Below are 72,089 nucleotides of genomic sequence, written 5' to 3' on the forward strand. Positions count from 1 at the left end.
TCATGATCCCCAGTCCTGGGATCAAGCCCCACGTTGGACTCTCTGCTCAGTGGGGAGTCTGCTTCTCCCTCTCCCTCTGCCCCTCCCCCTGCTCAAGCACTTTCTCTCTCTCTCGCTCTCTCAAATAAAATCTTTGAGGAAAAAAAAAAAAAAAGAAACCACCTTTTTTAAGTCATCCCGGTTACTGCCGGTCATAAATGCCTGAGTTGGGGTGGGTCCTATGTGTGGACAGAGGAAGCAAGCAGACTTTGGACACTCGGGGAACTGGTTGAGGGAGGAGCCAGAGAAGCAGGGCCATCTCTCACTCATCAGCCATGTGGGTTTGGACCCATTCCTCCCAGCTTGTCTATCTCTGGGTCTTCCAGACTTCCTACTGTCGACATGTATGGCTGGATCATTCTTAGTTGTGGGGGTGGGGAGTAAGTTCCTGCCCATTAGAAGATGTTTAGCAACACCCGTGGCTCTAGCCACTAGATGCCTGTAGCAATCCCCCCTCCCAGTTGTGACAGGCAGAATTTTCTTCAGACATTCCTAAATATCTCCTGAGGGAAAAACTACCCCTGTCCTTGCCCCATTGAGAAACACCGAATTATCCTAAAGGAGAGAGAACTAATCAGAAATCTTGAGCAGTAGTTAAGAGAGATGGCTTCAGGGACAGCCTCTTTCTGGGGGTGGGGCGGGGGGTGTCGAACACACTCCACATCAAGGCCCAGCAAAAACTTGGCTCACATTTCCTTAAATGTATTACCTTAGGTTTGACCTTTGACTCCAATTACAGTTGCTTCACCCTTGATGGGGCCCAAACACTCAGACTCTCTGAAACCTCTCTGTGCCCCTTCCTGTCTTCCTCCGTTCCAGGAGAGTTTCCTGCAGCTCTGGAGGGTAGGAATAGGATGTGGGTCTCTCTGAGCTAAAATCAAGGTGTCTGCAGGGTAGTGTGCCTTTTTGGAAGTTCTAGGGGAGAATCCATTCCCTTGCTTTTCCCGGTTTCTAGAGGCTGCCCACATTTCCTGGTCCAAAGCCCCCTTCCTCCTTTTTCAAAGCCGGTGGCACGGGTCTTCCTTAGCCACGCCTCCCTCTCCCCTGAACCACAGCTAGCAACGTTTCTCTGCTTTTAAGGAGCACCGTGATTAATTGGGCCCATCTGGATAATCCAGGCTAGTCTCCCCATCCCGAAGTCCTTAATCACATCAGCACAGTTGATTGGCCATGTAAGGTTTTGTCACAGGTCCTAGGGATCAGGGCCATCGTCCTGCCTACCACAGCTGCTCAAACTGCCTGGCCTCCACCCATACCACTCCAGCTCGGTGTCCCCATTCTGAGGGGTGCAGGTGGTGAGCTCAGGGGTTTCCAAAGGCAGCATCACTAGGCGGTTATCACCCTCGGCACGATACCAGCTGTTCCGCACCCATGATTATTACCAGGCAGCACGGGGTCTATCTTTGAGGCTCCACGTGCCTACAGCTGAGTGTTGCCACTTCCACCAGCCTCCTCCAGTCCCCTTCCTCTGGCTGTCCCAGAAATACAAGCCTCCGGGCCTGATTCCCTGGGAGGAGGGTGTAAAGCTGGGTCAAGGCCCATCTTCTCCTCCCTCTTAACGCCACCGTCCATCAGGGCCAGGAGGGCCCTGCACCAAACCGTACAGCCTCCCGTTGGCAAACACTGTGCGGAGAGGGGGTACTGCTGCTCCAGCCACATCCGCCCAAGTCTCCCCGATGCCCCTGCCGTTCTCCGCTCAGCACAAGGCACCCAGGGCTGGGGACGGGCTTATGGAAATTGTGGATAACCATGGTACATGGTGGCTCATGGAATCTTCCCAACCACCTCTGAAGCAGGTGCCACCATCACTTCTTACAGGCAAGGACGCTGAGGCAGCATTTTGTGACTCGCCAGTGAGTAGGAGCAATGGGATTCCCGGCCAGGCAGGCTGGCCACGGTGCCACCTGTCAGGAGACCATCACGCTCCGCTGGGAACGGCAGTGCTTTCTCCTACCTACACGTAGTTGCACTTCTAAAATCACGGAAAGGGAGGCCGGGGTGGCTCATTCGGTTCAGTATCTGCCTTTAGCTCAGGTCGTCATCCTGGAGTCCTGGGTCCTGGGATCGAGTCCTGCATTGCGTCCCCTGCTCAGTGGGGAGTCTGCTTCTCCCTCGGCCCCTCCCCCTGCTCATGCTCTCTAATATTAAATTAAAATAAAAGGCACAGAGAGATGCAGTCACTTTGGCAGCACCTCTACTCACACTGGAATGACACAGAGATTAAGCATGGCCCCTGCACAAGGAGAACACACAAATTCGTGAAGCATTCCTAATTTTTTTAGAAAGACCCCACTCGACAGGAGTAGCTTACGCACCATATGGAGACATGCACCAGAGCAACGGAGGTGGAAGTGGGCTGGAAGTCCAGAGGTAAAGGTTTGTTCAGGCTCTTCTGTTTACTGGCTGAGGCGCTTTAGGCAAAAACAACCCACCGTCAAATGAGACACCCCTGTGAGCACGGTGTTGGGACTGTCCACCCCCCCAGCCCCCGTTCTGTGGGTGAAGACGTTGAGGCTCAGGATCCAAAAATCCAGAATCATGAACATTGCAGTCTAGGCTTAGATTCGGCAGTGACCTACCTTTCCAATCATCTCCCCCCTCGCCTGGGCCTTTGGCTAGCCAAGACGACTGCTGGCTCTCGGGACGCCCGAGGCACCGCTCTGGCCCATGCAGCTCGGCTCTGCTGGCTCTGCAATGCCTTTCTCCCACTTCCTCCAGCTCTACCTCGAGTTCTGCTCCTCCTCCTGGAGGACTTCCCTGAATCCTCCCCAGCCAAAGCATAAGTAATTATATACAATCCACTTCCCCTGGGCCTCCGGGGCACTCAGAGGTTGTGTTTCACCTGTGCTCTACTTTCTCCCGTATCCCCGCATGCCACCAGCCGTCACAAGGCTTCAGAGAGAAGGTGTGATATCATATGGTAAGCAACCTGTGTGCAGAGTCCCCTCCCCAGCCCCCAACTTGCCCTCCGGAGGCTCAGCCCTAGGATAGGTCCTGGGGTGAATGGCTGGGCTTCTTCAAAGTTCCAGCTTTAAGGAACTCAGCTGAGTTCATCCCGGCCTAGCTAAACTCACACCTGAAGACTGCGCCTGACAGACTCACCAATTCTCTACCGGACCCGCTGCACAGGGAACAAAGCTCCCCTTTGCCTTGCGGCCCCTCCACAGGGCTCCTCTCTTCCCCGGGCATGCCCCGCGTCTCTTGGCTGCGTCCTTGGGTCACTTGGGATCTCGGCCCAGGGACTCTTAATGAGTCAAGCAGCCTCACGCACCCTGGGGGAGGGGATCCAGGTGCCAACTCTGCTGCCTAGGTTTGGGGGACGCCGGCATCCCCTGGGGTGGGAAGAAATGCCGTAAGGGAGCAGCACCTGCATTTGGCTAATCCAAATCAGTACTGGTATTACCTTCCTAAAAACATCAGAGCCCAGAGCGGCCTTCTAGACATTCTGATCAAGGGAGGAAACAGCCTTAGAGAAGTGTGGCTTGCCCAAGGACAAGGCAGTGTGAGCCCTGGACAGGACCCGAGACACCCAACTCCACCCTGAAGCACTTTCTCCCACCAAGCCATAGATTTGTCACTGTCATTCTGCTAAAAACACAGGTGAGAGAGCGCAGGGCCACATTTTTCAGAAACTTCATTTTGCAGCTAAGCCAAGACGGGCTTCCGATTTCTTATCCTGTCTACCTTTGTGAATGCAACACTTGGGAAATCAAGGCTTGCTGCCCCCAGCCATCCCCACCTTGGTGCAATTTCCTTAGCAGAACATGAGTGGCGTGCATCCGCACATTTCAAACTCCCTAGCAAAACGTGTCACAGGAGGGGACAAAATGAGAACTCTCTCCCAGGTAGTTCGATGCGATGTGCCTGGATCTGCTTTCCGTCAGAGCTTGCCATATTTCCCTGGGAACATTCAAGTAAGGAAGAGCTACCATTTAAATGATGAAAAAAATGTTTATATGTAACACTGTGGTTTTTTTTTTTTTTTTCAAAATAAGAGATTATACTGTCTCCTTCTCATGCCCACCCTGGGAACCTCTGCATCTGTGTAGGGAGAGATCTAGTATGGTAAGAAGAGATTATTATCTTTGCTTCACAGACAAGGAAACTGAGGCTCAGAGCAGCTCAGAATCAGTCGTCCATGAAGTTGTTGTGAAATACAGGCGCTGTGCTAGGTTCCGGAAGTACAATGGTGGGCAAGACAGATGCAGTCCTCACCCTCAGAGTGCTTCCGGCCTAGGAGAGAGACTGTCGATAACTTCGGTGAAACTGAACGTTAACAGAATGTGTCACCCCAAAATAAGCCACTTCGGCGTAAGAACTGTTTTGAACTGAATGCAACCAAGAAACAGACTACAGAAAAAGCTCTCTACCCTCCCCATTTGCCTAAAAGCAGGGCACAGGTTTCCCACTGTGAAGGGATCCCCCTCCCCTCTCTTGTACCTGGAAGGGCAGAAGGATGGAATCACTGGAGAGGACTCTAGACTCATCAGTCCCAAGATGGCACCAAGAGGAAGTGACATAACAAAACTTCCTGAACATTCATCTGCCATTACATTTACCTTCCCACATGTACCAGCCCGAGCAGCTCAAAAGCCTTTTTAAAATGTCTTTCACTTCTCTACGTATTTGTTGTCTTTTGTAGAAGGCTTTGGGTCTGACCATGTCTTTTGGGTCTCATTTCATGTCTATGAGGCCCTCCATATGCATGTGAAATCAACCTTTGCCCCGTTTATCCGTCCTTTGGCAGTTGAATTTCCGGGGCCTCAGTCACAGAACCTGAAAGGGTAGAGGAAACAGTGTTCCTCCCCTATATCATCTTCTGGCACTTAGCCCCGTGTCCTTTCTGCTTCATGATGCTGACACCACACTCCCAAGTCAGCAGTGAAGGAGAATTCCCAGGTGAGCTCAGCTCTCAGTCGTTGGCTGCACCTTTCACCTGACCTTGTCACCATTCTGGCTGCTTCCCTAAAGCATGCTGTATTTTGAGGCGAGTCTGGAGATCTTAATCTTCATGGTCCACATTTCTTGAGTTCCTCAGCGGTATCTTTCAGGGTTGGTAGCCCAGAGCAAGCTGCCCACAGCTCACCTATGTTGTAATGATATGGCTCAGTCAAAGCCAGAAGCCAGACAGAGCATCAAAGAGTTTTCTGCTTAATAATACACTTAGTCATGCAAACCATGGCAGGCTTTGATGGTTTCTGAGAAACATCCAGCATTTCTAAGGAAGCTATCATTTAAAGTCAGCCTTGTGACCTCTGGTCATCCAAGCACCTTTCCACATCCAAAGCCCAGAATTCTTTAGTCAGCCCACAGTGAGGGGTCTGTCTCATGCTTGAACCCCAGCAGCTTTTGCTTCCACGGAACCAGCAAAATCCAGCAGGAGAAACCAAACCTATTCTGAGGAAACAGGCTGATGGAGGCAGAATGACAACTGATATGCAACGGTTCATGTATGTTGTGCATTTGCGACTTTGGGGACACCATGGAATTTTAAAATTCTATTCTGAAGTTTTGCAGAGGGGGCTTTGTGAGGCCCTAATGCCGGAGCCTCAGTAAATGTCACTGGATGGTGTCAGCGCCTGGTCCCAGCCCCTCAGTCCCTAAGCACTATGTGACAGGTATAAATCAGGGATGACTTCAGCTCACCTGCTTGGGTGTCAGAGGTAGTCGGTCCCTTTAGCAGTCTGCCCCACCTGCTATGTGGCAGTCCATCTTCCTTCTGCTCCCTGAGCCAAGGAACTCCTAAGGTGGGTCAGAAGCTGAATGACAGTGAACTTGGATCCTTCGCCGGCCAGGATACAGGCATGTTCGAAACAGCTGAGAGACTTGAGGAGGGCAGGGAGGCTTACTGTAAGCGAGGCTGCAGGGAAGAACGGCGGAGACCCTAGGCGGCCAATCAAGGCCAGACTCAGCACCAAGTCTTGTGTCCTGGGAGAAACTACGGTCGGAGGGCAGCGCAGCACCCTTCCAGCCCAGAATGCGCATCTCCAGTGCGGTCCCCCTGTGAGCTGCTGTGTGCGAGGATAGGGACTCCCCTATGGGCGGAGAGATGGCAGAAGCCCAGGGCAGGTGTGAGGGTCCCTAAGAGCCCATCAATGCCCCACACCCTAAAGGTGTCAGAGGTTGATGGCACTGTTGTCAGGCGCTCGCTCACGGGCCCGTGAAGGATGGCAGAGATGTGGACCAAGGCCAGTGGCAGAGCAGCCCGGGGAACCAGGTCAGTGTGAGTGGGTGATGCACAGGGCAGAGTGGCGGCCAGAGGAAGGTGCCAGGAGCTGCCAGCTGTGGCTCGACTGTCCTGCAGCTGCCCCCTCCCACCCCCCCGTAGGAAGAGGGACTGCCACACAGCAGGTCGGCACACGCAGGACAAATGGACCCCCAAGAAGGTGAGCCTAAGACCTCCCTGGGGGGGATGCCTGTCACACAGCGCTTAAGGACCCCCAGAACATGGAGAAAAAGGAATTGCGCTCCGGACTGCACTTCCAGTGGGAACCCATATGGACCGGGAGCTGCTGAGGGCTGAGTTTGCCCAAGTTCTTAGGACCTAGGTGCTACTTATTGCAAAATGAGCCACGGCTTTAATGACAGTTTTTAGGGAGATTCAAAAAACAGACAATAAAAACCACGATTACATTAAATATATACATAAATCGACGCATCCTGATTTCAGAAATACTAGAATATGGTTAAAAATATACAACTTTTTATAGAATTGAGGGGACTCTGTCCCCTTAACACGGTGACGTTTATACTCACAAAGGGATGTGTTTCGGTTACACCACAGTGTCACGGGAGCCGAGCCCTGCCATGTGGGTTTCAGCACAGCTTTCACAATTTGGGGAAGGCCTCGGTTTGTTCGGGGCCTCGTGACCGCCTCTCAGGGCCCTTCTGCAGAGCTCCATGCCACTCTGACCCTGAACTTTCCAGTTCAGGAATATCAGGAAGCCCCAGGAATGGTACCCACATGTCACTCTTTTCTTGGCAAAGTTTCACTGAAGCGGCCTTTATTATAGTGAATTTAGCTTATTATTACAGGAATCATGTGGCATATCCTTTCTGAATTTAAAGAAGTCTTCAAGGAAGTAAACATGCATCCCATCATTTGTATTTCCCTGGTAACAGTTTTTTGTGGGGAGGGTCAAAATTAAGTTGGTTTATCTTTTTTCTATTTCAAATGAGTTACGTGGGCCTTGTGGAGCATTTGGACTTTTCCTGGTGTGGTGTTTCTTGACCGATGGGGAATGAATTTTCCCTTCCTAAGACTTCCCCTGCAAGCTCCCTTCCTAAGCCTTCCCCTGCAAGCCCCCTTCTCAGTGGCAACTGTTGGGAGCCCCTGGTCTCCTTACTCCATTAGCCGGTACCCCCTTCTGCCCCCGGTTTTGGGGCATCGCCAAGCTTTGAGAGACTAAGGCAAATACTCTAAGTGGTTGAGAGCACAGGCTCGGGAACAGAACTGCCTGGGTTCAAATCCCAGCTCCCCCAAGTGATCCACTAAATGCCCCTGGAGAAGTTACCTCTGTCTGAGCCACGGCTTGTCACTTAGGATCCTGAGTGATGACAATAGCACCCACTTCGTAGTGTTGCTGTGTATCTTCAATGGGTAAATGAAGACACAGCCCTTAAAACAGTACCTGGGACAGAGTAAGTGCTCAATAACTGTGAACTACGAACTCTAAAACGAGCAAAGCCAAAATGATGGACCCCGGTTTGAGGTGGACTCATAAAGAATGCACCAGTCCTGGGGTGCCTGGGTGGCTCAGTCGTTAAGCGTCTGCCTTCAGCTCAAGGCGTGATCCTGGAGTCCTGGGATCGAGCCCCGCATCGGGCTCCTCTGCTAGGAGCCTGCTTCTTCCTCTCCCACTCCCCCTGCTTGTGTTCCCTCTCTCCCTAGCTGTCTCTTTCTCTCTGTTGAATAAATAAATAAATAAAATCTTAAAAAACCAAAAAAACCACACCAGTCCTAGAATATTCCATCATCCTGCCAAACTAGACGTCCTGCTGTTCAAGTGTCCTGGGCCAAATCACTGTCTCACAAAGGCCCCTGCTAGAATGCAGACACAAACTTGTAGGAGGGTAACTTAAGACCCATTAGCTGAGTCAGAGAGTGTATCTCAGAAGTGAGGTCTTGTGAGAAGGTTCTTGACCACTAGAGGACACACTCAGACTGGAGCCAAGGGACTGGGTAAAAGTTTTGTGCTTATGAAAAGGGGGATTAGAAATCCATTTTAAAGGAAACATATTCACATGGTTCAAAAAACCCAGAGGAATAAAGGTACACAGTAAAAAGGCTACCTTTCATCCAGCGTGTTGATTTTATACTTACATAGTGCAATCCAATTCCCACTAACACCTCCGTCATGTCCCATACTTCTTTTTTGTGGTGAGAGCATTTACGATCTAATCTCTTAGAGACTTTTAAGTGTATGATGCAGTGTTGAAACTACAATGACAATGTAGTACATGAGATCCCCAGAACTTATTCATCTTCTAATTCCACATTTGTACTCTTTGATCGACATCTTCCCAATCCACGGACTCACCCCCGCCCCCCCCCCCCCCCCCCCCCCGCCCCCACTGCCAGGGCTTATGCTCTTAACCAACCGTTACTCTGTACTCTACCCGGGTAGCCTTGTAAATTACTTAACGTCTTGGAGTTCAGTTTTCTTCTTTGTGAAGTGAAGACAGTGAAAACAGTATACATCATCGTTTTGAGGATTAAATAAGATTATGTACAGAAAGCATCTGGCATGATGTCTGGCACGTCCTAACCCTCTCAATAAAAAGTACCGGGCTACTGGACATTTTTTCCCAGGCTTCATGAAAAACTTTCTGCATCTCAGAATGGAGTTTCAACAGCTTGTACACTTCAGCTCCTCCAAGGGATGTTCTCCATCTCCCTTATAACCAGAGCAAAAGCAAATGGGTCCGAGGAGGTGGGAAAAGGACAGTCCCTGGAAGATCCGGCTAGGGTATAGGAAGAGCGTCAGCTGATAGGAAACTAGATGCAAACTCTTTGCTGCCCCTGCTGTATGCACTAGAGGACAACCACTGGCATGAAGTTACAGAGGCTCCCAGAACTTTATACCTCACCCTGCATCAGCTCCACGAACCCTGGGTCTCCAGACTACTGTCCAATTGTTGCATTTTATTTTATAACAAAAGAAATGTAAGTTCTCTGTATCAGATTAAAAAAGAAAAGAACCTCCCCACCCGCCCCCAAAGCCAAGGATGCTTAGATTTCCACAGCATTTTTTTTTTCTTAGCAGGGCACAAAGTAACTAGGGAAGGAAACACGTAGGATAGGTTTCTCCTCTCCTGGTCAAGGAAATACTGTTCTGGACATGGCCAGAATATGTAAATATTTTCTGGAGAGAATAAACCACTGAAAACCACTGAAATCACCCTGGGTCAGAGGCCTTCTCCTCTCCTCCAAGAACAATACTCCACTTTTGAGGGAAGGATTCTGATCAGAAGCCGGACAATTACTCTATTTTGAACGTCAGAACGAAGTCTGGGAGTTGGTTCTGGTTTTATAAAGCATCCCATCCTTTTTTCCTCAATCACCACACACTGTTAGTAATCATCCTCTTCCCCAACTTTCCCCTCACCCCACTTTTGAATGGTCTTTGTCTGGCACTCATCCTGTGAGCTTAAAAGGACCCACCTGGCCATCAAGTCATCCCCACCCTCCAACAAAGCCCTGATGTCCTTCCAGTAGGGGCTGGTTGACAAAAGAAAAGCAATGGCTGTTAGTCAAGGCCACATACAGGCTGGCGACACCCACACTGACTGCCCTCACTGCCATTCACTCCGCTCACCTGGCCAGGGATATCTCCTCACTCGCATCTCTGAGCTCACTCCTCTCCAGTTACTCAGTTCCTGATTACATCTTATCTATGAATGAACAGGAAAGCACTCCCCAAATGGGGGCCACTTCGTACCTTCAGAACCAGCTAATAGATCGGCAGTAAGAAGGTACAGAGTAGAAACACAGCTGTTAGCACTCATGTCATAAACACCAATACTACCAATCATATATGATGAACAGAAGTCAATCAAAAGCACTAGTGACAAACTTGTATTAAGCTCATGTAGTTCCTTTTTTTTTTTTTAAGATTTAATTATTTATTTGAGAGAGACAGGGAGGACCAATCCCAGGACCCTGAGATCATGACACTTAACCAACTGAGCCACCATACCACTCATGTAGTGATATTTGTTATTCTTCATTTTCCAATCAAAAAGACATTCGTATATGGTAAATACATATATAACATATTATATATAACATTATATTATGTACATATTATATGTAACACAATATATTACATATATTATATACATATACACACATACATATATATTACATATATGTAACATATATATTACATATATTATTAACATATATATTACATATATTATATACATATATACACACATACACACATATATATGTATATATAAAAATAGTATACAACAGTACAAGCAAAGAATTTATAAGAAAAGTCCTGCCCCTCCTCCAAGTTTCCCTAAGAGGCAACCACTTTAAATCAGGTTTTGGTTTTTCTGAGGTCACCCTCAGAAATTCTAAATCCTATTCTTATCCAGTGTGGAAATCTATGGATTCCCCAGAATGAACTTAGCTCAGAGGCATGGCCACTCCTCTCCCTTCCTCTTCATGATCTTTCTGTCATATGTTGTTATAGGAATTATCTTCAATGCTTCTAGTAAACAGCTTGGAAGCTTGAAATAACACTTTAAACCACCGTGTATTTATTATCGCTCATCAATGTTCGTCAGCATCTGGTGATGCCCTTCCACACAAGGCTATAAGGAGCCCACCCAAATTCTCCACTTTTTCCCCCTTCACCATCTGTAAACTACACCTTTACCTTTGCAAAAGTTATGTTCTGTGCTGTAACTTTTATGAGGTCTTCTGTATTTTGTCTGTCTTGGAACTCAGGGACTACTGTTTACGGTAGTGGGTCTATGTAAATAGCTCACTGCAGGACCACATAGTGGGCTAGGGTTATCTTTCCTTATCTGTGGGTTTAAGTTACTAGCATAAAGATCAAATAATACCAGATTTACTTTAGACATTGGCCCCCCAAAAGGCAAATATGAGACGGGTTTTATTCTGGGGAACAAGTACCCTACTAAAAGCCTGAGTACTTTCCAGGACACTGAATTGAGTTTCTTTTGAGGCAAGTCTTAATTTAATGCTTATTTTTAGTTTTTTATTCCCTGGGATCCATGTTTGGACAAATGCCTGCTGGGAGAGGGCAGCTGATCTGTAGAAAGAGGAGTTCAAGTGTTGGTCCCATTTTTGGAGCCCCACCCTTCCCATTCCTGCTCTTCAGCTTGGTGACAAGCAGCCCACAGCCGTTCCAGAGGGCCACGTCTACTGCACCAGCACACCTCCTCATTACAGGTTGATACACCCTCCACCTACTTCCCATCTCTCAGAAATGCGACGACCTTTCCTATGCACTTATGATCTCCCTTACATTCTCTTGGCTTAGGAGCTCATTCTTTTCCTGTTCTTCATCATTGACCTTGCGGAAGATCTCAAGAAGAGGTGGCAAAGGCATAAATTTGGTCTGCCACCCTGACCTAAATGATAACTGAGTCTGTTTTTATACAAAACAAAGGCAGTAGAACGAGTTCTTACTCTGGACACTTTGTTCTTATTGTATGTTTATCAAAGTCAGAATAATTGTCTTGATCATTGATTTTGATCAGCCTTTGACATTTCTTTACATTTGAATCATCCTAAGTCATTTCTAGGAGCTCGGTATTAAGCCAGGCGATAGGAGGATTACGAATTACATACATGAAGCATGACGGTATTGAAAGTAAAATTTGTGCTATAGTAACTGATAACATCTATGTTTCCACCTTATTTGCCTTGTACATTTTTCTATTTGTATTTTATCTTGACCTCAACAGATTTGGATTCCTCTGATCAAGTATTAGATCTTTAACTTTCTCTAGGCCCAAGCACGGTTCTTGCAATCAGTCAATGCTCAGTAAACATAGCGATCCAATTCTGCCTGGCCCAGGAGCCAGGGCAAATACGTGAATAGGTGCTCAATGAAGAACTGTGGAATACAACACCCAACTAAAAAGTTTCAAAAAGAGAAGGAAAAAAAGAAAATTACCTTGTTTTCTTTTCTTTTTTCTTTTCTTTTCTTTCCTTCCTTCCTTCTTTCCTTTTTCTTTCTTTCTTTCTTTTCTTTCTTTCTTTAAGTAGGCTCCATGTCCAGCATGGGGTTTAAGTTCACAACCTGAGATCAGGAGCTGCGTGCTCTATGGACTAAGCCAGCCAAGTTCCCACCAAAATTATTATGTTTTTAAATACAAGAAATTGCCCCCCAAAATAACTCAGTAAGTGCCTGGTATGACAAATAAAAAATAAAAAGACCCACATCAAAGCTCATTATCATGATATCTCAGATAATCAGAAATAACAAAAAAATATCTTAAAAGCTTCTAAAAAGTAGGCCACATTCAAAAGACCAGAAATCAAAACACCACCCCATGGCTCTCAAAAGCAACACCAAAAGCTAAAAGACAAATGGAGGAATAACTTCAAATTTTTGAGTGAAAATCACTTCCAACCTATACTTCTACTCTCAGCTAAAACCTCAATTAAATATGCAAACAGAATTAAGACATTTTCAAATGTACAAGAGTTCAGAAGTCACCTCCCATCCATCTTTCCACAGGAAACAAGTGAAGTGTGTGCTCCACCAAATGAGAACTATACCAAAAATGAGAAAGAGGGGAATCTGCAGAGGGGAGGAGGAGGAGGGTCCAAAGATGATGGTGAGGAGAAACGGTATGACAGCAGGGTATCAGGATTACTGAGCAGTCTGTCCACAGCTGAGGAGAGATGGAAGGTTCTAGGAGGACTGTCTTTAATCAAACTATGAGTTATGGGGTGCATGGGTGGCTCAGTTGGTTAAGCGTCTGCCTTTGGCTCAGGTCATGATCTCAGGGTCCTGGGATGGAGCCCCGCATTGGGCTCCCTGCTCAGCAGGGAACCTGCTTCTCCCTCTCCCTCTGCCTGCCTCTCCCCCTGCTTGTGTCGCTCTCAAATAAATAAAATCTCAAAGAAAACGAAAACTATGAGTTACTATAAAGGAAAGGACTTGTATAGCTTGGACAGTGGTTAAGGATAAACTATCATCAGTAACACAGCAAACTAAGCAATGAGATGAGACAATTATTAACTCCAGAATGGACAATCTGTTGTCTAAGAAGGGTAATGCAGTTATAGGATACATAAGTAAGTACAGTATAGTATGTATAGTATACCAGATGGTCTACCTGTAACACAGTCATAAAGGCAGAAATTCTGAATACTCATCTAACCAAAGATCATAACTGGTTCAACAAATGGTGCTGAAATCATTTCATATCCATGTGTGGAAGAAAATGAAGCTCAGTGCTTAACTTCATACCATAAAACTAGAAACAGAACACTGACCTACATGTAAGAGTTGAAAAACAAAATTTCTAGCAGGAAAACAGGAGAAAATCTTTGTGATCTTGGATTGGAGAAGACACAATAGCTGGGAGAGAAATGTGCGAAACATATATACCTGATTATAGGCTTTTATCCAAAAGATACAAAGAAAAAAATCTGTAGAACATATATGTGATAAGAGACTTATAACCAGAATATGTAACTCCTACAACTTTGGGACATCAACTGGGACATCAACCCAATAAAGAAGTGGACAAAAGTTTTAAATAGACACTTCACCAAAGAAGATACATGAATGGCAAAAAAGCACACACAAGAAGCTCAACGTCGTTAGTCATCAGGGGAAATGCAAATTAAGACCACACTGAGGGGCACCTGGGTGGTGCAGTCGGTTAAGCGACCCATGTTTGGTTTCAGCTCAGGTCATGGTCTCCGGGTCATGAGATCGAGCCCCAGAACTCCAGGTCAGGCTCCCCATTCAGCACAGAGTCTGCTTAGAGAAACTTTCTTTCTCTCCCTCTACCCCGCCCCTCCCCTCTAAAATAAATAAATTGGGGCACCTGGGTGGCTCAGTCGGTTAAGTGTCTGCCTTCGGCACAGGTCATGATCCCAAGGTCCTGGGATCCAGCCCCCATCGGGCTCCCTGCTCAGCGGGGAACCTGTTTCTCCCTCTTCCTCTGCCTACTGCTCCCCTTGTTTGCTCTGTCAAATAAAAGAATAAAGTCTTCAAAAAATTTTTAAAAAATATATATATTTTTAAAGACCACACTGAAATAGCACTACATACCTACTAGAAAGGCTACAATTTAAAGACTGGGTCAGGAAGCAACTGGAACTCTTGTACGTTACTGGTAAGAATGCAAAAAAATACAGCCATTTTGTAAAAACAGTTTGGCAGTTTCGGCTGAAGTTAAAACGTGCACACGAAGATGAAACAATACTGTATATATTTGCAAGGTGCTAAGAAAATAGATCTTAACACTTCTCATCACAAGCAAAAGTACTTGTAACTATGTGTGGTGATGGGTTTTGAACAAACTTACTGTGGTGATCATTTCACAATATACACAAATATCAAATCATTATGCTTTATGTATAGCTAAAGCTAATACAATGTTGTAAGACAATTTTATCTCAATTAAAAAAAAGTTGAACACATACACTAATCTGCCCATCCCTGCTCTCAAAAGTGGAACAGGAAGAATGGTAAGAATTATCCCTTTGAAGAACAAGGAAAAATCACACTATTCAAAGTACATTAAAGTGCATTTTAAGTCTAATGTAGTGTTTATTTGGTGATTATGCTCTGAAGAAAAGAATTTCTCTCCTCTGCAAAGCAATCAAACATGCTGGATAAACTTTTATTTGGGAAATAATAAGAGAGATTCATGTCTGTTCAGATATTTGCACAAGTGACCTTTACAGACTCAAGGACCATGCAGACGAGGGGATGCAAAACCCTGGAAATCTCAGAGTAGAGCTGTATTTCATGGTACACTACTTTCCAGAATTTTGAGCCAAAATTTTTCGCAAGCAGAGACCCCTTGTTTTAGAGCATGGAGAAAAGGGGTTTTGGGTAAAAAAAAATAAATTTAGGGGAGCCTGGCTGGCTCAGTCGGTACAGCATGAGGCTCCTGATCTCAGGGTTGTCTGAGCCCCAAGCTGGGTGTAGAGGTTACTTAAATAAACTTGAAAAAATAATTTAATGTAACAATGAAAACAACAAACTACAACCACACGCAACAATATGATTCTCATGGACACGATGGTGAGCAGACTACATGCTAACCAGGTGATGGCTAGACTGATGTGTGCTTGTGACAATTTATTGAGCTGTAGGCTACGGTTTGTGCATTCTTCTGTATGTAAATTGTATTTCAATACTTTTTTACAATATCCCATACAATTCTATTTAAGTTTCCCCCAAAAGGCAGAACCAAACTATTGCTTAGTAGTACATGCGAAGATAGTAAAAATATAAAAAGCCAGTGAATCACCTTTGGAATGCAGGGAAGGGTTTAAGATCAGGAGTGGGTGAGATTAGAGGCTCCCATCAGGGGACCTTGATTTACTGAACTGCTATTAAGTTCTATTTCTTGGCCTGAACGGTGCTTACATAAGCATTTGCTTCTGAACTCGGCTAAACTGAACATATAAAGTTTTATGCACTTAAAAAAAATTAAGTAGATTCAACCAAATCGAAATGTCTTTCAATATGGGACTATTTAAATTAATTATAATTAATGGAATTATATTCCATTCCAGTCATGGAAAGTATTCTGTACCATTAAAAATGAGGCAACTAGGGGCACTGGGTGGCTCAGTCAGTTAAGCACCTGCCTTTGGCTCAGGTCACCATCTCCAGGTCCCGGATCCAGCCCTGTGTCAGGCTCCCTGCTCAGCGGGAAGTCTGCTTCTGCTTTTCCCTCTCCCCTCCCTCTGCCCCTACCCCCCATCAATTTGTGCTCTCTCTCTCTCACTCAAATAAATAAAACCTTTAAAACAAATGAGGCAACTATATGCTTATAAGGTCCTATATGTTTATAAGGACCCGATGCCCAGATTGTGTCCTAAAATGACAAAACCTATGCTAGAACAAATCTGGTATGATTACACACACACACACACACACACACACACACACACACACACACACAATACCTCTCTCTCTAGAAGAATAGACAAGAAATGAATCAATATTGCCTTGAGGAGGAGACCGGCCACCGAATTTTGTATTATGTGCATTTGTTATCCTTCAAATAGAGAGGAAAATAATTAATTTTGGAAAATGTTTGTTTATTGCACAGTTCTTTCCAGATTTTATGTTTAGGCTCACCTCTTATTGTCAAGTACTTTAGCCAAGGACAGGCATTCAAATATGGCTGGCCAACCATGGCCATGTTAATTACACAAGGACTTTTCTGAGCTAGCATTTCCCAAGCACCTATTAGAAACCTGGCACTGAGTTACACCCTATAAAAACAAAGGTGAATGGGACAAAATCTAAGCCTTCGTGGCAGGGGAAGGCAGTGAGGAAGAGTGAGAAGGAAGAACAGCAGGAGGCCATTTGGCACCATGGGGATTTTTCTTCCTGCAGCCTTTTAGTTTTGGTCTTTGTCTTAGACAGAATCAGGTCATATTCCTTGACAAGCCTCAGAAATCAACCAGAAAGCACAGCGTTCATGAACGAATCCCACATGTTTAATACTAGGCAACGCATTAAATACCTCAGTGGTAGAATCTTCATCTTTCTACAGCTCGGAAGCTCGGAAGCTCTTTTACCCTTTATCCCTGCTGTTTCAGCTTCAGCTTCCCAGAAGGCAGAGGGGAGATCCTAGGTAGGTGGGCTTTTCACATCTCTCTGTTTGATAAGATTCAAGGACAGTGTAACAGATAACGCAACGGAGGTGCTGAGAGCCCCAAATAATGTGGGGGGAGAAAAAGCAGAGGACATCTCCTGCCACAGACCAGACAAGTCCCCATTCCCCACTAAGGATGCGAGGACTGGAATACAGGAGGACCCAAATTACTTGTGAGAGGAAGTCTTGCCTTCTGCTTGTCGCCATGATTTCGATTCACCTGTGGTTGTTTCGAAAACCCTTTCCCAAAAGAAATTCTTTCAGCAATTTCCTGAAACAGTTTTTTTGAATGGTTGTAAAAAATCTGGGTCATCTTTTTTTTTCTTCCAGTTTTATTGATATAATCAACATGTAACATTGTGTAAGTTTAAGATGTACAACGTAATGACCCGATATAGGTATAGACACATAGTTACACATCGTTTCCCCTTGTCTTAAGAACATTTAAGATCTGCTCTCTCAGCAACTTTCAAATATACAGTATTGTTAACCAGAGTCATCATGTTGTACATGACATCTCCAGAACGGAATTTATCTTAAAACTGGAAGTTTGTATCTTTTGATTGCCTTCACCAAATTCCCCACCACCACCCCCTGCTCCCCATTTCTGGCAACCACCAATCTGATCTGTTTCTATGAGTTTGGGTTTTTTTAGATTCCACATGTAAGTGAGATCACGGAGTATTTGTCTTTTTCTGACTTATTTCACTTAGCGTAACGCCCTCAAGGTCCATCCATGCTGCCACAAATGGTGGGTTTTCCTTGCTTTTGTGTGGCTAATAGTCCATTGCATGCATGTGTGTGTGTGTGTGTGTGTGTGTATATACACACACACACACACACACACACACACACACACACTGTATTTTATCCATTCCTCTGTTGATGGACATTACGTAGTTGCCATACTTCGGCTATTGAGAATGGATGTTGCAATGACCATGGGAGTATAGGTAGTTCTACTTTTCATTTTCTAAGGAACCTCCATACTATTTTCCAGAGTGTCTGCACTAAATTACATTCCTGCTAAAAGTGTACAAGGATTTAGATTTGGATCATCTTAAAGGACAGAGGTTTAGAAGCATTTCATTGTTGTAGTGATCCAAACCCACGCCCCTCATCTCTTCATCAAAATCCCACTTGCTGCTCTTGCCTGTCAGTGAGTATTGATGGTGGGGATGGGAGGTGTAGGTAAGGAGAAAGGGGTCTTCCTGAGCTGAGTGGCATGTGGTGGAAGGGTAGCAGCTGCTAAAATCCACATGCACCTTCTCTTCATAAATATCACCCCCTGGGTTTGGCCATAATGGGCGACAGCTACTTTCGGCTGCAGGTGTTTCCAGTGGCGTCTGCTGGGAAAAGGGTTCTGCAGAGTTCTGGGAAGGGGAGAAGTCATAAGGCCAGCTGGTCAGAGGAAAAGGATAACTGGGACAACAGCTGTCATTAAGAGAATGTCTCCCCAAAGCAGTGTTTTTATTCCACGTTTGCCGATCATCGTAGTCGGAGAAGACTCCAGAAACAGGATGAAGCAGGTCCCCACTATTATAGATCCAACTACTGGACAGTTTGCATTTCTCATAGAGCTTAGTGGGGCTCAAGGTGGAGGTGGGGTCTGCCAGATCAGTGGGCCCCCCCAAGCAATAGCTCTTGGAGAAGAATAAGCAATCATTCAGTGACTTCTGCTGGGGAGTGTTAGCTATTAAATGTCCACTGTAACTACCAGGCAATTGGACGCCTTCCTGGAAAGACCAAGTTAAAGGTAAACTTCCCCAACTTTGGGTTTCACCTGGAAGAGACTAGAAAGGAAAGCGAAAAGCTCACATTAATAAGTTAAGCAAATTGACACAACTACCACAGGCACCCAGAGTTACTCTGTACAAATAAGCACTCTGTCCGATTTTCCTCATTCCTTACGTACTTGAAGCACAAATGCACAGCGCGGTTTCCCCACGAGCACGGAAAGCCTGAAAGACGCAAAGGCTGCGTCCATTTCCACTGTGAAGCCTACTCACTGGGAAGAGCCGAGTTCCTCTTACTCTTCCGACTCTGAGCAGAGTGAGTGTTTGAAGTGTTTCATCCTCAAACACACATCTGATACGGTAACTGCCTTTGTAAGAGACTAATTAAGAAAAATCAAACTACAGCTACAAAGCTTTATATTATACTTAGTATAACTCAGTGGATCTCTGTCTTGCTCGCTCACTCAGTCTCATACACACACACACACATCATTTCCTTCCTTTTCTATTTTTTGGCGGGGTCTGCAGTCTGAGGGACTAGGGTTTTTGTTTTTCTCAAAAGCCTTTTCTCTGAGCTCATGGGGGTTTTGTTGATCATAAATAGGACCTCTAGAGCATGAAGCGGTAGGTTTATTTCTATAAATAAAGGAAGAGTACTACTTTCCAGTTAATCACAGGGAAAGAAGCGGATTGAGAACTAAGTGATCTGCTTGTTTATACAAGAGGGTGGAGGCTGAGAGACTATGACCAGGTAGAGTAAGTGGGAGGAAATGGCCTTCAGCTTGTCCCAGGGCTGCGAGAAGGACGAGGAACCAGCTATTTGGTTTTTAGAGGCTCACATGTCCCTGTAACAGACCCAAATGTCATTTTTTTTTCTATGTAAGACACATTTAGAACCTCTAGGGACGGACTGGCTCCATCTCTGTCCTCATGAGAAGAAATGTGGAGCACTAGGCAGTAGTAAAATATAGGAATTAGCATCACTGGGAGGCAGACACGCCCACAAACCTCTCGTATGATGCCCATAAAGCCACAGATTTCATATCACAGTTGGGCCTCTCCAACCCCCAACGCTCCAGGTGCCCAATGCTTTCAGAAGCTTCCTGGTTATTTCACTTTGGTAGAGTGTGCTAATCTATTTAAGGGAAGAATGGAAATTTTGGAAAAAAATTTTAAAACACGAGGCTAATATTTTATGGAGACCATTTTAGGTTCATTTCCGAACCAAAATAAAAGTGCCAAATAGAGGTTAAGTACTAATCGAAGTGTCTCCTTGTAATTGTAGTAGGGAAGATGTTTCTAAAATTATATGGCGTTTAAGAGCATTTGAGAGCATGCTACCTAAAAGAGGGTAGAAATTAGAGGAAAACCCCAGACTCCATTTCCTTTCTCTGGGGGATGCTGCCTTGTAGACAGGATGATTTTTACCTCATTGGCCAGTGGGGAGGGACCAGGGACATGTATTGCCCCCACCACAGGGGTGGTGAGCTGCTATATGGGGGGGCAGGTTACCTTTGTCTCTGGGCTCTCCTTCAGCTTTAAGGAGACAGAGGCAGACGCCGTGTGTGCTTTCTTCATTGTTCTTCTCGCCTCGGCTTCCAGTTTGGTTTCTGGTTTTGGATGATCGTGCTCTCCCTTTGACTTACAGGAGACAAGGAAGTAAAATAACAGCAAGATTGTACCTCCCAGTGTGTGAAGTTTCACCCTGTGCCCTGCCACCTGACTGGGTGTTGCTGCTGTTGACGACTGGCACAAGACTGCATCACCCTCTTAGGCCCGTCATGTGCTTTCCTGCCTTTGTTCATGGTGCCCCTCGCCCACCTGGCGAAGTCATACTCACAACCACAGCGAGGGACACTTACAAAGTGCTTCCTACGCTATGTGGAGGAGGCTGCAACAAACACATGATCTGACCGAATCTTCAGCACGGCCATCAGTCGTGCCGCCATCATCACTGCCCCAGCTTACAGAGTAGGAAACCGAAGCTTGGGGAGACTCCACCAGCCAGGCAACCTCCTTCCCCAGCACCACTCGAGGGAGCGGGCAGCCAGGATTCAAAGGATGCTGGAGCTGGCCAAGCTAAGAGCCAGCTCTAGAACATTCGGGAATTCTGGCAGCTGGCTGGGAGCTGGAAATGAGCCATGGCGGGAACTGTTGTTCTCACAGGAGGCTGGCCCACCCTAGCAATCGGCCATTTTCTTTTCAGAGGGTTGGTTGACCAGCACACCACTGATCTAGGCCCAGGCAGTCGGCCCTCAGAGGCCACGCTTTATCCTGTTTATCCCGCCGCCCCCTCAAGTACTTCTTCATATCCACACGTCACACGGAACTGGGGCTTAGGGGACTCTAGTCCCGTGCTGAGGTTTACAGAGCCGGTGAGAGGTCAGAGCTGATATTCAGCCCCGGGTCTGCTGAGGCCGACCACATGCCGCAGCACCGCTAGCCTCAGTGTGATCAGATTACTGACAGCTGCCTCCCCCAACAGGCCCCAGGCGGAGTCGGCCGGCTCCCCTCCTGGCGCCCCAGTTCCTGGCACCTCTGTGGGGGTGTGGGTGCACACCTTGCCCAGAGTGCGCCTCGGGGCTGGTACAGCCTCCCGTGCCCTGTCCATCTCCTGTACGAAACCTCCCCCTGTGCTCTGCACACACTTCTCGAATTAAAGAGAAACGGCATCTCATATCCAACCTGGAAGAAGATGAAACGTCCGTCGTGCCTCCAGAAGTTGGTGACCGGGAAGCCCCCGTGCCCTCGGCAAGGAATGAGCTTCAGAGGCCCGTCACAGTTGGGACAGCGTTTCCCTGTGAGAGAGCACAAGCAGGTGACCATGCCAACTGAGTCCCGAGTCCTGAGTCTGTGCAGCCCCAGCAGTTGGCACTGGACTCCAGGATGGCAGAGAACAGACCCAGGCACAGCGTTACAGGCTCCCTTCCACTGGGCATTCCCTCTGACCCCCACAGGCCTAGCCAGCAACGTGCCCCAGACCAGTCCCACACGGGGGTAGAGGAAGGGGTTCCCTACAGAGCGGGCTATTTCACAGGTCAAGGGAGAGCTCTTCTGAGCAGAAAATCCCTCCCTCCGTATTTACTGATACTTGAAATTCTTTGTAGAGAAGAGGGCAGAATTCTTTCACTTCACGATTAGAATTTAGGGTCAAGAAGCAAAGTCACATGAGAGAAAGAGCACAGCTCCTAAATTTTCATTAAAGTGTAAATGACTGAGACCAGAGACCAGATCCTTTCCTGAGAGCAAGTTTTCAAGCTTACAAGGAAAGAGCACGAAGTATCTTGAGGTCTGAAGCAGGCAAAGTGCAGGGAATGTTGAATGGATCTGTTTCACAGTCTGAGAACGTGGCAAAGAGAAGCAAAGCGGACATGATCATGGCATGGACCTAAACAGCGTGGAACGGAGTCTAGCCATCATCTCAAACCTCGACCCACTGCTCCTACTCCAGATCAAAGCATTCACTGAGCTCATGGGAGGGACCCACTCCCCACGACGTCAAGCGGCAAGTGGGATCAACCCCTTTCTCCGAGACTTTACGTGGGCGCACTGATGAACTAATGTGAGTCCCTGCAGGGACGTATCTGCTTCACTCGAGAGGCCTCGAGTCAGGGGCCTTAACCCATGGGAGCGGTTTTGAAGGCAGGTGCCCTGGGCACGGGAGATCCGCAGGGCAGATCTGGGGGGAGGAGGCGGGTGGATGCCAGCTTCCTCGCTGCGCCGGGCGGGAGCCCTACTCACTCTGCTGCTTCTGCCGGGCTTTGTCGCAGATGGCAGGTCGCAGGTAGACCTTGCGGCCCTCCTCGGCGGAGCAGTCGCGGCTGCACACCACCACACCCAGGCAGGACTTCTTGAGGATGCGGGAGTTGTGGTTGTTGGTGTTGCGCATGGCCCAGCTGCTCAAGTGCCGCTGTGCGTTCCTGTCCTCCGAGCTGTAGATGTGCTTCTCGTAGGAATCTGGCCATTCCTGGAACCAGTCGGTCTTTTTCACATTCTGATAAAACACAAAGAATATTGCTATATTTTAAGCGAGAAAACACAACGGTGGGGCGCCTGGGAGGCTCAGGTGGTGAAGCATCAGCCTTCGGCTCAGGTCATGCTCGCAGGATCCTGGGATCGAGTCCTGCATCAGGCTCCCTGCTGAGTGGGGAGTCTGCCTCTCCCTCTGCCCCTCCCCCCTCTCATACTCTAATAAATAAAATCGTAAAAAAAAAAACCAAAAACACCCACAAGTGTTCATAGATGTGAAGGGTTTGGCACCCAAGAGCTATGGAGACCTTTGGCAAAGACCAACGAGGGCTTCATTCCGACACGGGATCTGAGCACAGCCCAGCAGCAGCAATGGGACTGCTGTGTCTATGGAACTTTGCTTCCCGGACCAAGATGAGTTGTCATTCAGTGCCCCCCGCTTCCCTTGAGTTCTACCCCATTGATGTTTCTGTAGCCCTTGGTGGTAAGACTTATTGACCATTTCTCACAAAGAATTTTTGAGGGTGAAGTAATATTATCGTGCTCTTACACAATCGGTGGAAAACACTGTGGCAGGGTAGTGAGATAATGTCTCATACCACACTGTGGTTACCTTATCGGGAAGGCGAAGGGTTTACGCAGTCGCCAGCACTGAGCAGTGGGAAAACTAGAGAGCCCGGGTTTGGGAGGCTTCTGACAGCCACTTTCTCCCCTGGGGAGATCGTCTTCCTTTTTCTCTACTTCTAGCTCCATGGGCTCCAACAAGGCAGAGGAGCAAGGTAGAGTTTCCTTTGGCTGGAAAGTTCTATGTACTTGCCCAGCACTGGCCCTATCCCCCGTGCGTGAACATCTAAGCTCTCCTCAAAAAGATCAGGGACACGGGACACTCAATCCTTATGGCATTTGTTGTCGGACTTTCTGTGCTTCTGTTTCCTCATCTGTAGAATAGGGATAATGAGAGCTGCCTACCTCAAGTGTGGTTCTGAGAATATGATAATATATAAAAAATACATAGCACAGCCCCTAGCATGGAATAAGCTCTCAATAAATGTCAGTTGCTGATGTCGAGGCTCACGTTCCTTAGGCCCTCTGGTGCACAGATCCTGGATTCGACAGATCCTGCCTCGTTCTCAAGAATGACAATCATTAAGCAAGGCTCCATACTCAAACTTAGGTTGTGTCCATCCCCATAGCCTCCAGAGACCTGGCACGATAGAACATTTTTCATCAAGAAGATTCCAGAAGGTCAGAGAGAAGATTCTAGAAGATCCAGAAGGAGAGAGCAGGGTGCCTCTCTTTTGATTCCCCAACAAGAAAGCAGGCACAGAATATGAGGGAAAAAAAGAAGACATTTTAGAAGGAGAAGAGAAAACATCAACATCAGGATGGAAGGGCAGCACGGGGAAATTGGTGTTTACTGAGTTAGATTTCAAGTTTAAAATGTACCAAAGAACTTTGTAACATGAGACTCTGGGCAAGTGACTATCTCTGAAGCCTCATTTTGCTCTTCTCCAAAATGGACATAGTGATAAAATATTCTTCAAAAAAGTACCATGAAGAGCAGATGTGCTGTATCCTCTAAGTCTGATATAATGATAGGTGTCACTTGTATGGCCTGTCATGGGAACGAAGGTGGATCCGAGGAAATATAAATGAGAGGTTTTGTGTACACTGAGAGGTAGGGCTTGTTAACAGTTAAGAGCTGGGGTCTACAACCTAGGCCTGTAGGTCAAATCCAGTCCATTACCCTTTTTTGGTAAAGTTTTATTAGAACACGGCCATGCTCACTCATTTAAGTGTTGTCTGTGCGTACTTCACACTACCACGGCAGAGTGGAGTTGTTGTAACACAGACTGTATGGCCCATAAAACCGAAAACACTGACTACCTGGCCCTCTACAGAAAGTTTCCTGACCCCCAGTTAAGAGCATGGCCCGTGAGGTCGATGGCCTTGGTGAGTCTCACCGAAGCTCCTGGCCCTCTGGCCGCCTCCACTTCCTGCTCTCCCGCTCTGTAAAATGGAGGTGGCAGGACTACCTGCCTCTTGGGGTGTGAATGAGTTAACACACACGAAGCGTTTAGAACAGCGCCTGGAGCACTAGATCCTGGGCCACAAGCAGCCAGTGTGTGTACGAGCCACCGGATTTCAGGAGGGAGAAGACCCACAGAGAGGCCCCTTCATGCTTTAAACCTTGCCAAGCCAAACCCAAGATGGGAGTCCAGGCCCCTAAAAAGCTACTTTAAGCTCTACTGGTGCAATTGATTCCACAGCCTTCTTTCTCAGAGCAACGGCTCAGGGGAACCCTTCAGGTACTGCACTGTAAGTGCTGTGGGAAGGGGAATGGAGGAGGGAGTATGGCGTCTGGAAAAGTCCCCTCTGGTCCATCGGGCAGCTACAGCAGAGCTGGCCAGGCCAAGGTGCTGAATGGACTGTCTGCTTTCTCCAGTTCTTTCCCTCCCTCCCCTAATTCCCTGGTAATTCTGAGCTGGCCCCTACCCTCCTGCTTCCTCCACCCACCTTCTCTTCTCTTCCTTCTGACCTAAGGCTCTAAATAATGCCCTCTTGTTTTCTGGGGTCACAGGCCATAGGAAGCATGGTATTTTATCTTCTGAAATAATAAAATGCAGGTTAAACACTAAAATGTGGACCTTTAACAATCTGGACTGTAAAAATCGACCAGTGCATTTAAATAATTCAAACACAAAGCACAGCTGTCAGGGTAGCAGAGACAAGGGCAGGGCAGACTTGAAGAGAAGCGGGGATTTTCATTTCCAAGGTGAGCGGCCCCTGAAGGCTGGTCAGCGTCATTAATCCCAGGAACCAGGAGGAGGGGAAGGTGTATGTGAGTGTCTCGCATTCTCAGAGGAAGAAATGATCTCCCCTGTCTTCCCCCCGCCCCCAATTTCCTCTCAGTTTAATGTACATTTTGATCTCCCTTTGAAGCTTCCTCTTTGACTTACACATTAATTATAAATATATTGTTTAGCTTCCATGTATTTGCAGATTTTCCTATTGCCTTTTGCTATTAATTTCTAGTCTGGTTCCACTGCACTTGGAGATCACTGTGTGTTTTCAATTATTTTAACATTGTTGAGGTTTGTTTTAGGGCTTATAGTATTTTCTCTTTTCTTTTAAAAATATTTATTTAATTTTTTTAAGTAAGCTCCATACCCAGTGTGGGGCTTGAACTCACAACCCTAAGATTAAGAGTCACATTCTCAACCTACTAAGCCAGCCAGGTGCCCCAGGGCTTGTACTATTTTCTACATTTGACTGTCTTTTTTTTAAAGTTTATTATTTTTGTTTTGTTTTGTTTTTTGTTTAGTAGCCTCTATACCCAGTGTGGGGCTTGAACCCATAATCCCCAGAGTCACATGCTCTCCTGACTGAGCAAGCCAGGTGCCCCTACATTTGACCATCTTTGAAGCTCCCTGCCCCCCCCCCCAACCAGAAGCCTGTCCACTGACAGCCTACATTTCCAGTCCCATCAGTAATGCAGTCATAATTCTGACAGCGTATTAACTTGAGAAAATGACTAGGAGTAAACGTGTTCGTATCAAGCTCTTCTCTATGCCCAATCTTTTGATTTGGATGCTGTGTGGAATCTTTGACATCTTTTGACATGGAAATTGAGACAAAACCCAGATTCCCATAATGTAATGTAACGTAATTCCCACATGTCAATGAATGACAGTGATTTCTGAAAGCCCTGTAAATTCAAGGTGCCAGAGAGGTAAAATTTAAAAAGCAAGAATAATCATTTCTTAATCTTGTTTAGCAGATCTCCATAAAATATTTTCTTCTTTTCTGATCTTGTGTTTATTTTAATTTCTAACTTTTCATGAGTAACTTTGTTTTTCCTCTTGGTTAAGAAGTTTATAATTTAAAGGGAATATTCTTCAGGTTTCCAACAGGTCAATCTAATGAATTTATATTTTGCCATCTCCTGGGTAACATCACTGGGAGTTTAATTAACATTTCTATGACTTCTGTAATTTTTTTGCTAAGAGACCTACTCCTCTAACTCACTCAAAATCTTTGCAACTCCATGGAATTCTAGAGCACCCAACCTTCCTTATTCTGCTTTGCTTAACTACATCAATTCTAATAGGGTCCCTTAAAAATTAAATATATACTATTATATAAAGCTAATAAAATGAAAATGAAAATTTTGAAATAAGGTATCCAAACACCTACATTACCATCTTATTATATTAAAATTGATTTCACTTAGACTATAATCCACTCTCATATAAAGCAGTTATCTGCAGGTCTGCTTTAATGCTAATAATAGCTTAATTCTTTATAAATGAATGTTTCCAAATAAAACAGGGAGAGCAAACAGATACACCTTCAAGCAAATCAGACAGAGGGAAAAAATGAGATGTTACTTATGGAACACTGAAAAACCAATTCAATCAGCATTCTGCTTTCCATACACATTTTCAGGAACTTATCTTTTCTTGGCCAACTGAAAACCAAACCCCAAGTGTTATCAAAGGAAGAAATTCAACTCAACTAAATGCTTTGGAGTTAACTCAAGAGTGACTCCTTAGGCTACTACTGCAATTTCCTACCTCTGTTAAAGGGTCAAAATTCAAAACAAAACTGTCCTTATTTATTCAGACAATACTAAGGTGGGCCAGAGTACTCTCTCTATCAAACTCTCTATCACTTGCTGCTCTCTACTCTTCTTCCCTTTTCCACTCTACCTGGTTAAGTGAGGGACCTTCTGGCAGCCCCCTGGAACAGAGTTTCTCCTACCACAGATGCAGTAATGTCCCCATCCCCATCACACCAGGAGCATAGGTGGCAGCATAATTCTGGCTCCAGTCGTGGGGATTCAACGACCAAGGGAGCCCAATATAGGTGGAGTTGTCCCAGGAAGATCAAGGGGAACGCCAGCAAGGAGGACACAGTCATAGATGTACCTGTCAGACCAACAACAGTGTGACCTGATCACGCAGGCAGATAATAATTGACAAGAAATCCAGAATCTGGTTTACCTGTTAGCTCTTGAGTGCCAAGACACATCTGATTACTCCTTCTGGCTCACTGTGATTACATTTAGCCACATGAACTCACTGAAAGAGCTCGAAGATTTACCTTCACTTATGAGTCTGAGGCAAAGGCAACCTTGCTGGCTAAAATCATGGTCCAGGAATGAACTAATTGGAGACATGGCTTCTTTATGGTTGACTCACCAGGTTTTAGGTTGATCTGTGTTTATGTTTAGCCTATGTATATTTTTTTTTATCTTTTCTTTATAAAAGAATGTACTTAAGCCTTGGAATTTTGTGAGTTAATGTCTTGGTGTGGCTTTGGCCATAGATTTTTTTTTTTTAAAGATTTTATTTATTTATTTGACAGAGATAGAGACAGCCAGCGAGAGAGGGAACACAAGCAGGGGGAATGGGAGAGGAAGAAGCAGGCTCACAGCAGAAGAGCCTGATGTGGGGCTCGATCCCATAATGCCGGGATCACGCCCTGAGCCGAAGGCAGACGCTTAACCGCTGTGCCACCCAGGCACCCCTGGCCATAGATTTTTTTTTTAAGTAAGCTCTATGTCCAACACGGGGCTTGAACTTGTAACCCTGAGATCAAGAGTTGCATGCTCTAATGACTGAGCCAGACAGGCACCCCTGGCCACAGGTTTAATCTGAAAACTACTCATGCTCACTAACAAAATGATTCAGGGTTTGTCTGCAGTGCTGCTATTGCAACACCCTGTACTTGTACTCAGAGAAACTGCCAGTGTTAGGAACAGGGCGGGTGGAGCTNCAAGAGTTGCATGCTCTAATGACTGAGCCAGCCAGGCACCCCTGGCCACAGGTTTAATCTGAAAACTACTCATGCTCACTAACAAAATGATTCAGGGTTTATCTGCGGTGCTGCTATTGCAACACCCTGTACTTGTACTCAGAGAAACTGCCAGTGTTAGGAACAGGGCGGGTGGAGCTGCCCAAGTGGGTGCTACTTAGGAAAAAAAAGAAGTGATTCTCTTCCCAATTTCCAAACAAGAAAAAGAAAAAAAAGCACTTTTTTAGGTATTCAAGGCTGTCAAGAGTTACAGTCAGTATTAATGAGACTGTTGTAATAAACATTTTTAATGTAGGGAAGACTAAACCAACACCAGACATTTGCTGCTTGGGCCAAGCAAACCCCAAAGCAATTATATTTGCACCTTTATTTTATTTTTTTTAAAGATTTTATTTATTCATTTGACAGAGACAGCCAGTGAGAAAGGGAACACGAGCAGGGGGAGTGGGAGAGGAAGAAGCAGGCTCCTAGCAGAGGAGCCTGATGTGGGGCTCGATCCCACAACGCTGGGATCACGCCCTGAGCCGAAGGCAGCCACTTAACGACTATGCCACCCAGGCGCCCCAATATTTGCACCTTTAAAATGAAAATGTAATTTAAAGGGAATAAAAAGGGAAAGCAAACTGGTGTACCACATTGGCCTGGAACAGAGATTTCTATCAATGGTGGTTTTGAGTTAAATTGAGTGCCTGGGGTTCAGGGCTGGCACCCTGGGGGCTGGATTATGGAGAAATGGTGTCAAAATAACCACACATTAGAGGAGCGACCAGAAACAAGTGAAAGGAAAATTTATAAAGATACAACATGCGGCCGAAAGGAAGAGGAAGCACACATGAAACACACAGAGGGGAGGATGGCTTAGCCGGGGCAAGCGGACTCTGAGCCCCAGATCCAATCATGATGCCTCTGGCCCCAAAAGCCTAACAGCTGCCCACTTCCTGGAAAACAACTGAATCTTCTCGGGACAGCCTGCTTCCAAACCGCCTTTCCAGCCAGTAGCCTCCCCAGTCTCCCTGCTGTCCCTGCTGAAGGGCTGTGCACAAGCTCCCTCAAACGTAGAGGCTAAAGGGCCCTTGGACTTTGGTGCTCTGCTCTGCCTTGACAGTCTTGTTGCTTCCTTTCCCTGCCCTAATCCTTTTACATTTCACGAGGCACTTCCCCAAGAAAGCCCTTTGCCAAAAGCTCTGCCTTGCTTCCCATGTCCAAGGCACGTTGAATTACAGACTTCCTCTTGCAAGGACCTCCAGCATTTTACTGCATGACATAGGTTCTCTGTTCAGGCATGGCCCTTGTTCCATTTGCCCAGAAGATCATGAGCCCTTCCATGAAAGTTAGCATAGCTCAATGGCCCCATATTCCCAGAGTCTGCTGTAGTCTCTGGCACATTCCAGTCACTCAGAAATGTTTGGTGTCCTTTTTTAAAATATTAAATTAAATTTATTTGAGAGAGAGAAAACACGCAAGCAGGGGAAGGGCAGAGGGAGAGAGAGAATCCTAAGCATGTTCTGTGCTCAGCGTGGAGCTCAATCTCCCAACCCTGAGATCACGACCTAAGCTGAAATCAAGTCGGACACTTAACTGACTGAGCCACCTGGGCACCCCATGAATGTTTGAGGTCCCAATGAGGACATCAGCATTCACGGTTGCCAAAAATTAACCCATAAATCTTGACATGTCTGAGATGTATAAGGGGCTATGTAATTTCAGGGAATGGAACATACTATCAGCATTCAGGGGCCACAATCCATTGAGTGGATTAGGAGAGAAACGGGTCTACAAGTCGCCAGAACTTGCCTACACGTTGCAGAAGTAGTCATTCTGGCAAGAGCACAAAACTCTGAGAAACAAACTCCAAACCACCTGTATGAGATTTACAACAGTAACAAGCAATTGCATTTGATCCTTCAAACCACATTTTTGTGTGTGCCTGAACAGGTAGTCTGAGGAACATGAATCGCCAGAGGGGCTCTACAGAGAGGGCTCCAGGGTCAAAAACAAGTCAGAGCCACAGCGGCGGACACAGCCTCCTCCGGGGAGCACCGCCAGCACATACGTGGATGGAAGTCTCTGAGTCTGCCGCAAAGAAAACTGTTTAACTTTATCCATCCTGGTGTTTCTGTTTTTCTACCTTTACAATACCTACAAAAATACCGCCGCCCTTGTACTCTACAGAACACACTCTGGGAAACACTGCTCTAAGCAGATTGCACAAGGAGTTACTATTTTCCTTTTAACAAGGAGGTACTGAGACTTAAAGTCGTTTTGTTTAGAGTCACACAGATTCTAAGCTGTGGAGCCGTTTGCTAATGAATTCCCCATTTGTCCATTGCTGTTAACACATGCCAGGAATTGCGTTGGCACTGGGCTGCCACTTCTGGAAGGCAGGCTGCCTTCCTCATCTCAGGTCACAGAATCCTAGACCCGTGAGTGCAACCGCCTCATTTTCAAAAGAGGAAAGGGAGTCTCGGTAAAGATAAACAACTCCCCAAGGCTTTACAGATTAAAGAGAGGCAGAACTGGAATTCTAAGCCAGGGTTTTGTCCCCATACCCTGGCTTACACCACGCAACCACTCAGCCTCGAAATACTCACGACCAGATATACTCACAAAGCCTAATCAGCTTAGAAATCTTTTCAAGACCTTTTTATTTTTCACCTCAACTGGTTCTTTGTATGATTCCAGAGCCAGCATAAACCCAGATCAGGATGATGATGTCTCTGCTTAAGGGACACAGCACTTTCCTTTTTTTCCCTTTTTTCCTTTTTTTTTTTTTGAGAGAGAGAGAGAGAATGCAGAAGCCGGCGGGGGTGGGGTGGGGGGGGAGGCACGGACAGCGGGGACAGACAGAATCTTAAGCAGGCTCCACACCCAGCGCAGTCCAATGCAGGGCTGGACTGGACGCTGGGCTCAACCTCACAACCCTGAGATCACTACCCCAGCCAAAACCAAGAGTTGGAGGCCTAACTGACTGAGCCAGCCCGGCACCCCAGGGGACACTGCACTTCTAATCATTTCACTGGCATATTTACAAGGGCACTTGTTGAAGGTCACCAAGTTATTTCCATGAGCCATCGTACTTTTTGATTAAGTATAAAGGATACATTTTCAAAACTGCATTGTGTATTTTTGGTGTAAATTTCTGAATTTAATGTCTTGGGTAGCTGAGAATATATTTGTTTTTTGGAAATTCATATTGGAAAATGAACTTTTATGAGCCCTGAGTTTTCCTCCAGAGGAGTGGTGCTTCCTTTCTTTTGTCTACAGATCCGGTGAATGATATGGATCCTCTCTCCCAGAAAAAAATGCCTATTAGTACGCAGTGTCACCCACCATTTCAGAGGGTTCTGAAACCCCATTAAAACCCCTGCTCTAGGACGCAACACTGCGAATCTTCCACGTACCTGCTTACTCTACTCGTGATGCTTGGGATACCCAGCGGCTACTTGTGAGCTGCAATCATCAAATTAGGAATAGGCAGCAATATAGGTCTCCGTGCCAGGTGTAACTAAAATGTACCCTCAAGTTTCCCCTAAAACAGCTACAATAATCATAAACCAATTAAGACCAACCATAAAAGGGCACCTGGGTGGCTCAGTCGGTGAAGCATCTGCCTTCGGCTCAGATCATGATCTTGGGTCCCCGGGATGGAGCCCTGCATGGGTCTCTCTGATCAGCAGGGGGCCTGCTTCTTCCCCTCCCTCTGCCCCTCCTACTGCTCGTGCTCTCTCTCTTTCTGAAATAAATGAATAAAATCTTAAAAAAAAAAGCAACTATAAGGACAAATCCCTACATTAGGTATTTATATGATTCAGCTCTGGTTTATTTAACCATCTTAACTGAGTGGAAAGCAGGGTATACTTTGTGTCTTCAGCTCTTCCAAGACCTACTGAGAGGTAACATACGTGGGAATTTAAGAGAAAACATAGAGAAACAAAATGAAATCTTCATTAGAGTGAAATTTGGAATGATCTGGAAGTCTTCATTAGAATGAAATCTGGAATGGTCATAAATCAAGACTGTGGAATCTCATTTCTTCTACCCTGCTTGAGAAAATCCAAATTTCTTGCTCCCTAGAATCCTGCAGACTAGCTTGACTTTTCCATTACAAGGTACTGGTGATCTCCAGTCAGCCTTCCCAATGCCCTTTCCAACAACTTCCAGTGAAAACATCCTTTGAATGCCAAAAAGGGAGTCAGGGGTGGTCAGTTTTAAACAATTAATATTTTCCACCAAATTAAGAGTTCAAAAGTCAAATGCCAAAAAGGAAGGTAAAGAAAATATGAAATGGAAGTCTTCTCTGTAGCTGGAAGAGAGCCCAGTGTGTATGCATCGCGTATCACTTACAAAAGTTTGACAAGAGCTGCTCTATCCCCTAAGAGCACTACTGGACATTCCACTTACAGACTTAATTTAAAACCATTACTATATTGGGGTGGCTGGGTGGCTCAGCTGGTTAAGCCACTGCCTTCGGCTCAGGTCATGATCCTGGAGTCCCAGCATCGAGTCCTGCATCAGGCTCCCTGCTCAGCAGGGAGTCGGCTTCCTCCTCTGACCCTCCCCCCTCTCACGCGCGCTCCCTCTCAAATAAATAAATAAAACCTTTAAAAAAATAAAAATAGATAAAGCCATTCCTATATAGCAAATAAGGCTGTATGGGAATTTGTGCACTATGCAGAGTCAATCTACTGGCAAATACCATAACATGGACTTTATTCTACCAGCTAGCTAGGGTGGGTACGTGAGCCAGGCCAAACTCTCAAAGACAGGGGAGGTAGCATTTTCTGTTTCAGTCTGTAACTGTTGTGGGGCTGGGGGGGTGTCTGATAGGTAAGACCCGCTCAAATTCTAGGTCATGCATCTCCTCTTCAAATTCCTCAGCTGGTTGCCCAGCTGAAGCTCTGCAGGAGACGCATCTCCCCAGCTTGGACCCTCACCAATTTCCTTCCAGGTTTAGCAAGTTAAGGCTTCAGAGTCAAATGCGGAAGGCAGATTCTTAGGTAAGTACATACCTGTGGCAGCTTCATATCATTAATATCCCAGCTTAACATCTCCTTGTCCTCGGAATCGAAGTCTTCAGGCTCCATGACAGTCAGGTCAATCACAGGTTTCTGTGTATCCACTTTCCCGCAGAAGTCGTGGAGAATTTTCCTTTCAAAGGCTTTTCGTACAGTCGGATCAACCCACTCTTGACTCAAGCAGCTTAGACCTGGAGACTGTTTTCTGACACTAAAAAATAAGTGATAGTAATACTGACCATTAAAGAGATAAAAATCAGTATTCGCCTGCCAGAAAAGCCTGTCTCATTGACATTTTTGTAAGCACCAGCATACAAAATAACACCACACAGAAGTCATTAGTGATCTTGTGGCAATAAAGCTTGACCATGGGGAAGGAGAAATACCATGATCCTTGCTTTCACCTCAGCTTGGCACTGCCTTTCTCCCTGCTTGGCCCAGGTTGGGAAAGCCTGAGTAGGGACCATTGTCACCTGCAGCCAACGGTTAGAACTTTTCCTGCATACACCTGGGGACAAGAGGGAGAGCTGGCTTCGTGTTGTTTTCGTGGATTTACCTTCGTACAGTGGCTAATGTGTGGTTCAAGTTACAGGTGGGAAACATCACAACCAAATGTATTTAGAAGTATTTTTTAAATCTAAGTAGCCACAGAGATGAATTTTTAGCTCCTCAATAAATCCGGTGTGTACTCTGTATCTTCAAGTATTATCAATGGGTATCCTCAAATCAGATTCCCTCTAAAACCTTGGCATTAGTGACATTTGGGACCTGATAGTTGTTTGCCGTGGGAGGTTATCTTGCGCACGGCAGAATGGTTAACAGCATTCTTGGTCTCTGACCATTTACTATCAGTAGCAACGCATCCCTTTGTTGTGACAACTAAAAATGTCTCCAGACACGGCCAAATGTCCCCTGGAGGGGGCAAAACTGTTTGAGAACTATTGCTTTAAAACTGTTTCCTGACTTTAACTCCAAGCACCCTTCAAGACTTTCTAACAGAAATCTCCCTCTTCCTTGGCCCCCACCCGGAAAATTCTCTCTCACTTTACTGGGATTAAACTGTATTATGTAAATGACAGAGATTTAAAAATGTTTGTGCAGACTGCATTTCTTCCCCCATGAGAAATACCACTCTGGTTTCTACTCATAATTGGTTAAAGGAGATACCCAAAAAAAAGAAACGGAAGGAAAAAGAAGAAAGGAAGAAAGAAAGGAAGGAAAGAAGGAAGGAAGGAAATGTTCTACTCTAAAAACTAATCGTTTTACAAATGAAATGTCCTTCTTAGTGGAACACAAAGTTAAACATGTTAATATATGTGACATCTCCATTTGCTGGTACCCTTGTAAAAACAAGGGACATAACGATGTTACATAAAACAACTTAATAGTAAACTTGAACAATGAGATAGTTTAATAGTCTCCAGCTGAGAAATGCCATGGGCTCTGCTCCTTAGTTAATTAACTTTATATAACCCTAATACTTGTCAGTCGCTGAGATATGCTGAAGGCAAGTATGTGAATATAGAAGAGTGTTGACCTGAACATATGACCATTAGGTAACAAGCTAATAGGAGTCCCCTCACCCCTTATCCCCCCTACCACACTCACCTACAACCTAGTGGTCAAAGATTCAAAGAGCATGAAGTCCATCACCCTTGTTTCAAACACTGCCATGCAAGGTTAAATCCCCAGGAGTTTGAAATCAAATTCTATGTTTGGGAAACAAATACTGAGTCGCTGAAGAAATGCTGCTACAGACTGACTTGAATTGAGATTTCAACTGCAAGTCTATGAGACACGAAGATCGTGTGTCAACATGACGCCAGGGGCTTCATGTACTTACCTCCTTGAGCGTTAACAACTCAGACGGTATAAAACTTGTTATAGCTAATTGGAACAGATTGATTAAAAAAAAACCAAACCTTAAATAACAAGATTCACATCTCAAAAATTCCAAAGCATGTTTTAAGCGACATGGACATAATCCTTTTGTTTTTAAATTAAGGGGAGGGGAATAAAAAATCTTGCTGCACAAAAGTTACATCGCCCTTTTGATTTTCTCGGCTATGAATTGTTGCCAAATGAACAAACGTTAATTTAATATTCCCCTGGAAGTTAAGAACAAAACATAGGAAAGACTGTTGGTAGCCCTTGGAAAATAACTCAGTTTTCCTCCAGAATTAAAAAACTTAATTTATAAAAACTTCCTTTTTTTTTTTAAGCCACTTGGGCCAAAATGTATTCCAATTTCATCATTTCTACAGAGAACCAAGCAGCACAGCTGGAACCCTGTAGGAATGGGGTGACAATCAGCATAATCCTTACATTGGACCCCTGAGGATCTCTGGCTTCCTTACCTTCTGACTTCTTACGGAGATGCAGACAATAGCGTGTCCTAAAAATCTCATCTCTGGTCGGGTCCCAGCAGGTTCTGGTCATTTTCTACACAGAAGCTGCAGTTCCCTAATCCAGGTCAAGGTACACTATGCTAATGAGCTCTGGCAACAGTCCAATCAAAATCTAGATGCTCTCAGCTTGGGGTAGGCGAAGACCTTGGGCTCCGGAAGAACAATCCAAGGAGTCACTTAACCAGCCCAATTGTCCGCAGAATGCCAGCAATGTGACGGAGAGTCTATCGCTCACCTCTGAACTTTCCCTTCCTCTATGTGAAGGGGGGATTTTAACTGGAACAGACGTTGAAAAAAGAACCTCATGAGGAAGTACAGTGTTGTTGTTGTTTTTTTTTAAGATTTTATTTATTTATTCAACAGAGATAGAGACAGCCAGCGAGAGAGGGAACACAAGCAGGGGGAGTGGGAAAGGAAGAAGCAGGCTCATAGCAGAAGAGCCTGATGTGGGGCTCGATCCCATAACGCCGGGATCACGCCCTGAGCCGAAGGCAGACGCTCAACCACTGTGCCACCCAGGCGCCCCATGCTCAGAATTTCATAGGTTAGGCCCAAGCAGACTGATTTAACAGTAGATTCTAATTCTCCTACCATTTAGCTTGGCCTGTGTATGAGAGAGAAGAGAGAGAGGCAGAGGTAGGGAACTACCATGCTGATGGAACCTACTGGAATAGATATTGGATGGCCAACATTCCTAAACCAGAAATACTAAAATGCTATTCTACACCTACCAATGATGCCCCCATTAATTCTGAGTGTTCAATCCCCTCAAATAATACTATCCTTCCTAGTCAGTTCAGTTCACATGGTATGTTCCAGGCTGTCTGCTAGGCTCTGGAGATCTAAGGGAGAATCAAAGCATTAAGTTTCGTAGTGGAAAAGATGAGCAAAGACACTCAATAAGCCTAAGATAACATACTGCATGGAACCGAGACAGTCTAGAAGGAATGTGGAAGGGGGAGCTATGAAGCTGAAGGAAACATAATCTGGGGAGACTTCTTTCACCATTGTTGATTTGCTTCATGATGCCCAGGCAGCCTCTCGAAAGACAAATGGGTATTTGTCAAGGCATCAAAGAACGGAAGACGGTGTTCCAGGCAGTGGCAATACTGTGGGCAAAGGTAAAGTAGTGTGGAAAGTGCAGTGTGTTCAGCATTAGGAAAAGTAGGCGCCTGTCAGGAAGGTCCTGACCATGGAAGACAGGCTGCAGAGGAAGGGATGAGCAGACCAGAGGGCCAAAGCCTTGGGAAGACTTATGGCTGTGTCAGGCAGCTGCTAAGCCATCACTGGCAATGTTGCGATTTCTTACTAGTCTTTCAGTTCATGAATGAATTTCTCCTCTGCCTAGAGGTCGAGACCCTGAAAAAATTTTCTGGTGCTTTATCTGACTAATCTTGATCTGTTCCTCGCAGTCCCTCCTTGGTCAGGGGGTTCTTTCAACACCCCAGACATGCTGTAGCAGGACAAAGTCAGGCACTGTGCCAGCTGGCAAGAGAGAAAGGTCTACACAGTCCAGCTCCAGAACCACAAAGCAGGGCCAAGAATGGATTTCAGACCTGAGAGGAAATAAATTGGTAACTGGCACACCTGCCATGATTTTCCACTCGCTTAGGTCTCCTCTCTAGAGTGTCTTCTCCCATCCATGTCTAAATCCTACCCATCTGTCAGGAACCCCCCAAATGCCACCTCCTCATGGATCTTCCCACACTAGTCTAGAACACATGATTTCTCATTTCTGTGGTATTCCAGAACTCTTAACTGAATTATAGGCTGTCTTAAATCACTCACGACTAACATTTTTTTTCTTATTACAAAATAAATTCATCATCTCTTAAAAAAAATTTGTGTTCTCATCTCTTAGAGATTTCCACTGTTAACACTTTGGTCACGTCCTTTAGGACTTCTGTTTTCCCCTACACACATCGCCGACCATAGATGCTGCTTTGCATAATTGTAGGAGTATATATACATACCATTCCTTTCACTCTTCATGAGTGTTAGTCCTGGCTCCCCAGCTCAGCTGCTGGGTTCTTCATGGAGGACGTGGCATCTTCCACTCCCCTTCTCCTCACACAATCATCCGCTGGGGCCCAGCTGCAACAACACATCCGGCTTCATCCCAACCACCAGGCCTACTCTGACACAGGAAGGAATTGAGGCACTGTCTCCACACTGAGCTGGGCCCTTATGTCCCAGACTGGTCAGCAACACTCCAGACTGTAAGGCCAGCACGCTACCTTCTTACCCAAATTCTCCTCACTGGATCTCTGTCATTGTTACTGATGACAACAATAATCATGGCCACTTGACCGAACACTCATCGTGTGTCAGGTGCCCTGCCGAAAACTGCAACCTTAGAGCACCCTTAGGTGGTAGATGCTATCCTTAGTATACCCTCTTCACAGAGGAGTTCATCCAGGTTTGCAGACACGGTAACTCACCAGAACAAAGGAAATAGCACCTCACAAGCATGCAGGTGGCAGAGCTGGGGCAGAACTCAGACGAGCCTGCTGGCCACGGTTCTGCATGACCCGCCCAGTGCTGTCCAGTGTCTGGAGTCTCTCTCTCTGCTCTGATGTACTCAGAGCTCCGAATTGCTCTTTTCTGTCTCTACCTCCTTCTCAAAGACAGGAATCCTGTCCTAAAAGCCAGGTGCCCGGGGGCGCCTGGGTGGCTCAGTCAGTTAAGTGTCTGACTCCTCATTTTGGCTCAGGTCACGATCTCAGGGGATCGGGCTCCCTGCTCACTGGGGAGTCTGCTTGTCCCTCTCCCTCTGCCCCTCCGCCCCCATGCTTACCCACAACACACACTCTGTCTTCCTCAAATAAATAAATAAAATCTTAAAAAAAAAAAAAAGCCAGGTGCCCAGAGGCCCTACTGCTTAGTGACTGACCTCAACCACCGAAGCTTGAATTTCTCAGTCCCTCTCTCTTGCACTCCCTGTCCCTCGTCGCCTGCCTACTGAAGTCACCCTAGCTTCTTACATCAGTGGTGGTGCTTTAGGCATTTTAGAAAGGAGAGTTCTTCTCTGTGCAAGACCATCCCATGAACATACTGCTTCCCCAGAAACACACTCAAGTCACAATGTCAACCTTGACCTCCTAGCCCTGTATTTCCAAATGGCTGGGGAGCTCCAGGGAGAGAGTGGCATCGTACTGCTCTGCTTCAGGACGAGTATGCCCGACCTTCAGCGCTGAGGTGCTGGCCTGGATGGACTACCCCTGTGGTTTCCAATTCATGGCCTTCAGACACCTCGCTACACCAGACAGATGAACTTTTCCAGTGTCTACAAGTCTTGTCTATCCTCCCGGTGCCTCCCTCAGCTCAACATATGTTCCAGGCCCTAGTTCCAGCCATTGTCTGGTCCCTCTACTGTGAACTAAGCCATGTATTTAACCCTTATTGCATGTCAGGCACTGTTCTAAACACCCAATCCTCACAAATACCTCAAGAAATACAGTATTATTAAGTCGTATTAGCATGAGAAACTGAGGTACACAGGGGTTAAGTAACTCAATCTTTGTAGGAATCTTTGCAACAATCAGTAATCTGATCTTGGTCAAAGGAGAATTATCAACTAGAGAGCAGTGATGTTAAAAGGCATTCCCTTCGTGATCGAGTAAATCATCGAACACATCAGCCCTTTCTGGTGTCAACTTCCTCCTGCCTCCTAGCTTTACCATTTTTAAGGAAACTACTGTGCCCCCCCCCATGGACATTCATCAGAACTTTGTCCCTTCTGGAACGGGACACAGTCTGACCTACACAGTCCTTCCCTGGAATTTCCCAAGTCAGAGGTGTTCCTTTCAGCTGTCAAATTGTAAGCCTAGCCACAGAGTGGCTATGGCCGTATCTTTGCTGTCCCAGGACAGAATCTGAGCTATGAAACCAACAAGGGAGCAAAAAGCAGAGAGAGAGATGGACAAAGGGAGACCAAGGAGACAGGCCTGGATTCAGTCAAGCCTGTGGCCAGCCCCAGTCCTCTCCTTTGGAATTATGCGATCCACAAATACCACTTACACTTTCACTCCTCTGAACTGAGTCCTTCAATTTGCACCTGTTAAAGATCTACTAACATGGGGCACCTGGGTGGCTCAGTCGGTTAAGCAGCTGCCTTCAGCTCACGTCATGATCCCAGGGTCCTAGGATCAAGTCCTGCATCAGTCTCCCTGCTCAGCGAGGAGCCTGCTTCTCCCTCTCCCTCTGTGCTCTCTCTCTTTCCCTCAAATAAATACAATCTTAAAAAAAAAATCTTAAAAAAAAGATTAACACACCTTCCATCTAGGTAAGCCTAAATTTTGCCCAGATTTCAAAATAAACTACTCTCCTTTTTATTTGCCCGTCTAAAGATGGCACCCAAAGGAACTTGTCTGACACCCCTTAAAATCAGAAAATGCTTCGTAATCTCTCGAGTCCGTCTGCAGGACACAGAGAACCATCATCAGCCCAATTAGACCCGTAACCAACACATGCAGTTTTTTTTTTTTTAAGATTTTTTTTTTTTTGACAGAGATAGAGACAGCCAGCCAGAGAGGGAACACAAGCAGGGGGAGTGGGAGAGGAAGAAGCAGGCTCCCAGCGGAGGAGCCTGATGTGGGGCTCGATCCCAGGACGACACATGACGATCTTAAAGCAGGCAATCTAGGGACTTCTCAGAGGTCTACTTCTGTGCTTTGTAAAACTGAACTTTGGATTTTTCCTTTAGGGTTTTTCAAATTTCAAGCCATTTGTGGCTCTCACGTGGAGAACTCTCCAAGTTCTGTATAATATACAGAATATAAAGACCACACTGCATCATCTGAAATTGGATTCTGAGCTGCATCTGTTCTGAGAAGTAGGGGGCTAACTTAGTGTTCTCAAATCTCTGGGCAGACAAGACAGACATGACTGACTGCTCCCTAGGTGGTGGCTGAGGTGGGGAAGCCCCTGGATGTCGTGGTGTTCTCTGGAAAATATTGTGAAATTTAGAAATATTGACTTTAAAGGGCCCTGCCTGGCTCAGTCAGTAGAGAAATGCAACTCTTGATCTCAGGGTGGTGTGTTTGAGCCCCACGTTGGGCATAAAGCTTACTTTAAAAAAATATTTAGACTTTAAGACTTGAGAATTGTTTTACTTACAGAAACTATGACTGACAGATGTATATGTAATATCACAGTCACAACCATGAACCCACTGTCAACCCCCCAAAAAGGAAAAAACAAAATACAAGTAAGCTCTCAATTCCTAATAGTGGACTATTTCCAGTTTCCTATACATATTTTGCTGTCCTTTTGCTTTGTACTAAAAGGCAAGAAATGGGACGTCCCGCAGGCTGATAACAACGTGAGTAAAGTCAGAATCGAGAAAACTACTCTGTCTCCTAAATAACTTTGCAAATTAGGAAATCAACCCCAACTTTTTAAAACTTAAGAATCTCAAATTAGGGGCACCTGGGGAGTTGGTGGAGCATCTGCCTTTATCTCAGGGTCCTGGGATCGAGTCCCGCATCCGGCTCCTTGCTCAGCGGGGAGTCCGCTTCTCCCTCTGCCCGCTGCTCCCCCTGCTTGTGTGCTCGCTGTCAAATAAATAAATAAAAATCTTAAAAAAAGTCACAGATCAATCAAGGCAGGACTACGATTCTACGTTAAAATGCAATGAGTTGTTACAGCTACTTCAGATAAATTAGTAACTATTTCAAGCTATTTTCAGTCCTGATTCCTAACAGTGAATACTGGTGGATATAACCACATAATCAAAAGCCACTGGAGGCTCTTAATAATTCTGAAGAGTGAAAACAGACCCAAAAGTCTGACAGCTGCCGCTGTGAGTACTAAATCCTAAAGTACTGAACCTTGGTCATAGGGTAGGTGGGGGGCTGCTGCTGATATTCAGCACTCGGAGTGAACTGCCCCATCTTTAGCCCTCCATGGGCTCCTGTCTCAGGACGAGACAGATGGCAGGAACGGAGGGGGTAACATGGTAAGGAGAAAGAGATGCTTCCAGCAGAACTGTGCACTACCTATGTCCAAGGACGAAACGCTGCTGGACGAGGGAGGTCCTGCCCACAGCGAGGCGCTCGGGCACCCAGGACGGCTTCCAGCAGACCCAGCACCCCCCCACCCCTGCCTCCTGAGAGCTCCCGCTCACCAGCAGTGGAGGGGCCCAGCTGCGCCCATTCGGAGATGCAGGACTGGGCATTCGGGGCATCCCCCTGCAGCAGGCGGTGGAGACTCCGGCAGCTCGTCCCCAAAGAGGGCCGAGCAGGAGGGGGAGAAAGTGGTGGACAAAGGTGGTAACTCAGTAGACTCATGGATGAGCACACATGAGCTGGCCCTCGAAGAAAACACAATCAGAGAGAATTGTGTGGAGCTGGGATTCTGCACGTGGGGCCAAAGGCCAGCACATGACAGCCTGAACTCTTGCCACCCGAAACTCTGAAGCCTGGCAGACTCACCGGGTAGGTATTTGTAATGAAAGAATACTGATCGTACACCTGAAACTAATGGAACATGTGTTAATGGTACCTCAATTCAACAAATTTAAAAATAAAAGAATACTGAGAAAAATGCAACAAAGATGGTCACCATTATTCTTTGTATTATGGGACTACTGATAATGCTTATTTCCTTTTTTATATTTATTTGTAATTTTCTACATTTCCCATAAGAAACGTGCAACCTTTTTTTTTACCATAGTATTTCTTAAGTCCGTGATTTTAATATCTACTATTTGTACAATGGTTTACAGCAGCAGTTCTCAAATATTTTTACAATCTTTTTTTAAAAATTTTATTAATTTGTCAGAGACAGAGCACAGGCAGGCGGAGCAGCAGGCAGAGGGAGAAGCAGGCTTCCCACTGAGCAAGGAGCCTGATGTGGGACTCGATCACAGGACGCTGGGAGATGAAGGCAGCTTAGCTTAACTGACTGAGCCACACAGGCGTCCACATTTTTATACTGTTAAGAAATAATGAGACTCTAGGGGCGCCTGGCTGGCTCAGTCAGGAGAGCATGTGACTCTTGATCTCAGGGTCATGAGTTCAAGCCCCATGTGGGGTGCAGAGATTACTAAAAAAAGTAAATTAAAAAAAAATAATGGAAATCTCAGGAAAAACTTTTGTTTATGTAGTTATAGTTTACCATATTAGAAATGAGAACTGAAAATTTTTTTAAATATTAATTGATGTAAAATAACAGTAGTAATCCATTTCATTTTAACATAAATACCACTTCTATAAAAAATAACTATCTTCCAAACAAAAATTCATAGAATGAGTCACAGTAACATTTTGCAAATCTCTAATATCTAACCTAATAGAAAGCAGCAGGACATCTCCTATCTGCTTCTGCATTCAATCTGTCATAGTACATGCAGATGTCATGTAGGCTCTGCGAACCTCACTGCTACGTGCGAGAGATTTATAGTGAGGAAAGGTCAGCAACATCTTAGTATATTCATGAAAATAGTTTTAATTTTGTAAGCCTTCTGTAAGGGTCTGGGTTACCCCCAAAACTCACTGGACCACACTTCAAAAACCATTTTCCTTTTTAAAAAAGATTTATTTATTTATTTGAGAGAGACAGAGCTGGGCAAGGGTGGAGGAGGGGGAGGGGCAGAGGGAGAGGGAATCTCAAGCAGACTCCCCGCTGAGCACAGAGCCCTAGTGGGGCTCAATCTCAGACCCTGAGATCATGATCTGAGCCAAAATCAAAGAGTTGGATGCTCAACCGACTAAGCCACCCTGGCGCCCCTAAAAACCATTTTCTTTATACCATTCAAAATACCTTCACAAACAAATCTCGCTGACTCACAAAAACACTTTGAATCAGGCATGTTTTTAAACAGACGAGGAATCTGTGAGTCACAGAGGTCAACCAATTCATCCACCATCACATGGATTCCTGTCTTCAGAGTCTCCACCTGGGACTCAATGCCAGATATCCATCACATCAACTCTGAAAAGCTTTTTAACCGCCCGCCTCTTCCCAGAGCAACAGCCTGGGACACTCAAAGACTTGATACACAATAATCAGGATGGCCAATATACTAACTCTAGAACGTGGTAGGAAAAATGGAGATGCAGGGGCACCTGGGTGGCTCAGTCAGTTAAGTGTCTGCCTTTGGCTCAGGACATGATCCCAGGGTCCTAGGATGGAGGAGTTAGGGAAGTTAGGGAAGACAGAGTGTGACAGAGCAGAAGCAAGCCCTGAGGAAGGAGCCCTGAGTTCTGGACGCCATTCCTTCCCTATTGTGTGACTTGAGCTGAGTTTCTCTACCTCTCTGGTCACCAGGATTGCCTCATCTGCAAAATGGGATGATGATATCTTACCTGCCTGAAGGCATGGTCTGAACCAGATGATTGCCCAAGGTCCCTGCTTGTGGAAGGCCTGTCATTTACCAAAAATTCCAGTCATTTGGAAGGAATACAACATGCCTGAAATGGATTCTCCTTTTGATAGTTCCTGTAATTCTTTCTTTTTCTCCGGAGTAATATTTGTAATTTGGTATTTATTGAAATCTATTTCAGTCACCTTTCCTGAAATTTCTTCCAACTTTATGCAGAAACCCCAACCTTGAGAACAATTCATGGAAATCACTTGAGGGGCACCTGGGTGGCTCAGGCAGTTACGCGGCCGCCTTCAGCTCCTGTCATGATCCCAGGGTCCTGCGTCTGAGCCCCACATCAGGCTCCCTGCTCACTGGGGAGCCTGCTTCTCTCTCTCCCTTTGCTTGCCACTGCCTGCTTGTGTTCCCTCTCTCGCTATCTCTCTCTGTCCAATAAATGAATAATATCTTTTAAAAAAAGATTCTAGGGGCGCCTGGGTGGCGCAGTCGTTAAGCGTCTGCCTTCGGCTCAGAGCGTGATCCTGGATCCCTGGGATCGAGCCCCACATCAGGCTCCTCTGCTGGGAGCCTGCTTCTTCCTCTCCCACTCCCCCTGCTTGTGTTCCCTCTCTCACTGGCTGTCTCTCTCTGTGTCAAATGAATAAATACAATGTTAAAAAAAAAACTCTAGAGAACCATGCATACCTGATTTTATCTCTGCACAATGCTACTGGACTTACACATCCATCACACACTTAAGCTGCTTTATATTTCCTACTTTTTAATTGTGGCGAAATACACATAACATAAAATTTACTATTTTAACCATTCAAGTGGAGTTCAGTGGCACTAAATACATTTACATTATTGTGCAACCATCACCACCGTCCATTTCCAAATCTCTTCGTATCTTGCAAACCTGAAAATACACCCATTAAGTAGTAACTCCCCGTCCCTTCCTGTCCTGGCAAGCACCACTCTATTTTCTGTCTCTATGAATTTGACTACTGTCAGTACCTTATATAAGTGGAATCACGCAGTATTTGTCTTTTTGTCGACTGGCTTATTTCACTTAGCATAATGTCCTCTGGGTTCATGTTGTAACAGGTGTTAGAATTTCCTTCCTTTTAAAGGCTGAATCCTGTTCTATTGCGTGTCTTTACCATATTGTGTTTTTACATTTATCTACCAATGGACATTTGGGTCATTTCCACCACACTGAAGCTTTCCCAGTGTTTAAAGGTTTCCTTTTGTTTAAAGGTTGGAGAAACTCAACACAGACGAAGGAGAAAGCAGAAGAGTGCCAATGGTAGCAGACATGGGATCAGAAAAATATGCACAGAGTTATTTCAGATTTGAGATGTAAATTCCAGTACGAAAAGGAAAAAAAAAAAGCCAGATTTTTGTCTTTGTGGTTTTGCCCTCTTCTCTAAAGAACTGTTACTAAATTCTAAGTGTCATAAGATCATGGAATGTACTGCACTTAATTTCACATTCCACAGAAAATATAGCAGAGTTTCTGGCAAATTCCACGAACTTATCTTTGAATGTATCAATGTGGTATACAGTTAGGGAAACATTTTGATCTGAATGATCACACTTGACTTTACAACAATCTTAGATAGTCAGGGTGAGTATTTGTGTAATTTCATAGACGAAGAAGCTGAGAATCTCAGCCATTAGCTCATCACCAGGCAACATGGAACAGGGACACCACGAGAGGTCTTACAGCCACTCCAGCCCTGTCCCTCTGCCCCTGCCACCTGTCAGTAGTTGTGAATGAGCATTTAAAGTCACTTCCTAAGTACTGTATCACTTCACCCTGAAGCACAGAAATACAAGCTGGGTGATATCTTAAGATCCTTCTAATCTTACGACTTAACGTGACAGTTTTACATGATGGAGAGTTGTTTTTTTGTTTTTTGTTTTTTTTTAAATATGATGTGTCTATACGACAGCAGGCCTACTAACATATATATTTAGTTAATAATGACATGATCCCATGCTCTGTTGAAGACCCTGCAACAGTGAGAGGAAATCAGCAGAAAGTGGAGGGGGAGGGTAAGGTTGTACAGGTTGGACAGGAAGAACATTACTCTTTGATCCTCATGCTTAGTTTAGAAAAAGAGGTATAAAGTTGATTCAATGTATTATGGTTGGTTGAAAAAAAAGGATGATGCTGGCACAAGTCGGAGTACCTAGAGCGGAGCTAGGAAGTGGTCAGATTTACTGCCCCTTGAGTGCTCCAGTCTCCTTGCAAACCCTTGTTTCGTACCTTTCTCTGCTCTACCCTGGGCCTCAATGCCTTCCAGATGCTTGTATATCCAGCCCTAACACGTACACTCTGAGCCCCTTTTCTGGATATGCCCCATCCTCTGCACTTTTTCCTATCTCCTCATCAAAACCTGCCTATTTAAAACGTCTAGCTAGCACTCGCAGATTGTCCACAGGCATTTATTGCCGCCCTTCCCCAATCCCACTGCTGGAGTAACTGTAAAGAAATTTTAAATGATACTAGGGCAAAAATTAACAACAACAAAAACAACAAAAAGAGGCAAGGAGGCATAGCAGAAGAGAGATTTCGATGATTTTTTTGAAAGACAAAGGAGACATCAGGGGAAGCAACTTAGGAAGGGGAGAGCATTTCAACTTAAATGGACGAGAATGTGGAAGAAAGAAGAAAGCCAACTGGCTCACAGGCTTAGCGCCTGGAGACGCCAGGGACTGAAGCCAGGCTTGAATGAGGCAAGAGTACTGGTGGAATGTCTGAGTAGAGCAATTGGGTTGTTCTCCTTAACCCACTCATGAGATAATAATGCCTCCGCAGCCAATAGGAGAGCTGAGATTTGTTCTCTTGGGAGACTGAATAACCAAGGCTTTGGATCTGGAGACATTTGCCATTTGGGGACTTAAAGAATAAGGGAAGATTGAAGTGAACGCCAGGCTGAAATGAGCTCGAATAAATAAAGTAGGCAAATTAACTGTGGGGACTGCAGCCTTTTTTCCCACCCTGCCCTCAGAAGATCCGCAACAAGGCCTATGCTTGGACATCACTCTGGCTGTAGGGAATGGAGGACCTTTCTTTTCTGCAGAAATTGAACAGCCTTAGAAAAATGAAGTGCAAACAGTTCAGCATTCCATAATAAAAAAGACAGCTTAAGGACCAGTCCGCTGAAAGAGAATCCACCAGTCCACAAGTTTAACCTACATGCGTAGAGCCACAAATCAGCTTTAAAAAAAATGATCTCTGGGGCGCCTGGGTAGCGCAGTCGTTAAGTGTCTGCCTTCGGCTCAGGGCGTGATCCCGGCGTTCCAGGATCGAGTCCCACATCGGGCTCCTCTGCTGGGAGCCTGCTTCTTCCTCTCCCACTCCCCCTGCTTGTGTTCCCTCTCTCGCTGGCTGTCTCTCTATCACATAAATAAATAAAATCTTTAAAAAATAAAAAAATAAAAAAAGTGATCTCACTCTTAAATATGAACAGTCAAGGATGACTACACATTTGGGAAAAGCCTCCGACATGAAAGAGATTGAAAACCAACCAACTAACCCAGCCTTGAAGGAAGGAGAGCACAGGAAGATGTTGCTACTATGCCACGGAAGTCCCTGGGGATGGAACAATCAAGATGTTACAGGGGGAAAAAAAAGAAGAAAAAAATATCAAAACGCAAGAGAGAGCTCTGGGAAATTTTAAATGTTAACAGTCAAAATGAAAAAAATCATAAAAAGGTTGGAAACTCGGGGCGCCTGGGTGGCTCAGTAGACTGAGCGTCTGCCTTCGGCTCAGGTCATGATCCCAGGGTCCTGGGATTGGGTCCCGTGTTGGTGGGCTCCCTGCTCTGCGGGGAGTCTCCGGCTCCCTCTCCCTTGCCGGCTGCTCTCCCTGCTTGTGCACGCACTCTCTCTCTGTGTGAAATAGATAAATCAAATCTTTAAATAAAAAGTTAGGAAACTGCGATCAAGGAAACCTACCAACCATACAGTTGAGGATCAGATTAGAAAGGCTACCCAACTAAAATTAGAAGCTACCAGAAAAAAAAAAAATTGAAAGTAGAAAAGAAGAAAAAGAAAAACCGAAGTGACATAAGAAATTTTTCCAGCCAGCATTGGAGGGCGTGAGACTCCAGACTGAAAGTTGTGCTGAACACTCAACAAGGCGAGTGAAAAAGCCCTACCCTGAACGTCACTGGAAAAGCTCAGGACCCTGGGCATCAAGAGAAAGATTTTTTTACACTTCCAGAGAGAAAAAGCAGGTAAATCAGAATTTTACTGGATTATTCAAAAGTACCAACTCTGGAAAATCAGCAGATGGAGTAATGCCTCCAGAATTCCAAGAGAAAAGCATCTCCAACCCAGAATCTTAGAGTGAGCCGTGTCAGTCAAATGTGAGGGAAGAATAAAAATGCTTTAAACATTCAAAGACTTTAAAATTTTATTTCTTGTGCACCGGAAGCTACCGAAGGATATGCTCCTCCAAACAGGGGTAACTGGATGAGAAAGGGTTCCAGGAGAGCAATGCATACATACATAAAATTATATAAATTATCCAATAGGACTAGATAACATGTCAAGCTTTATTTTATTACTGTATCAGATTAGTTTCCTGGCCAACAGGGCCCAGAAGGAATGGAGCCACAAGTGGGCAAGCATCTATCAGTTAATTTTATTTTTTATCAAAATAATACCTGAATATAATTTCGAATAGTTAAAAAGGCTTATGATGAAAAACGGCAAAGAGCTGATCTGCTTTTCTTGCCTCCTACCCTTGTACTCATGGAAAATTATTTGTATCTTTTTTTGGGCAATTTTTCTTAGCCTTCATCTCCATGTTTCTGAATAATATGTTAATATTGTGTTTCACAGTTTATCAGTTTTAGCTATTACTGGTTCATTTCCCTCTCCTCAGATAATTATATAAGGATTTTTGGCTAGTCGGTCGTATGCGTTTACATTCCTTTGACAAAACAGAGTTCATTGCTGAGGTACAATCCTTTGTTTTTCCTGGGATTAATAATTGCCTTATTTTTTGTATTTGCCTGTTTTTCTGTGTACCCCTAATTAATTTACTTTACTGAATCTTTGCCACACACTAATTGATGATATTGCAAAGGCACTGCTGCTCATTTTTTCCTGTGGACCTCTGTATTAGCATTCTCCAGAGAAACAGTAGAATGTGTGTGTGTGTGTATAGATATATAGATACACATGTATATATACGGGGAGAGAAAGAGAATGAGAGAGACACTTCATTTTTAGGAATTGGCTCATATGATTGTGGAGACTGGCAAATCCAAGATCTGTAGGGTCGGCTGGCAGGCCAGACTCAGAGCAGAGTTGATATTGCAGCTCAAGTCTGAATGCAGTCTGGATATAGAACTCCCTCTTGCTCAGAGGACATCATTCTTTTTTCTCTTAAGGCCTACAACTGATTGGATTAGACCCACCTATATTGTATAGGGTAATCTGCTTGACTCGAAGTCTATCATTTAAACATTAATCTCACCTGAAAAACACCTCCTCATAAAACAGAAAACTCACGCGCGGCATTACTCTGAGTGTGGTGCCCCACCTGCGAAGCAGTGTGTGTTTGTGGGGGGCAGGGATGGTCGCAGCGCAAACCCTTGCATCTCAAATACTTCCTGTGCTGGTTTTCCACGGACACTTGAAATTCAATGACTATTTTATTCCCTTGGTTCTTGAGGGCTTTTTGATATTCACAGTTGTCTGCTAAAAAGGAAAAGCTTTCCCAGGAAAAGAGCATCCCTTAGTAGGCATTACTTTGCTTGCTACTGAGAATGAGAACAGAAAACTGTGGGGAAAGGCAGAGGTGGTGGCCTCCCAGGGCTAGCTTTTTATTAATTAATTAATTAATTAATTTAAAAAAGTATGTTATGTGAGTCACCATACAGTACATCATTAGTTTTTGATATAATGTTCCACGATTCATTGTTTGCGTATAACACCCAGGGCTCCATGCAACACGAGCCCTCCTTAATACCCATCACTGGACTAGTCCATTCCCCCCCTCGCCCCACCCCAGGTCGTTGTTTCGTTTTGTTTTGACCAAGTTATACTATATTTTAATAAGTACATGCAAATTTTGCCAGGTCGTTGTTTTTACCAGTCACCAGCCCAGGACCCGGAGAAGCTAGCCTTGGCACTGGGCCTGGCGTGTCTGCAGTAGCAACAACCGGCCAGGAGGGAGCAGCCCTGTTTTAGCCAGTGCGGCAGCCGCTGTTCCTGCCGCCGCCCAGCAGGAGCACCGCGAGCGGAAACTGGCTTCCTGGAGGAAGCGCGGAGCCCCGGGCGCAGTTTATTCCCTTGCTGCTGTGGCCACAGGGAGCATTCCGCCAATGGCTGTTTGACCCAGCGGACTCTCCGAGCATCATCAGGACCGCTCTCTCAAACACACCCTCCACCCGTCTGCAGGTAGCACAGCCCTGGGTCAGTCCACCAGACGCTGACCCTAGTCCTGGCCCCTTGCAGCAAGTAGTGGCCAGAGAAAACATACCCTGTGCTCACCGCTCTGGGGGCAAACCCAGGTCCATGAATACCACGAGGACCCTTCCTCATCCCTGTATGTGCCCGGTGCGGTCACTCTCACACCCTCCCCTAGACAACAGCTATGTTCCCCTTTCAGCTCCCTCCACGCACCTCCAACGCCTCACTCTGCCCACGGGCAGGCTTCCCCCTGCACGAGGAAACGAAGCAGCGAGAAGTGAGCGTCCACGCCACCCACGCCCCTGCCCCAGCAGCCGCACCGAGACCTGGCTTTCCAGCTTGCTACTGGAGATGAGCTGTCCAGGCTCCGAAGGGCAAACCTGCCTGTGCCCTCGATGGACTCCCCTCCCATCTCTAGGGAATATGACTCCGGAGATTTCCCGCCCCCCCCCCCCNGAACACACGACCTGTGTGTTATCTGTCCCATCATTATTTACCATCTTTCTTTAGCCCCCATTATCTGTGAGCTTCTGGCCTCCTCTCTCTGCTTTTCCAGTAAATTTTTTTGTGTGTTTTTCAGGCTGTCTGATGCCGTCTCCAAAGCCCTTCCCACCCTTCTCTGTTAAACCCACTGCTATCATGCTTTTTGTTCAGACCATTCCAAAGAAACTCCTGACCTGCACATCACCGACATCCAGCCGTCAACTCTTTGTCCTCATCTTGACTTTACCTACCGAACGCACCTGACACAGTCAGTTACTTGCTTCTCCTGGAAATGCGTCCTTCGTTGGCTCCCCAGGTCACCATAATCTGACTCTTCCTCTGCCTTTCTTAGTTCTTTGCTGATTTCCACCTTTTCTCCCATCTTATTCTTAAACTGAGTCCTTGGACTTTTTTTTCTTTTAAGAGAGAATATGCACTCCTGGGTGGGGGTGGGGGGTGAGCAGAGGGAGGGAGAGAGAGAATCAAGCAGGCTCCATGCTCATCACAGAGCAGGACGCTGGGCTCCATCTGACAACCCTTGGATCACGACTTGAGCCGAAATCAAGAGACCACCACTTAACCGACTGAGCTACCCAGGCACCACGTCTTCTTTTCTAAACATAATCCCACTCCCTTGGTGAGGTCCTCTAGTCTCCTGACTTTAAATACCACTTAGAGGGGCCCCTAGGTGGCTCAGTCGGTGAAGCCACTGCCTTTGGCTCAGGTCATGACCTCAGGGTCCTGGAATCGAGTTCCGCATCGGGCTCCCTGCTCATCGGGGAGCCTGCTTCTCCCTCTTCTGCTCCCTCCCCTTTGCTTGTGCTCTGTCAAATAAATATATAAAATCTTAAAAGAAGTAAAATATATAAGTACCACTTAGACATTACAGTTCCCAAAATACACCTCTAGCTCAGACTTCCCTGAGTGCCATACTTTACACATCTGATGGCCTACTCAACACCCACATGGCCATTTAACTGACACCCCAATTGATATCCTACTATTCCACCACTCTGTTCGTGGTCTTCCTAGCTCAGTTAATGGCAGCCCCATTCTTCCAGCTTCTCAGGCCAAAATATTCAAGGGCATCTTTGACTCCTTCCCTTCTCTCCTATCCCACATCTATTCCTGCAGGAAATCCTACAGTCTCTACCTTCAAAATATATTCAGATTCCAGCCACATCTCACCACCTCCATCACTAGCTCCCTGGGCTAAGCCACCATCACCCCTCCCCTGAGTTACTGCCAGGACCTCCTGACTGGTCTCCCTGCTTCCACGCATGAGTTTCTACAATTTAATCTCAACGTAGCAGCCAGACCGATCCTTTCACGAGAAGCCAGACCACGTCATTCCTCTGCTCTACATTATCCAAGAGCTCCCCATTTTAATCAGAATAAAAGCAAAGTCCTTAGAAAGGTACAGATGGCCAACACTGTCTAACAGAAATAGGAACCACATGTGGTATTTAAAATTTTCCAGTAGCCATAATAAAGAAGTAAAAAGAAACGGGTGAAATGAATTTTAATAGTATATTTTTAAATGCAGTATCTCTAAAATGTTATTATTTCAACGTGGGCTCCATATAAAAATGGAGAAATTTTACCTTGTTTTCATTCAAAGTCTTTGAAATGTGGCATGTCACTTAGCCACAAGGCACGTCTCAGTTTGAACTAGGCACACTTGAAGAGCTTGAGAGCCATGTGTGGCTAAAGGCCACTGTGCTGGACAATCCAGCTTGAGCCCATGTCTCTCAAGGGGCCTCCGGCCCCCTTCACCTGGCTCACTCAGCTCCTGCCCATTGGCAGGCTTGTACCTCAGGACATTTGCACAGTCTGTTCCTCTGCCTTCCTTGCTCTTTCCCCGATAACCTCACAGATGCCTTTTCCACCTCTTCTCGTCTTTGCTTACGTGGCCATCCCACTTACACTGAAACCAGAACACTTCCCATTCTGACACTCCCAATTCCTCTTACCTGCTTCAATTTTTCCCCCTAGCACTTATCACCTTCTAAAAGACCACATATTCATTAAGTATTCTCTATTTATTCACACAAGAAAAGATCCACAAAGGTAGGGGCCTATTTTGTTGAGAGACATGTTCCCAGTGCCCGGTACATAGTAGGCGTTCAACAAATGCTTCCTGACTGCATCAAGTACGGAAAGCGTAACTTTCTCTTCCCATGAGGGTTCTTGGGTCAGGGCTTGGAGGCAGCATCTCACATTTCACAGCAGCAGCACTCATCTTGGCAGTGACTGAAATGGGAGCTATTTTGCGTTAGCAATCATTACGAGAAAAGGCAAGGACGGGCTCAATACAGCAAGTATTTTCTGTGTGCCTACTGTGTGCACGACTGTGGGGCATGGTAACACAATGATCACAAGGACTTGGCCCTGTGTCCTTCCGGTAGGCCTGGATTTCTTCTGGGCAGCTCTGGGGGCCAGAGCCAGTGCCAAAGTGGGGCAAATGGATAGAGACTAACTTCAATTTGTGGGGAAGAAACTTTGAATAATCAGCACCATTCAAAATGAACGGGACTGTCTTAAGAGATATCATCATGGCCCCCAAATCTAGAAGTCACTCTTGCTGAGATGTGGGCTCTGTACTGGGGGTTGGACTAAACCTCTTAAGTCACCTTTAACATTCTAAGATACTTGAGCCTAAATTGTTGGTGTAGTAGAAATAGTATGGGTTGGGGCGCCTGGGTGGCACAGCGGTTGGGCGTCTGCCTTCGGCTCAGGGCGTGGTCCCGGCGTTGTGGGATTGCGAGAAAAGGCAAGGACGGGCTCAATACAGCAAGTATTTTCTGTGTACCTACTGTGTGCACGACTGTGGGGCGTGGTAACACAATGATCACAAGGACTTGGCCCTGTGTCCTTCCGGTAGGCCTGGATTTCTTCTGGGCAGCTCTGGGGGCCAGAGCCAGTGCCAAAGTGGGGCAAATGGATAGAGACTAACTTCAATTTGTGGGGAAGAAACTTTGAATAATCAGCACCATTCAAAATGAACGGGACTGTCTTAAGAGATATCATCATGGCCCCCAAATCTAGAAGTCACTCTTGCTGAGATGTGGGCTCTGTACTGGGGGTTGGACTAAACCTCTTAAGTCACCTTTAACATTCTAAGATACTTGAGCCTAAATTGTTGGTGTAGTAGAAATAGTATGGGTTTGTTTGTTTTTACATTTTATTTTTAAGTAAATACTACACCCGACGTGGGGCTCAAACTCACAACCTTGAGATCAAAAGAGTCGCGTGCTCCCCTGACTTGAGCCAGTCAGGGGCTCCAGCATTAGGGGTTTTGATATCCTACAGTCTGGGCTGATGTTTTTTTCCACGGTTTACCTGCTGCTATTTGCATGCTTGTTATATTTTTTTCAGGATGTTACCTATCTCCAGCGATTTGCTTCCAGGTAATATATGTACCACTGTTTTCCATACGAGTTGACATGTAATAGAAAGCAAATCCCCTTTTTTACCTTTACTTGGAAAACTTTCTCCCAGGTTCCAGAATTTCCAAAATGTGAAAGGTCCCACTTTTAATTCTCAAGCTATGTCTAACAACCTGCCCCCACCTCACAATGACTACTCCCTGTCTCTTTTCCTATTGGCAAAGCAACCATCGCTCCTTCTCACTGCTAAGTGCGACCTCATTTCATCTGTGCCAAAGGTGTGGAGGGGTTGACCAGAATTGGTCTTATTATTCAGGTGAAGAAACTGAGGCTCAGGGATGTTAATTAAGTTGCCCAAGGCCACATATCTGGTTAAGTGGTCAAACATAACCTAGGCAATTCCAAAGAATTTCTGTCGCTGCTCTATACTCATTGATTCACTCAACAAATATTTACTGATCTACTAGGAATGGAGACGCTCTGCCCAAGCGCCTCAGCCACCACCTGACCTGTTTCCTTTCACATAAGACCTTGGCCTCCCCTCCAGCCCCGAGAAGGGTCTCTACAGGTGCGGCTGGCTTGCGGCTTCTCTACAGACACTGCAGTCTTCTCCTGAACTTACTTGTATCACAATTGTGCAAACAAGCCAGTCACTTTCCGTGTCTGACTGGGTAACGACGTGGAACTTACCTGCCCTTAAGCAGCGGCCGCCCACCTAAGCCAACATCTTATAGGACGTGGACTGTAGTTTGAGAACCTGGCACCTCGGAAGGCCCCTTTATGTCTCCCTGACTTCCAGTTAGTTTCCAGATCCCAGTTACAGCCTGTACCTACTATGGGGTGGGGGTGGGGGGACCTCCCTTTGGGTCACGGGTCATGACCTGGCCCATGCTGGCTCCTCCCTAACCCTTCCTTAGGCCAACCTCCAGGCACCAGCCACAGGTCCAACGCGTATTGTAAGGGCTCAGCCTTCCTCTTTCTATTCAGTCTGATTTTACTCACTTGTTGGGGGTGGGAGGGAAGTCCTTTAAGTATTTTCTAAATTACTTTTGTTTTAGAAGCAACCAGAAGATCATGAAAGCTTAAAAAGAACTGCATTTGATCCAATCCCAGTTTATATAATATTGTAACATAGTATGTTTCAAGTCCATATTTAAAACCTCTCCTATTCAGGTATGTCAAATGGATGAGTTGTATCAATTACACTATTTCTCATCACAGGGGAGGGGAGGGGAGGGGAGGGATCTTAAAACTTAAAACAATGTTCCTAAATTTCTTAGCATATCATTCCAGGACCTCCTGGATCCAGTTCTAAATGATCTTTCTATGTCCCTGTAGACTAGAACACTGATTGTACTTTATGTCCCAACAGGGTGCTGGATACATGGGAAAAGTACATTTCAGTCCTCTTAAGGCATTACCAACATGCTATCAGTATAGATATCCCTCTGAATGGTGAGTTCCTTGATTCCTTACCCCCAGTGGTCTTGTCCTCCACCCAGCGCTACTGGCTACTCGCTTATCCCAATAGCCAGACCCTGAACCTTGTCATGACCAGTAGCTGCAACTGCTCCTTATCTCCAGGTCAAGCATTCCATCCTACCTCCCCCTTCCTGGTAGCCATCTCCAATATTCTTCCCCAGACCAGAACCTCCAATCCACTGAAGCTCCCCCATAACACTCCCTTGACTGCTTTATGTTCTCCCTCCCTCCTAACCATGTGACATGCTTCTACTAAAACATTACTTGTTATTCACCTGAAATTCAAATATAACTGGGCGTCCTGTTTTCTTTGTTAGACCTCACAACTCAACAACCATATGATCACTCCGCTATACAAACACAACTTCTCTGGCCTCCTACTGGAGACTGCCTTGGCAAAGCCACAGCCCGGGAAGGCCCAACTTTCCGACAACTCTGTGTCCCCATTCATGAAGCCGATTGTGGCTGGAGAAAAACTCAACCCCACTGAACCCATCTCACTTCAGATTTAGGACCGCAAACCTCAAAAGGGGCCTTCACGCGGCACAGAGAAGCACTCTATAGGCTCCTGGTCAGGTCACCCTCTGTATTTTTGGCCTTTGTTTCTCTCCTCAAACCTACTATACTTTCTCTCTCTTCATTCTCAGGTCCTACTGAACAGAAAATCGAAGGCCTCGGGAGAATTCCTGGATTCCCCTCACCACTTACCTCCACTGTATTTGTATTCATCCATGTTAACCTCTGTCACCTAGATTGGGGGTCAGCAAACCCACTGAAATGGCCCACTACCCATTTCTGTACAGCATGCTGGCTAGGGATGGTTTTTAGTTTTTATTTTTATTTTACTTATTTTTGGGGGGAGATTTTTATTTTATTTTTATTTTTAGATTTTATTTATTTGAGAGAGAGAGAGCCCAAGTGGGGTGAAGGTCAGAGGGAGCAGCAGACTCCCCGCTAAGCAGGGAGCCCAACGAGCGGAACTCGCTCCTGTCACTCCCCGATCATGACCTGAGCTGAAGGCAGACCACTTAACGACTGAGGCACCCAGGTGCCTGGTTTTTAGTTTTTAAGTAATTAGGATGAGGGGGGGGGAAACCACAAGAATTTACTTTGTAACGTGAAAAGTATATGAAATTAACATTTCAGTGAGCCTAAATGAAGTTTTATTGGAACACAGCCACGCCCACTCGTGTATGTATTGAGTGTCTGGCTCCAGAGAGCAGCAGAATAATTGCAACAGGAATTGTATATCTGCAAATACTAAAATATTGTCTGATCTTTTGTAGAAAAGGTTTCTGACCCCCTCATCTATCTGTGCTCCAATCCAGAGCCACCTAATCCCATCCGTCTTCCCTACTCAGGAATATGGCCTTTGCTAATTCCACCCAGCCCAGCCTCATCAGTTTTTCTGTCTGCTAAATCACTCCTATGAGCATATACTAAAAAGCTGTTGTTTCTCCATCTTAAACAACAACAACAACAACAACAAAAACTAAACCAAAAAAACACCTCTTCTGGCCTCCGTCTGCCCCTAGTAGTTACTGCTCCCATTTACAGCAAAATCCCCAAAGAATTATCTGCACGTGAGGGCCACAATCCTCCTTCCCCAAATCTCACTTAAACCTTCGCCCTCCACTCCACTGATACCGCGCTGCGCACACCCTGGTCCCACGGCCACCGCACCTGAGGCAGGTCCTCAGCGCCTCCTACCTCACCGGTGGGCAGCAGGGCGCAGTGTCACTCTCTCGACCCCAAAGCTCCTTTTCACTTGACTTCCGAGACACCATACCCTCTCGATTTTTCTCCCACCTCGTGGGCACTTCCTCATAATGTTTCCTTGTTCTTCTTAACACCAGAGGCCCCAGGACCTCTGTTCCTACCCACGCTCTCTCCTGCACAGACTCCACAGCTCCCACGCTCATGTTCCCAGAGGCAGCCCCCCAGCCCAGACCCCTGTCCTGAGATCTGAGCCTCATTACCTAACTGCCCACGGGCAGGGCCAGGCCAGCATCTAACAGACACAGCAACAACAACATGCCAGTCCGCAGGTCAGACGGGGGCTGAGACCCAGGTTCCTCTCCATCCCCTGCCTGTCTTCCCACCCCCAGGGACTGGCAACCCTGCCCTTCCTTTCAGGCCTAAACCCTTGCCATCACTTGAACGCTCTTCTCTAACACTCCACCTACAATCTATCTGGAACGTCTCCTGGCTCTACCTTCAGAACTTGTCTGGCAACTGACCATTCCTCACCTGACCTCACTTCAGCTCATCATCTCTCACCTAGATTAGGGCAAACTCTCCTGGCAGTTCTCCCGCTTCCAACCTTGTCTGATACTCTCCCTCTCCACTCAGTAGCCAGCAACTCAGTGGCCAGCAAACATTTCTTTAAAAGATTTTACTTATTTGATAGGGCGCCTGGGTAGCGCAGTCGTTGAGCGTCTGCCTCCGGCTCAGGGCGTGATCCCGGTGTTCCGGGATCGAGTCCCACATCGGGCTCCTCGGCTGGAAGCCTGCTTCTTCCTCTCCCTCTCCCCTGCTGTGTTCCCTCTCTCACTGGCTGTCTCTCTGTCACATAAATAAATAAAATCTTTAAAAAAAAAAGATTTTACTTATTTGTGAGAGAGTCTGTCTGTGAGCGAGTGAGGGAGTGAGCAAGCCAAGCCAGGGGGTAACCAACGGAGCCACCCAGACATGGAAACATTTTTAAAAGGAAGTCTGATCAAACCCTCCAGTGGCTCCCCATTTCACTCAGAGCAAAAGCCAAAGACCCTTAATGGCCTACAAAGCTCCACTGGATCGAGCTTGTTGTCTCCCCATGCCTCACCTCTCTGATCCCATCTCCTGTCGTCTCTTCCTGACTCAGTACAATACACCAGCCTGCTTGCTGCTTCTGAAACACGACAGGGCTGCTCCCACATGGGGCTTTTGTGCTGGCTGTTCCCTCTCTCTGCAATGCTTTTCCCTATTTAACAGGATGGCAAACCTCTATACCTTCCAATCTGCTCAAATGTCACCTCTTCAGTGTGACCTACCTTGATGTCCTGATCCTTCAGGTCCTGCTCTGCTACGGGATATCGCTCTATTAACTTCTGACATATTTTCCCAGGTACTTACTTATTACGCAATTTACTAGAATGATAACTGCATGAGGCAATATATTTTTGTCTGTTTTGCTCAATTATTTAGTTCCAAGTGATTGAAACTAACAGACTCAATAAATATTTGTTTAATGAACGGAATGTCTACTTACTAGATGATGTCATCTTTGTTTTTTTTTTTACTTAATTTTTTAATAACCTTGAGAGTTATGTGTTATCTCCATTTTACCTTGTTAAATTAGTTGGACAAGAAGGCCATTGGGCCAAAATGGCCCTAATGGTTTGGTGGTCTGCATAAGCAAACCAAAACCTAAGCCCGTAATGCCTGGAGGTTAAGAAATCAAAACCTAAACATAATCAATCCCAGCCAACTAGGCTTTACGCGACAGCCAATCAAATAACTTCCTTTCTGTGCTTCAGACCCTTTTCCTGCGTGTCTCCCCTGGCTCTGGTCAGCAGAGCACTTCTCAACACTGCCGGTGTGGGGCTGCCTGAATCCAGTAGATTTTTGCTCTAATAAATTATCTTTTTATAACCTGTAAGGATATCAGTGTTTAAAAAGTTTAAATAACTTGCACAAATCACAAGTTATTGTTCGAAAGTGAAATTGAGAACCTCGGTCTTTTTTTCACCCCATGGTGTTGTTTTCAGCTTTCCACGTGGCTGGCCACGGTGTTCCTATCTGTGATGGTCCGAAGAATGACAAGTTCATTCACACCCAAGACGCACTCTTGGGAGTCCACAAGGAAAGCAAATTTCTGTAAACCAAAGCAGGACTTCCCAAAATAAGAGCAAAGGAAAAGTCAGGAGTGGACCCTCGCTCATAATTCCACTTGTTCCTAAAATGATTCACACTTTCCCATAACATTAACTTAAAATTATTTTTTAAAAAATGAAATTATTTAAATAGGTAGGAATCTTTTTAAAATTCACAAAGAAGTGAACATTTAACAAATCACTTACTTTTGTCAGGTTTCCAGGTTTCTTGATGAGGCCTGAGAGGAGATCTGGGGCAAAGGAAAGTTGCTGGAGAATAAAAAAACAAGGTAGAAGGGAGACAGAAAAAACAAGAGAAAAAACTGTTACCGAAATAATTTGGACAGATCACATTCCCTAGACCCCAAAAGGCTGATGATCTCAAAGAACCTTTCTTTGTTTTAGAAAATCTAAAAACTATTTAGAGCATGCACTGCCTTTCGCCTTCAGGAGAACCTAACGCCAGAATCCAGATCAAGATGATCTTACCTGGAAGAGAAGTTCAGGACCAAACCAGTAGAAAAGCTATTACCAACCCCAAACTCAAGCTCCTCCCACTTCTGCCCTGGAGCCCTCAAATTTGCATCAGGAGCTCTGGAGGAGGGAGTCTGGGAAACCTGGTTAAACTGACAGCCATACCCAAAGGGGCACTCACCCCTCCAATAGGGGGGTATGGCTGGAATTGGCCCTAAGATTTGTAGGGAGAGGAGAGGAGGACAGTTTCATATGTTACCATTAGTCCTCATTAAAACTGCAGAATCTCTACTAGTTAATAATTAAATATGAGAAACATCAATCCCGGGGTATCAGTATTATGCGTTTTTAAAAATCATATGCTGCAGATAACTAAGTAAGCATTATTATTGTTTTAATAATGTCATGTGGAAAAGGACAGATAGGACTGTTTAGTGGGCCTGGAAAGCCTCCCGGCTGTCTTTCTTCCTCGTTCCTCCCAAACTTACTTGTTTTGGACGGCAAAAACAATAGGCAGTCACAGAACCAAATGGACTAGGAGGGTGCAGAGGGGGGTGGGGCGGGTCAGGGCCATTTAGACTGCACTGCCCCTCCTGCCTAAGATAATTGCATTTAAAGGGCTCCTTGAAATGGTTAAATACAGACCTTTTGAAAAAGAATTGAAGTGATTCCCAAGGGAATGAGCCTGGGTCTATTACTGACCCTACGGAGGAGTGGAGGAGTTGGCTGTGAATGAGATCCCTGGGCAGCACCTTCAACCAAGGGGAAGCCCCACCTAAGCCCCAAGACCCTGGGTCCTGGGGTGCCCGCTCTGTTTTTTTTTGAATAAAAGTGAACAGAAGCTAAAGCCACGCCACCTTGTAAACACAGCTAAGCAAAATAGTCACAAAGTACAATTAAGTATTTATTTAGCAAAATAAATGGGTAGTTATCTAAGAATTAAGTTTTAGCCCACTCTATACTTGATGTGGAAAATATTAATTGAATCACAACCTTAGCACCTGTCTTTATGTTGACCGTCCCGTGGATCAATAGGGTATTTTTGCTTCAAATCTGTTCAAAGTTTGCTAACCTAATCTAAGTTACGAAGACAGTTGCATCTCAAATATAACTTTCCTGAGAGTCGTGATTATATTTAATAAATTAAGTCGTTGTAATTGGAAAGCTTGGCTTTAGTTTTGAACAGTTAATCTAAAAAATTATGTCATGGAGTTTGCGACATGGAGTGAGCTCCTTTGCACCACATAGCTGAATAATATAGTTGTTTGGTTGCGTTTATGCTGGACATCAAGTCAGGCAACTGAAATTCAAATCCTGGCTACCGCAGCTCACTATTTATAGACCTTGGGCAAGTCACTCAACCTCTTTGCACTTCATGGTGAGACTAATGTATGTAGAATGACTCTGTTAAATACCTCTGTGACCCTAAAACTCTGTACAGATGTTAGTTATGATGTGGGAAACAAAGGCAAAAGAGAAAAGTTAGGTTTCCTTGCTGCTTACAGCCCACTGACAAGTCCTTGAAACAGGCAGAATGACCTTCCTCTAGGAACTCAACTGCCTCGAAGCTGACACTCTCCCAAGGGCAAAAGGCAATCTTAGCTGGACCCCCCAGGGTCCTGTAAGTCTTCTGTAACGTATAAAAATTCCTTCGGAAACTTCCTTTATCTCTACCCACCCCAGCATATATGTTAGCAATCATCCCCCAAGCCCATGGCCCACCAATATACATCTGATGGGTTGGTCTCATGACAAGGTTTTACTAGACAGTAATCAATGACCTTTTCCTAACAGTAGCTTAGCCCCCCAAAGTCCTGGAAACCTTGCTCCCAAATTCCTTAGAGACTTACACTATCCTTAACCTCCTCCCAACTTGGAAGCATATCATGGGCCATTCTGCATGACCCCAGTGCTGTTTCTGCCCGACCCCAGTGCTGTTTCTGCCCACAGGTTCTGTCTCTGTGCTTTAATAAAACTATCTTTTTGCACTGAAGATGTCTCAAGAATTCTTTCTTGGCCATTGGCTCTGAACCCCAACATATTTCCTACATCAAGTGTTTTTTGGTTTTTGGCTTTTTTAGAGAGAGACGTGGTGGGGCAGGGTGGGGGGGGGGGATGAGGCAGAGAGTGAATCTTAAGGAGGCTCCACACCCAGCACGGGTCCGACGAGGGGCTCGATCTCACAACCCTGGGATCATGGCCTGAGCCGAAATCAAGAGTCGGACGCTTAACCAACTGATCCACCCAGGTGCCCCTACATCAAGTTATTTTTAACATCAACTACCATGCTTGCTAAAATGGCAAATATTGGCCAAAAGCCACACAGGATTCTTCCTAATCCCTAGAAAGGACTTTCTTTCTTTCTTTCTTTCTTTCTTTCTTTCTTTCTTTCTTTCTTTCTTTCTTTCTTTCTTTTCTTTTCTTTTCTTTCTTTCTTTCTTTCTTTCTTTCTTTCTTTCTTTCTTTCTTTCTTCTTTCTTTCTTTCTTTCTTTCTTTCTTTCTTTCTTTCTTTCTTTTTTAATTTCTTTATTTGACAGAGAGAGACAGCCAGCGAGAGAGGGAACACAAGCAGGGGGAGTGGGAGAGGAAGAAGCAGGCTCCTAGTGGAGAAGCCTGATGTGGGGCTCGATCCCGAAATGCCAGGATCACGCCCTGAGCCGAAGGCAGATGCTTAAGGACTGCGCCACCCAGGCGCCCCAGGACTTTCTAATCATATCCTGTATTGTTATATTTTATTATTCCCGGGAGATGGACAATAAGAAAAATTGACTAATATCTTTGAACTTACATTCATGACCACCAAAGAAAACAATTTACAGAAGTCTAAATGTCTTCATTGGAGATATGAATGAGAGCAAAAGATTGGAATCAACCTAATTGTCCCTCCACAGGGGCTGATAGAACAAATTATGTCTCATCCATCCTATAGAATACTATTCAGCTTTCAAAAAAAAGTAGGGAAGCTCTTTAGGTAGTTATATAAAAACCAAAAAACCAAGATGCAGACCTGTATGTCCGTTCTGCTACGATTTAAGTGAAAAAGGTGTGGAGGAGAAGGACAAATTGCTTCTAAAATTTATATGAAAATGCAAAGTAGAGTCAAGGCAACCCTGAAGCAGAACAAAGACAAAGGATTTAAACTATCGGATATAAGACTTATAGAAAAAAGTCCAACTCACTGAAACAGAGAGTGGAAAAGTGGTTGCTGGGTGCCTGGGTGGCTCAGCCGGTTAAGTGTCTGCCTTCGGCTCAGGTCATGATCCCAGAGTCCCGGAATGGAGCCCCACATCGGGATCCCTGTTCAGTAGGGAGTCTGCTTCTCCCTCTGCCCTTCACCCCACTTGTGCTCTCTCTCTCAAATAAATAAATAAAATCTTTAAAAAAAAAAAAGTGGTTGCCAGGGGCTAGGGGGTGGGGGAAATAGGGAGAGGCTGGTAAAAGGGTACAGACTTTCAGTATAAGACAGACACAGTCTGAGGAGCAAATGAGTAACACGGTGACTCCAGTGGATGACACTGTGTTATACGATCGAAATTTGCTGAGAGAGTAGCACTAATATGTTCTCACTAAATAAAGAAACAAATAAATAAGTAAATACATGTGAATATGTGAGGTGATGGATGGCCTAATTGATACAATAAATGTCAAATGATCACATCGTACACTTTACATATCTTAAAATTTTATTTATCAATTATACCTCAATAAAGCTGGGGAAAAGAGACTTACTGTGAATCTCGAGTAGTGAGATCCATGTGTTATTGCTGCAACAAAGGGCAAATAGACCAATGAAACAGACTAGAGTCCAGAAATGCACACATACAGGCAACTGATTTATAACAAAGGTGTTGCTGTTGCGTGGCAGAAAAAGGACAACCCTTTCAGAAAATGGTGCTAAGTTAAGTGGATATTCATATGGAAAAAAAAATGAATCTTGACTCCTCGTTTACAACAGACATAAAAATCTACTTGAAAAAAAGGCCTTCACCTTGGAAGGGTTAGAGATCTGCAAAGAAAACAATTGCGCTAATAGAAGAAACATAGACAAATATATTCATAAGCTTAAGGAAGGCAAATATATATATATATATATATATATATTTTTTTTAAAGATTTTGTTCATTTATTTGACGGAGAGAGAGANCTTAGCACCTGTCTTTATGTTGACCGTCCCGTGGATCAATAGGGTATTTTTGCTTCAAATCTGTTCAAAGTTTGCTAACCTAATCTAAGTTACGAAGACAGTTGCATCTCAAATATAACTTTCCTGAGAGTCGTGATTATATTTAATAAATTAAGTCGTTGTAATTGGAAAGCTTGGCTTTAGTTTTGAACAGTTAATCTAAAAAATTATGTCATGGAGTTTGCGACATGGAGTGAGCTCCTTTGCACCACATAGCTGAATAATATAGTTGTTTGGTTGCGTTTATGCTGGACATCAAGTCAGGCAACTGAAATTCAAATCCTGGCTACCGCAGCTCACTATTTATAGACCTTGGGCAAGTCACTCAACCTCTTTGCACTTCATGGTGAGACTAATGTATGTAGAATGACTCTGTTAAATACCTCTGTGACCCTAAAACTCTGTACAGATGTTAGTTATGATGTGGGAAACAAAGGCAAAAGAGAAAAGTTAGGTTTCCTTGCTGCTTACAGCCCACTAACAAGTCCTTGAAACAGGCAGAATGACCTTCCTCTAGGAAATGCAAAATGCTGCCTTTTGCAGACAATCGCATTTTATACAAATTGCAGGTAGTTCTCCCAGTATTTAAATTTTTTTAAAGGTTATGTATTTATTTATTTTTAGTAACCTCTACACCCAAAACGGGCTCATGACCCTAAGATCAAGTCATACGCTCTTCTGACTGAGCCAGGAGCCCCACAAACTTTTATTATTATTATATTTGTTATGGTGATCTGTGATCAGTGATTATGACTTGCTGGAAGCTCAGACAATGGTTAGCACTTTTTAGCATTAATTCATAATTACATTATGGGCTCCTTTTTTTCCCCTTAGATCTAATGCTATTGCACACTTAGTGGACTACAGTATAGTGTAAACATAACTTGGACATGCACCAGAAAACCAAAACATTCATTTGGTTCGCTTTATTGAGATATTTACTTTATTGCCACGGTCTGGCACTGAACCTGCAACATCTGTGAGGTGTGCCCGTACTCAGTAAAAATGAGCTTCAGCATGCTTATCGTGCATAGTGGTTTTCTAGAAATAATTGTGCTCTGGGCTGCCACTTGCTCAAACACTGGTAGAGCTCATCACGGCCTTGTGCTCAGGAATCAGGCACCAGCTTACAGCTAATTTGTAAGAGTCTATGGTCACCAAACTGATGGGTACAAGAGCTGACCTTGTCCAGACCCTGGCCTTCTGTGAGCGGATGATGTTATGGTTCTCACCTTACACAGGAGCTAACTGTGGCCCTCAGAGGCTAATCCACTCAGACGAGCGAGAGAGACTTGATTGACTGGAAGAAGAGATACGGTATGTGATGGGATAAATCGTTCATGGTCATCAGACAGCTGAGAAGTGTTGGAAAGAGGATCCGATTTCAGATCCCTTGCTTCTAAATCTAGAGCTCATTTTATTACATGTTAATAGATTTATCTGCTCTTTAGAGCTCCAGTCGTCATTGGTGACAGCGAGCCGATCGGGGTCCTTGGGCACAAGCCGCTGATCGCGGGGAAAACTCCCTGTGGCCGGCCAGCTGTAACACGTTTCTTGCAAAGGAAAGCATTAGCTAAGGTGCAAACCCAGATGGGTCCAAACCAGTCTGCACCAAGAGGAACCCTAGAGCTGAACTTTCACCAACTCTCCCCCTCATTATACTAAAAATCACACCTAGGGGTGGGATTTAACATGTTAATTAGACTCACAAAGAAGCATGACCTTGAAGTGAAAGTGCTAATAAATCCCGCCTCTACATGCTTCAACGGCAGCCTTTTCCTAGGTAGGTTTCTTCCTTCCTTTCTTCTTTCTCTTTTTAAAGAGTATTTATTTATTTGAGAGAGAGAACCAGTAGGGGAAGGAGTAGAGGGAGAAGGACAAGCAGACTCCCCAGGAACCCGAAGCAGGACTCAATCCCAGGACCCAGTGATCAGGAGCTGAGCTGAAGGCAGACGCTTAACTGACTGAGCCACCCAGGTGCCCCCCTCCCCCCACCCAAGTTTCTTTAAAAACTCTCCCTGTCCTTTCCTCGGAGAGTCAGCCTGAGGATTCTTTCGTGCTGCCTCTCTTGTACTCAAGCCAAGTTCCATGAAGTCTTGCCTGTGCTTTTAAATTTGGGGTACAGCCTCATTTCTCCCTTCGCTGGGTCCAAGGACCCGAGTCTGGTAACACCAGCAACTGTAGCAATGAGCAAAGAGTAAATTGAGAGGGGAAAAATGCTGCAAAGCCAGTGTTGCGGGAAGTGGACTTGTGTAGAACTTTGTTCGCTCTCCATTTGGCTGTCTGTGATCAATGTTTGCGGTAGAAAGAAAGAGAAATGCATGCTTTCTCCTACGTGAATATTTGTAGGAGTAGCCGTGGAGCTGTGGTCAGGCCCTCGTAGAGGACTTGAGTGACCCAGGCCTGGGAGTAAGTGCTTTGTCACCTCCGGGCCTTAATCCCCACCTGTCGGGCCTGTGTCCAGGCCAGACAGTGTATTGTGCTGTCATCGAATGCATGACCTTCAGGAAAAGGCCACCTGCTCACCCAACTTAACCCTACTGTGCACACGCAGAGCTCTTCCACCCCAACCAGTCCCCTCCACCTGAGATACAACTTCGAGAGAATTGTTTCCCTTCAACCAAGGCANAGAGAGAGAGAGCACCAGCAGGGGGAGTAGCAGAGGGAGAAGGAGAAGCCGACTCCCGGCTGAGCAAGGAGCCTGATGTGGGGCTTGATGTGGGGCGCAATCCTGACCTGAGCCAAAGGCAGAGGCTTAACCGACTGAGCCACCCAGAGGCCCCTTGCTCAAGTATTTAAAGGAGATGCTTGAAGTCGTATCAAATCTCAAAGGTATGATAGATCTCTACAGCACGACATTTTCTCGTACAGCCACAGTGCCGCTATCACTCCTGACTAAATGACTGTTTCCTGGCGTTCTCCACTACATCTCCCATAATCGGACTTCCCCGATTCTCTCTCTACAGTCAGTTTCTTTGAACTAGAGTCTACCTTACAGGAGGTTATGGCTCTTTAGTGTTGGCATCTCGAGTGGTCTTCTCTCCTTTGATCCCCATGTCATCGACTTACGGAAAACAGGTCTGTTTTCCTATAGAACGTTTCCACATTTTTACCTCCTTTGTGGGGGTCATTTAACTTTCTCCTCTATTTCTTGCATTTTATGTAAGTTAGTTCTGAGCACACGATTAGACTGCTCGGGGTATTAAAGAACAAAGGGAGGCATAAAGAGTTTATTTATTTCCAGATCGGGCAGTGCCAAACTAAAAGTAGTCAGGAGTGCTCCACCAATAGGAGCGAGGGGAAAAGGCACAAACAAAGCAAGGAAATTATTGATTGGCTATAGCTTAAAGTCTAGTTGACGGCTTGTGATTGGTTATCCTTGGGTTTCCATTTTTTTTAAATTTAGATTTAAATTTTTAAAAAAGATTTTATTTATTTGTCAGAGAGAGAGAGAGAGCACAAGCAGGGGGAGCAGCAGGCAGAGGGAGAAGCAGCCTCCCCGCTGAACAAGAAGCCTGATATGGGACTCGATCCCAGGATCCCGGGATCACGACCTGAGCTGAAGGCAGCCAAGTAACCAACTGAGTCATCCAGGTGTCCCAAGCCTTCCATTTTGTAACCCTGAGGCACTTTCAGGCTTAGATTTTGGTTTGCTAGTAGAGACCAGTGAGGGTTGGAGCTGCCAATGTCTAATGACCTTCCTGTTTCATTAATTTGGCAGGGCAGGACTCCTGCACAGGTGGGGCAGTGGGCTTCCTGTTCCATGACATCAGGAGCTCCATGTCCACCGTCCCCTATTAGGGACGCTAAATTTGATCAATGTCAGAACACACAGGGCAGATCAGGCATGAAAGGGACCATCAAGCCATCTTTGGAAGCTGTGCTGCTCTATCTGCCTGACCCTCTCTGTTCGCTCCCGGGGAGTCACTGGTACAGAGGAGGAAGCCTGGGCCCTCTGGTCCTAGCTCTGGCCCACACATCCCCATGCAGAAGAACCCCTTGTCTTCATAGCCTTGCTTGGCTCTGACTGCGTTCTACCTGGCTTAGTGTTTGTGCCCCTTCCTCTGCCCCCATTTTAGGGGGCAAGGTTTCAAGGGCAAGGCAGCGGAATGTTTATGTATCTTCTTACTTGAATTTCCCTAAGTGGTGTGTTAGTGCGAAGAGCACAGCTCCCGAGTCGGACTGCCTCTGTTCAAGATCTTCTCTACCGCTTATTGGTCGTGAGTTAGGAACGGATGACCTAGATTGTCAGTGCCCTCGTGTCTACACCTTTAAGCGGGGATAGTAATAGTCACGAATTCATGGCGCTCTTGTGAGGAGTCAATACAGGCGTAACTCCTACCGTGTTTCACTTTGCTGCCTTTTGCAGACAATCGCATTTTATACAAATTGCAGGTAGTTCTCCCAGTATTTAAATTTTTTTAAAGGTTATGTATTTATTTATTTTTAGTAACCTCTACACCCAAAACGGGGCTCATGACCCTAAGATCAAGTCATACGCTCTTCTGACTGAGCCAGGAGCCCCACAAACTTTTATTATTATTATATTTGTTATGGTGATCTGTGATCAGTGATTATGACTTGCTGGAAGCTCAGACAATGGTTAGCACTTTTTAGCATTAATTCATAATTACATTATGGGCTCCTTTTTTTCCCCTTAGATCTAATGCTATTGCACACTTAGTGGACTACAGTATAGTGTAAACATAACTTGGACATGCACCAGAAAACCAAAACATTCATTTGGTTCGCTTTATTGAGATATTTACTTTATTGCCACGGTCTGGCACTGAACCTGCAACATCTGTGAGGTGTGCCCGTACTCAGTAAAAATGAGCTTCAGCATGCTTATCGTGCATAGTGGTTTTCTAGAAATAATTGTGCTCTGGGCTGCCACTTGCTCAAACACTGGTAGAGCTCATCACGGCCTTGTGCTCAGGAATCAGGCACCAGCTTACAGCTAATTTGTAAGAGTCTATGGTCACCAAACTGATGGGTACAAGAGCTGACCTTGTCCAGACCCTGGCCTTCTGTGAGCGGATGATGTTATGGTTCTCACCTTACACAGGAGCTAACTGTGGCCCTCAGAGGCTAATCCACTCAGACGAGCGAGAGAGACTTGATTGACTGGAAGAAGAGATACGGTATGTGATGGGATAAATCGTTCATGGTCATCAGACAGCTGAGAAGTGTTGGAAAGAGGATCCGATTTCAGATCCCTTGCTTCTAAATCTAGAGCTCATTTTATTACATGTTAATAGATTTATCTGCTCTTTAGAGCTCCAGTCGTCATTGGTGACAGCGAGCCGATCGGGGTCCTTGGGCACAAGCCGCTGATCGCGGGGAAAACTCCCTGTGGCCGGCCAGCTGTAACACGTTTCTTGCAAAGGAAAGCATTAGCTAAGGTGCAAACCCAGATGGGTCCAAACCAGTCAGCACCAAGAGGAACCCTAGAGCTGAACTTTCACCAACTCTCCCCCTCATTATACTAAAAATCACACCTAGGGGTGGGATTTAACATGTTAATTAGACTCACAAAGAAGCATGACCTTGAAGTGAAAGTGCTAATAAATCCCGCCTCTACATGCTTCAACGGCAGCCTTTTCCTAGGTAGGTTTCTTCCTTCCTTTCTTCTTTCTCTTTTTAAAGAGTATTTATTTATTTGAGAGAGAGAACCAGTAGGGGAAGGAGTAGAGGGAGAAGGACAAGCAGACTCCCCAGGAACCCGAAGCAGGACTCAATCCCAGGACCCAGTGATCAGGAGCTGAGCTGAAGGCAGACGCTTAACTGACTGAGCCACCCAGGTGCCCCCCTCCCCCCACCCAAGTTTCTTTAAAAACTCTCCCTGTCCTTTCCTCGGAGAGTCAGCCTGAGGATTCTTTCGTGCTGCCTCTCTTGTACTCAAGCCAAGTTCCATGAAGTCTTGCCTGTGCTTTTAAATTTGGGGTACAGCCTCATTTCTCCCTTTGCTGGGTCCAAGGACCCGAGTCTGGTAACACCAGCAACTGTAGCAATGAGCAAAGAGTAAATTGAGAGGGGAAAAATGCTGCAAAGCCAGTGTTGCGGGAAGTGGACTTGTGTAGAACTTTGTTCGCTCTCCATTTGGCTGTCTGTGATCAATGTTTGCGGTAGAAAGAAAGAGAAATGCACGCTTTCTCCTACGTGAATATTTGTAGGAGTAGCCGTGGAGCTGTGGTCAGGCCCTCGTAGAGGACTTGAGTGACCCAGGCCTGGGAGTAAGTGCTTTGTCACCTCCGGGCCTTAATCCCCACCTGTCGGGCCTGTGTCCAGGCCAGACAGTGTATTGTGCTGTCATCGAATGCATGACCTTCAGGAAAAGGCCACCTGCTCACCCAACTTAACCCTACTGTGCACACGCAGAGCTCTTCCACCCCAACCAGTCCCCTCCACCTGAGATACAACTTCGAGAGAATTGTTTCCCTTCAACCAAGGCATTGTCTCTGAGATTACTTCATTAAAGTGCAAATGGCCCAATAAAAGATACGAGGGCCTTTGTATTAATTAACAATGACTTAATGCTCCTGCAATCATACTGATGAAGTAAAAGGGAAGATCTCTAACCAAGGCATTGTCTCTGAGATTACTTCATTAAAGTGCAAATGGCCCAATAAAAGATACGAGGGCCTTTGTATTAACAATGACTTAATGCTCCTGCAATCATACTGATGAAGTAAAAGGGAAGATCTCTAACACTTGGTAATTATCCTTTTAACAAAGGATCCCAGCTTCCGCAGGCCATAGTATTAAAGTGGACTGGAGAATATTGTTTTATTTCATGCAGTGTTTATCTTTAGTTACTTTGTATTTGTGGCAGATGCATTTTCCATTTTATGTCACATGGGATTTTAAGATATATTTACTTAACTTAAAAATGTGAATAAATTTAGGGGCGCCTGGGTGGCTCAGTCGTTGAGCGTCTGCCTTCGGCTCAGGGCGTGATCCCAGCGTTCTGGGATCGGGCCCCACATCAGGCTCCTCCGCTGGGAGCCTGCTTCTTCCTCTCCCACTGCCCCTGCTTGTGTTCCTTCTCTTGCTGGCTGTCTCTCTCTGTCAAATAAATAAATAAAATCTTTTTTAAAAAATGTGAATAAATTTAATAAAAGTTATTAAGTATATAATAACACCCATGGTAATCAATAATGGCAAAAACCGGGAAGGCTTTGTACAAATGACTTAGCATAGAATGATATCTCACTGATCTAGTAATAACTTAGCCTAACTTTATTTTATTTTTTTAAAGATTTTATTGATTTATTTGACAGAGCAAAGAGAGTACAAACGGGGAACAGCAGAGGGAGAGGGAGAAGCAGGCTCTCCCCTGAGCAGGGAGCCCGGCGTGGGGCTGGATCCCTGGACCCTGAGATCATGACCCAAGCCGAAGGCAGACGCTTAACCATCTGAGCCACCCAGGTGCCCCAACTTAACCTAACTTAAAAATTTTTTTTTCGATTTTACATTATAAAATAATATATCCAATTCAGAGAAAGTTTGAGAAATAGACACAGGGAAAAAACCATCTCTAAATCTTCCACTCACATATTGATGTGGGAAACAAGGGCAGAAGGACATCTAGATAAAATTAAATGTCTTTATAACCTGCAGCCCATGGACAAATACCTG

The 72,089-nt window shown here is 45.4% G+C and overlaps 1 protein-coding gene and 1 non-coding gene across 2 annotated transcripts; one reads left to right on the plus strand and one right to left on the minus strand.

Annotated features, from left to right (window-relative positions):
- The first annotated feature begins 2,215 nt into the window (after positions 1-2,215).
- Positions 2,216-2,317, plus strand: LOC117797197. The gene has a single exon (XR_004622115.1). It is a non-coding gene; the product is annotated as a U6 spliceosomal RNA (small nuclear RNA).
- A 15,628-nt stretch (positions 2,318-17,945) lies between these two features.
- Positions 17,946-33,499, minus strand: GCM1 (glial cells missing transcription factor 1). The gene is made up of 5 exons (XM_019803470.1): positions 33,425-33,499; positions 22,368-22,620; positions 21,312-21,424; positions 20,139-20,267; positions 17,946-18,683 (listed from the first exon to the last, which is right to left on the minus strand). The coding sequence occupies exons 1-5, from the start codon at positions 33,497-33,499 to the stop codon at positions 17,946-17,948; spliced, it is 1,308 nt and encodes a 435-aa protein (XP_019659029.1).
- Between the last annotated feature and the right edge of the window lie 38,590 nt (positions 33,500-72,089).

Source organism: Ailuropoda melanoleuca, chromosome 19 (genome assembly GCF_002007445.2).
Source record: "Ailuropoda melanoleuca isolate Jingjing chromosome 19, ASM200744v2, whole genome shotgun sequence".
In the NCBI taxonomy this organism is placed as follows: domain Eukaryota; kingdom Metazoa; phylum Chordata; class Mammalia; order Carnivora; family Ursidae; genus Ailuropoda; species Ailuropoda melanoleuca.

Coding starts and splice junctions, on each gene's coding strand:
- GCM1 (XM_019803470.1), bottom strand. CDS start 33,499: ATGGAGCCTGAAGACTTCGATTCCGAGGACAAGGAGATGTTAAGCTGG. Junction 20,268..21,311: donor GACGTTTCATCTTCTTCCAG/GTTGGATATGAG, acceptor GTCTCCTGTAAG/TCAAAGGGAGAGCACGATCA. Junction 18,684..20,138: donor AGGAGAGCCCAGAGACAAAG/GTAACCTGCCCC, acceptor TTTCCTTTCTAG/TCTCTTCCAGGTGAAACCCA.